General features: G+C 43.1%; 2 protein-coding genes and 2 long non-coding RNA genes across 4 annotated transcripts; 3 read left to right on the top strand and 1 right to left on the bottom strand.

Annotated features, from left to right (window-relative positions):
* Positions 1-10,636: 10,636 nt before the first annotated feature.
* BAK1 (BCL2 antagonist/killer 1) lies at positions 10,637-44,966 on the bottom strand. Its single transcript, XM_081866264.1, has 6 exons — positions 44,800-44,966; positions 27,646-27,760; positions 14,979-15,114; positions 14,738-14,881; positions 11,347-11,527; positions 10,637-10,945 (listed from the first exon to the last, which is right to left on the bottom strand). The coding sequence occupies exons 2-6, from the start codon at positions 27,725-27,727 to the stop codon at positions 10,838-10,840; spliced, it is 651 nt and encodes a 216-aa protein (XP_081722390.1). The 5' UTR covers positions 27,728-27,760; positions 44,800-44,966; the 3' UTR covers positions 10,637-10,837.
* Positions 15,127-16,490, top strand: LOC309344101. The gene is made up of 2 exons (XR_014157618.1): positions 15,127-15,492; positions 15,594-16,490. It is a non-coding gene; the product is annotated as an uncharacterized lncRNA (long non-coding RNA).
* On the top strand, positions 25,384-34,909 carry LOC309344100. Its single transcript, XR_014157617.1, has 3 exons — positions 25,384-25,687; positions 33,132-33,351; positions 34,561-34,909. It is a non-coding gene; the product is annotated as an uncharacterized lncRNA (long non-coding RNA).
* A 2,888-nt stretch (positions 44,967-47,854) lies between the features above and the next one.
* Positions 47,855-58,562, top strand: LOC309344098 (uncharacterized protein). The gene is made up of 6 exons (XM_081866263.1): positions 47,855-48,420; positions 49,847-49,959; positions 51,115-51,215; positions 54,710-54,819; positions 56,976-57,072; positions 58,262-58,562. Exons 1-6 carry the CDS (start codon positions 47,945-47,947, stop codon positions 58,271-58,273), a joined length of 909 nt encoding a protein of 302 aa, XP_081722389.1. The 5' UTR covers positions 47,855-47,944; the 3' UTR covers positions 58,274-58,562.
* The last annotated feature ends 3,247 nt before the right edge of the window (positions 58,563-61,809 follow it).

Below are 61,809 nucleotides of genomic sequence, written 5' to 3'. Positions count from 1 at the left end.
GTGGCAAACTTAGTGGGCCAACAGTCAGTTTCACATGCTCCTATATGTCTCTCTGTTCAGATTCCAGCTCTGTCCTGGGCTGCCATGTTTGGACCTCTTTCATTCAGCCTGTTGTTCCTCCAGAAAAGCGACAACCTGCTTTGTAAGGTCAGTGAGATATCTAGCTATCCTCAGCCATTCAGGATAAGGCAGGTGGTATATAAAAATACAGGATTGCGCTGTGGTCTAAACCACTGAGCCTCTTGGGCTTGCTGATCAGAAGGTCAGCAGTTCAAATCCTGCAACAGGGTGATCTTCCATTGCTCTGTCCCAGCTTCTGCCAACCTAGCAGTTCGAAGGACACTAGTGCAAGTAGATAAATAGGTACCACTGCGGCGGGAAGGTAAACGGCATTTCTGTGAGCTCTGGTTTCTGTTATGGTGTTCTGTTGCACCAGAAGTGGTTCAGTCATGCTGGCCATGAGGCAGAAAGCTGTCTGTGGACAAACGCTGGCTCCCTCAACCTGAAAGTGTGATGAGCGCCACACCCCATAGTCACCTTTGACTGGACTTAACTGCCCAGGGGCCCTTTACCTTATATTAAAATAAGGAGCATTAACAGTAATGACAATTCTATAAATCCATAAATGGAAAACCTATTTGGGAATTTTAAACTCGGGGCCTGGTTGTTAAGTCATGCAGGAACATAGAAATTTGCCTTATACTGAGTCAAACTCAATGTTTGCATCTAGCTCAACGTTGTCTACCCTAACTGGCAATCCAGAGTTTCAGACTAGTTCTCTCCCAGCCGTCCTTGGAGATGCTGTGGACTGAATCTGCATGCAAAGCAGATGCTCAATCCAGAGTGATGGCCCTTCCACAAAGCTCTACTTCCCTTTCATTTTATAGCAGGGGTGGTGAATTTGTGCCCCCCCTCCATATTTCTGGATTACAATACCCCATTCATCATTGATGATTGGTCATGCTGGCTGGGGTTGATGTAAGCCGAATCTCAACATCTGGGGGGCCACACATTCCCCATCCTTACGTTAAAGAGTATGCCTAAATTTTCTCCATTGCCTGATTGAAAATGGTCAAAACTTATGCATTTGGGGAAATGATTTCCTGTGGAAGATTAGCGGTGAAATCAAGTGGAAACTATTGGTGAGGATGGAGCAGGCAGGAAAAAGTGTCAAGGGTGCAGAACAACAGATGCCTACAACTCCAGAGGGAGAGGCAGTGAAGGTCTTTACATCCAGTTGGATGGCTAGTTGATGTCTGGAATGACATGGAGATGCATTTTTGGGGGGTTCCAGAATCCTCCATGAGCTCTTTGAGCAGCTGCAGCTGCTGTTAGAGGCAAAGAGCATTAGTGGGAATGACTGGCACAAGCTGGCATCCAGACCTGGCATCTGTGGCATGAAAATCAGGTGACTTTTAGTTTTAGGACCGATTTCGGTGATGTTATTTGATATTGTTGTGCTTGTTTTTATTATAGCTTGTGTATTTTTATCCGGACTATAAGCCACCTTGGATATTTTACTGGAAGGTGGGATATAGATTGTGTCAATAACTTACCTACCTTGGAATGGCAGTAGATTCCACATGCACACAAAAATAGTTGGGTAAGGCAGAACAATAGTGTCTTGCCAGGACCTGTTGGTCCAGTGTGCAACAAAAACATACAAATATTAGTTTTAAATTTTACCAGCCCTTGTGTTTTTGTCACATTTGGGTTGACTGTTCACAAGGATGGCCATGGCAGCTTCCAGTCAAAACTCCTACAAATGCAATCCTATGCATATCTACTCAGAAGTATGTCTTATTAATTTCAATGAAGCTTACTCCCAGGCAAGTGTGCTTAGAATTAATCGTAACCTAAACCTAACCTTTTTGCCTGGGATTTTGTCAGCAAGTAGGCAATGCTGCTTTTATGGCTATTTAAGACTGTTGCCTTTTCCTGTCTTCATTAATTGCTTTTAGCTTCCACTTTCCTTTTATTGTCTTTGTTTATTAGATTGCCAGCGTGGGAAATGCAGGAGGTGAGATGAATCTCCGTGCTTCCGTCTTTCATCCTACACTGCAGGTAATGTTCTTTTTTTTTTTTGTAATAAATTTTTATTGAGTTTTTTCCATAAAAAAAATAATAAACCAATCCATTTATATATCACATATTTCACCTTGTTTGGACCTCCCTCAACTTCTCTGACAATCTTTCGTAGTTCAAATCCTCTCCTCACATTCCTTCTTTAGATATTGCCATTAAATATTATATTTCTATCCTTGCTTGCCTTTTGGCAATACTCCTTCTATTTTCACAAAGCTTCTTTGAAACACGCTAGCGTTGTGCTATCCTCACATATGTTTTTCAAATACTCTGTAAATTTCCCCCAGTCCTCAATGAATTTCTGGTCTTTTTGATATCTAATTTTCCCTGTTAATTTGTCTAACTCTGCGTAGTCTGTTAGTTTTGACCTCCATTCCTCCAGAGTCGGAACCTCTTCTTGTTTCCACCTCTGGGCCAACAATGTCCTTGCTGCGACGGTAGCATATTGAAACAGTTTACAGTCTCTCCTACTTATATCCGTTCTTGTTATTCCCAGCAGGAAGAGTTCTGGTTTCTTAACAAAGCTATATTTTAGCATTTTCTTTAGTTCATTGTGTATCATCTCCCAGAACCCCCTTACTTTTTTACAATCCCACCACATGTGCATAAATGTACCTTCCTTCTCCTTACACCTCCAACATTTATTACAGGTTTTGTACATCTTTGCTAATTTTGCAGGTGTCATATACCACCTGTAAACCATCTTCATTACGTTTTCTTTTAATGTAACACATGCCGTAAATTTCAAGTTTTCATTCCATATTTTCTGCCAATCACCAAGGTCTATGTTGTATCCTAAATCTTTGGCCCATTGAATCATAACTACTTTCACCTCCTCATCTATTGTGTGCCATTCTAACAAAATTTTATACATTTTAGAAATTGTTTTGGAGTCGTTATTCACTATCTCTATTTGGTATCTCGAATCTTTTTCTTTATACCCCTTTTCTTTCACATCCTTTTTAAACATTTCATTTATTTGATGGTAATGCAGCCAATCAAAGACGTATTCTTTAACTTGTTCGTATGGTTTTAGTCTCCACTTTCCTCCTTCTTTCTCCACCAAATCTCCATAGGTAATCCAATCACTTCTCATATTTTCTTTTTTGACCCCCATGACCTCTAACGGGGATAGCCAATGTGGCACCCCCCCTTCCAATATGTTTTTGTATCTGTCCCAAACTTCCCATAGCGATTTCCGGAAGATGTGGTTTTCAAAGGTTTTATATCCCTTCTTCTTTTCTTTCCAAAGATACGCGTGCCACCCGAATCTGTTGTCGAATCCTTCCAGGTCTAGGAGTTTTGTATTTTTAAGTTTAATCCATTCTTTTAGCCAGCAAAGACACGATGCTTCGTAGTATAGCTTCAGATCTGGCAGGGCAAAGCCTCCCCTTTCTTTTGCATCTGTTAGTAATTTATATTTAATTCTCGGCTTTTTGCCCTGCCATATGTATCTAGAGATCGTCCTTTGCCATTCCTTAAAAATCGCCACTCCTTTTAATATTGGTAACATCTGGAATAAAAACAGCATCTTTGGTAGCACTAGCATCTTAATCATTGAGATTCTACCCCAGAAGGATAGTTTTAATCTATTCCATACTTCCAGATCCTTCTTAATTCCATTCCACACCGGGATATAGTTGTTTTGGAACAGATCAATATTTTTTGGGGTTAGCCATATTCCCAGATATTTGACCTTTTTGACAATTTCAATACCAATTTGTTGCTGCAGTGCCTCCATTGTTGCTTTTTCCATGTTTTTAACTATAATTTTAGTTTTTTTCCTGTTTATTATGAAACCTGCCACCTCTCCAAACGTTTCAATTTCCTTCAGTATCTCAGCTGCCGTCTCCAGCGGATCTTCTATCATCAAGACTAAGTCGTCAGCAAAGGCTTTGACTTTATATTGATTTTGGCCTACTGACACCCCCTTTATACTTTCTTTTTTCCTTATTGAGTCTAATAACACCTCCAGGACCAGAATGAATAGTAGTGGTGACAATGGGCATCCCTGTCTGGTACCCTTAGAAATCTTTATTTCTTCTGTTATTACATTATTCACTATCAGCTTCGCTTTTTGCTCCGTATATATTGCTTTAATTCCATTGAAGAAGTGACTTCCCATTTCTCTTTGTTCAATATTTTTCAACATGAAATCCCATGCGACATTGTCGAATGCTTTTTCAGCGTCCACGAACATCAGCATTGCTTGTTTCTCGTTTCTTGCAGATAGATATTCTAAAATATTTATTACATTTCTCACATTATCTCTCATCTGTCTGCTTGGAAGGAAACCCGCTTGGTCGTCGTGGATAATTCCTTGTAAAACCTTTTTTAATCTTTCTGCTATAATTCCTGTGAAAATTTTGTAGTCCGTATTTAATAATGAGATTGGTCTATAATTCTTTACTTGGGTTAAGTCCGCATCTTCTTTTGGAATAAAGGTTATAAGTGCTTCCTTCCATGTCTCTGGAATTTCTTTCTCCTTTAATATGTTGTTCATTACTTCTTTCAGTGGTCTCAACAGGGATATTCCCAATTCTTTGTAATATCTTGCTGTAAAGCCGTCTGGTCCTGGGGCCTTTCCATTTTTCAGTTTTTTTATCGTCACTCTTATTTCCTCTATGTCTATCGGGGTGTTCAGCCTTTCTTGTGCTTCTGTCGGGATCTTTCGCACCTCTTTCTCTTTTAAATATCTTTCTATTTTCCTCATATTATTCTTTTCTTTCTTTTTATATAATTGTCTGTAATATTCCAAGAATCCTTTCCTGATATCTTTAGGGTTATTTATCTCCGTTCCTCCCACTTCAATTTTATTTATTGTATTTTGCTCCTTCCTTTTCTTTGTCTGCCAGGCAAGCCATTTTCCTGACTTGTTTGCGAATTCGAAATTCTTTTGTCTCAGTTTTTTTATATTCCATTCCACCTCCTTGTTTATCATCATTGCAAATTGAGTTTGTAAAACCTTGATACTTTGCTTAATTCTTTCATTGTTTGGTTTCCTGATTAGTTTTTGTTCGTTTTCCATAATTTGTTTTAAAATTTCTTTCTTTTCTTTCTCTCGATTTTTCTTCTTGATCGAATTCTGCAGGTAATGTTCTTAATACCCAGGCTGTTTCCTGACAGCCTATTTATTTTGCATTCATCCTGATTTGTTTGCAGAGAGGTCATATGATATCACATCAAACAATTGTTACCTTACTTATTCCAGTGCACTTTCCTGTCACTTTATATACTCTAAAGAACCTGATTTGGGGGGGTGGGTGAGGAGCTGTGCAGAGTGCAGGATCCACTTCCATTGCATAAGCCAAGCCATGGCTTGGTGTGAATGGCAGGGTCTCGGAAATGAGATTGCACTCTTTCTGCTGCTGTGCCACACTGAGCAAAGACATACTTGACTTAGAATGTTGTCCAAACCCTCTCCTAGACAAACCATAAGCTGTAAGCTATAGGGAAAGATGGCTTCTATAAACTGTACAACTTAATGCGGTAAGTGGGATAGCACAGCTTTGGAAGCATAAATCCACTTTTTTAAAAACATGAAATATCAAAACAAAGCCACTTCCTAAACTGCTCTCCACAGCAACAAACAAAAACAGAAACACATTAAGGAAACACCTTGTATTTGAGCTCATGTTTATACACTTAAATAACATAAACTTAAACCCACCTGTATTTGCATATAACTTTTATTTTGACATATATATTACAGAAACTACCATTTAACATTTACTTAGCTTTCCAGGAAAACAACCCAGTGCATTCCCCATGAATACCCCACGCAACGGATGCTGGAGTGCTCATTTGGGGAGCGTGATAAGACGCACCTTCGCTGTATCTCCAAAGGCAGTAGCACCACCATGCCCCCATGGAGGGGTCAGATCTTGATGGAGGTAGAAAGGCACAATTGTTTTTTGCTTGGTGCATGATGTGATACACGCAAGAAACCTTATATACCCAAATCCAATAGAAGGTCTTTCTTGGCCTTTTGAGACCAGAACAACAATCCCTGCTAGATGTCTATGTTGTATTAAACACCGCAGAGGGACATCTTTCCAAATCCCAAAGCAGTCTTGTGTCTACAGCAGGAGATATAGCTGTAGACTCATTTCCTCCAATAAACACTCAATTCAGGACCTGCATTTAGAGCTGGAATTCTCCAAACTCCTGGCCATCCACACCACATTGCCATTAAGCAATGTGATTTGAAGAGGACAGCCTCTTTCCCTACTTTTATTTATTTTCCCGGAAGACATTCCTTCTTCCTCCAGCAATTCACACGTCCAGCAGTGATTCACTTTTCGAGCGATTGCCTTGCAGGTAAGGAGGCAAGATAATGAAAAGCAATTCTGCTGGATGCACTGATATCCTGGGTACCTCTGGATTATTAGCTTCATTCCCTTTGAATCCCTGAGGGCAAGGGGGCTGTTAAAGCTGGGTGTGATGCACGGAAAATAATAAGCAGCTTCTTAAATAGAATACAGAACAAAGGGAGAAGATTCATAGCTACATTATGGCTTCAAGTATGTATGTAAAAACTTAACTGTCATCCCCAAAGATTTCCTCAGTGGCTCATGTAGTTTAGACTGCTGAGCAGTCGACTTGGAGAAGCATTGCCTCTACCTATTTCATGGCTATAAACCCAGAGCTGCCGCAAGTGTCACCAGGAGTGTTTCCTATGCTCTAGAGGGGCAACCAATTCTATGGCACAGATGGAGACTTTAAGCTGGAAACCCTTGAAGAAATGAGATGGACAGAATATTAGCTAAAGCCTTTAATATATGTTGGGGGGGGGGGAGGAGGAAATTCATTGCTAGGTAGGAGACAGTCAAATGCTACTGACCAGCCCCCAGAAACGGTGTTCATTTGGAACCTAAGAGGCACCTGCTGCATCAGACCAGTGGCCCATTTAGTCAGTGGTCCAGCCAGATGCCTATGGGAAGCTACAACAGCACACATCCCTCCTGTGATTCCCTGGGTGTGTACTGTCTCCGAAACTGGAGGTAGAACTTATCCATCGATAGCCTTATTCTTCATGAATTTGTCTAATCCTCTTTTGAAGCCACGCGTTCTTCAAACGTTTAAGCAGCATGTCTCAAACCAAGATGCTGGTGAAGCCCGATCTCTGCCTCTACCCAGAACTCTATGCTCTGAAATTTAAAATGCTTTATCCAGCATAAATTAGGCAAACTTGCACAAATGCTGATTTTGCAGAATTTAGACCGCACTCCTAATTCCATTTACTGGGGAGTGAGACCCACTGAATTCAATAGGATTTACTTCAAAGTAGGCATGATTAAGATTGTCGTTGTTAGTCTGGTTTTCCTAATCATGGGGTGAAAAAGCTATGGAGGTCACTGGTGCCCCACTGCTAGTCATTAGATATTTTGGTTAGCCACTTCTGAGGTTTCAGCAGCATTGCCCATCATTTCAGATGTATCTTCACAGTCAAAAGAGCTTAGATTCTTGCTTATTTTGTAGAAGAATCAATGCTGAGATTCTCAAGAAATTAAATTCTGCATCCAGTACCCTAGCCTGTGTTTCTGCAGCTTTGTCGTTTACATATGCCATACCTGCATTCACTGTATCATCATTCTCATATATATATAAAAAATATTTGAGTCACTTATACAGCAGTTGTTAGCCTGGTCCCAAATGACAGAAGATATGACATGACATGTTTAAATTTGAAGCAACTCAGAATGGTGCAACCTTTTGATCTACACATAATTCTCCATCAGTAGAAACAAAAATTCCTAAGGCGATACAAAGATTTATTGGAGCAATACCTGTTCCCAACAGATTCCTTTTCTCCCACAATTTTACTTGGCTCTTCTTTGGCAGAAATGGCTATTTGTTGAAAATACATTGCTGCCACAAATCTCTGTACGCGAGTTCTCATTGCTAGAACTTTTACCATCTCTGTATCTCCATGGACACTCTGGCTGGTGAAATCCACAGTGGTTGACAGCCACTGTGTGGATCAGCTAGTACCAGGGTCTCCCTGCCTCCTGGATTTGCTTTTTTACTCAAATTGTTTGCCACCCGGTCCTTCAGCTGAGTGGCAGGATATGTACCTATGCAGCAGGGATGAGCAACCTTCTTCTTTCTTCCCTGCCAAGGGCCACATTTCCTTGGGAGAAATCTCCCAGGGCCTATATACTGGCAGCGGGCAGAGTCTGAGCCAATGGTGGGTGGTGCCAAAGATCAAAGTGTTTGGCATAAACTAAACAAATAAAAACCACCCTGCTTCAATTTTCACCATGAGTAGTACCTTAGATTCCCAATCTTTTGTAGATCTACCTAGAAGTAAGCTACCATAGGCTTGATAGTACATAAGTGTACGATGGATTTTTTTTGGTACAACTGCTGTTCTGAAAAAGATTATTTTCCTACTTTAGTATGATACACAAACACACACAGCAGAAGCCTACTGATCTGTTCTCAGACAAATCCCAGTTTTAGCATAGCCAGCGGTAAGGAATGATGAGATGTGCAGCTCATCGTCAGACTGTAGGTTCACTGGAAACAAAATGGGACTTCAGAAAAGTAAGATTGCATTGGGCAGGGATGAAGTTCAGCATGCATCAAGACATAACCATTACAAACCTTAAGGCCATGACAAAGTTAAATTATTGTTAGCCAAATCAAACATTTTAAACAAAACAAATATTGCTGGCATGCACATTCAGAAGAAATCTAGGCAGTGTGACTTTTTTTAAAAAGCAAACAAACAATGTACAGAAAATGCATACATTGCTTCTAAGTATTTGTCTTCAGAGCTCTTGGAAACCAAGAAAGAGATGAAAGAAGCTACAAAGTAAGTGTTTGCCTTATAGCTTTGTAAAGGGAGGAACTGCAAAGCAAGGAAAAGCAACCCTTTGTGCTCAAAATCTTGGCTTCACTGCAGTCAATGCAGTTTTATCCTAGTTTAAAAGCTATACAAAACAAGAGTTAAGTAAGCAATGTGGACAGGTTGGTGGGGTGTTGTTATTTTTTTTGGTATTTTTTATAGCTAAGCAGGACTTTGCAGCTAAAGACTTTGAAAACCAGAACTCCTTCAAATGGCAAGTTCCAGCTCTGCACATTTGCTTGGAGTCAAGCAAATTTGATTGGCTTCCAATCATGCACTTCCACACGATTTGATTGGCACATTTGATTGGCTTCCAATCGTGCACTTCCAAATCCCATCAATTTCAGTGGGAGACATAAGCACATGCTCAACTTTCACACTAAAACCTGTAGGAAATGCAGCCTGATCTTCTGCATATTTACTCTGATCGGATTGCATTTATTAGGGCAAAGGTAGAGAACCTGTGGCCCTCCTTACAGCTCCCATCATCCCTGACTACTGCCCATGCTGTATGGGGCTGATGGGAGTTTGTGTCCAATAACATCTGGAGGTCTACAGGTCCCTCATCCCTATCTTACGTTAGGGGTAGCAATTCATGTGCTGACTTTTTGATGCCATTTGCGTCAAAGGGAATTGAAGCTTTGGGCTAGTGATTGTCAAAGGGGTAAATAATTATAATGGAATCAAACAAAAAAAATGCCTTCCCCAATTCCTTCAACAACTTTTTGCCCCCCTCCCAAACTGCATACACAGACTACCTGGTCAAGGTGGACAGCAATAATGCTGACACGCAAGGAACCAAGAGATCTCTGTTGCATGAAAAGAAGCGTATTCATAACTTCTGCAGTGGCTGGCGCTCTCCACTGACAGAGAAGAATCACTGCAACTAAGTTAAAAGTAAGTGAGGACATGAGAGTGATCAACTAATGAGTACTGAGCTCTATGCCTGATCAAGGAAATAATCTGGTGGATGACAAATAGGTCTGCATATACAGTGGAACCTCGGCATCTCGGAAGCCGAACGTTTTGGTTTTCAAATGCCGAAAACTCAGAAGTAATTGCTTCCATTTTCAAATGCGCCTCAGAAGTCGAACAGCTTCCACTGTGTGTTTGTCAATTTTCTCAGTAGATTTTGCTGACTGCCCATTGCTCCTCGGTTTTTGAACGTTTCAGAAGTCAAATGGTCTTCTGAAAGGGATTATGTTCGAAAACAGAGATTCCTCTGTAATGAAATATTTTAGACATTGTCTCACCCGGCCGCCCCTTCTGGGATAGGCTTTGTCTAGGTGTACATCTACAGATCTTAGAAGGTGCTACTCATGCTGATAACCCAGGAGCAGATCTACATGATTTCCCAATCAGCCACATGATTATTTCAGCACTAGAAAAGCATAAGGCAGTGGAAGAATTGACAGCTGTACTGAGCAAACAACAGTGCATGCTGCTTGACCTTCTGCTTTCTGGAATTGCAAAAGCTGAGATTATGCTGGCCCTGAGAACGTTCTGGAAAAGGACTTGTCCTTCTTAAGAGATTTCAGGGAGGAAACAACATCCCTTGCTTTTCCTCCAGCAGCACCATGAATGTAACCAACCTGTTGTTTTCTCACTCCCCCCCCCCTCCACCCCCGGTGGTCTCTTGAAGAGACCCGTAATCTGTGTACATTTGGATTCTTGGAAGGAACAGCTTGAACAAGTTCCACCTTTTTAAATACTATGCTGTGGATTTCTTGTGTTTGAAATCTCCATGTGAATGGTTAATAAGCTGGTGTCATATTGGAAGGTGATAAAGAACCATCTGGCTTCCTTTGGTTGTTTCCTGAATCCTCCTTGAGAAGTGTCACCTCCCAGGAGCGAGTCAGTGGCTGGGATGCAAATGGCCAGTGACACTCTCCTTCCCGGTCACTGGTTGTTGAAGAAGCGCCGCATCACAAAGTGGCCCAGCAAAATCACGGCGGCCACTGTCACCACGTACTTCCAGTAAACGTTGCTTAAGTCCAGTGCTGCCGCCTAGAGGAGGAGGGGGAAAAATACTGTTACCTGCAGAAATGTTGGGAGGACCCATTCCAGGGCAACCACAGCAATTTCTTGGCATGTATTTCCCCACTCCCTGAAAGAAAAGTTAGATGCCACGAAGGTGCGCCAACAGCTTATGGAGGCAAGCCTGAGGTTGCACAGGTGCACCAACAGTGTCGATCTGGCACATACCCCCAAGGCCCTGCACACCCCGATCTCTCCCCCAACACCTTCTCAGTGGACAGCAATGACTCCACGGTTGGGAGGGCAGCAGCCTGGCATTGCCCTACTCCTGCCCACCCCAGATCAGCGCCAGCATACTTTCATAGTAAAAGAAATGTGTGTGTGTCTTTTTAAAAAACCAACCCACTCATCTGGTTCACTGGTTCACTTACCCATCCTCCCTGCTGGGCAATCCACTGGGCAATGCGGTTTCTAAGCACAAAGTCAGCCATGTAGCGGGCGATCCTGCTTAGGAAGCCGGTCAACCCCTGCTGGTACACATGGATTGCCATCCTGTAGCCGAAGCCCAACAGTGCTATCACACGACCCCAGTTGATGCCACTCTCAAACAAACTGCGGAAGAGACCATATTATTATTCTTAGAAAATTCAGGCTACGTTTTATGGCCAGCTCTTTGCTACCCTCTACTGAGGCACAGCTTGTTCGCAGTCTGCTGCTGTAGCATTAAAAGCAACTTTCTGACCTGGCCCCTCACCATTCAACAGCGTGCTAGCGTCTTCCCCTGAGCAGTGCTAAGGCACAAGGGATATTTAACAAGACTTTTAGATTGCGGGGGGGGGGGGGGAGGCTGTGTATATGCCTTCAGTCACTCAGATCTTGTTCAAGCTGTTCCTTCCAAGAATCCAAATGTACACAGATTACTAAAATGTAGATACTTTCTATTCAGGTACTTTTCTACAACTGAGAAGTGTGCGTCCCGGAAGGCCAGCCACGTGGGCTTCTCAAGGGCTGCAACTCCTCTGGAAGTGAGGTTTCATTCATTCTGTTTCTAATCTACCTTTCATCATAAAGGGATCCCCGGGCTGTGTACAGCAAATGATAAATACGACAACACAGCAAATATATAGGGGGGGAGGGACCAGAGACCACGAAAACATCTATTTTACAGTTAAGAATCACGATGAAGAACAATTCTCAGCTCACTCCTCCCCAAACGCCTGACAGAACGAAAAGGTCTTTACTTGACTATGAAAATGTGTGGCCAATCCACAGCTGGGAGGCCACAGTAGAGAAGGCCCTACCCCAAGTCACCATGTTAGGTGGGACCAGGAGTAAGGCCTCCTCCAGATTGTAAGACTTGAAGTGGGAGATATTGGGAGAGGTGCTCCTTCTATAACATGCAATAAAAAGAGGTAGAAGCATCCCAAGTCGGCAGAATGGACTGTCATTTCATTCTGCAGGTGGTGATGACTTTTTAAATATATATAATATTCATACAAATATACTAATATTCATACAAATAAAAATGAAGAAACAACTTTGTAATAAATTTACACTTAAAAGCACACACGCGCAAATATAGTACTCCCCACCTGTGGCTTCAAATGGTACCTCTCTCCCCTAAATTCTGCTTGAAGCCAGTACTGCCTTAGCTGTTTTAATTCTGAATTTTAGATTGTTGTAACCTGCCTTGGGACCTGCTGGCAAAGGGTAAGTAATAAATATTATAAAAATAAAAATAAGAATATAATGAGATCTGCTTCCAAAAGTCATATTGGAACAGGGTTAAGGCTCAGTCATGTAATTTCATCTAAGCAGAAAACGAATTTTCTTCTGTTTGTACAGCTGCAACACCACATTATGTTCATACTGCGAAGTATAAGCACTGATCTGTGGCAATGAAAAGCACAAAAAGTGATGGGCTGTGGCAAATCCTATCCTCAGTTGTAACCCATGGCGCCATTTACACTGGAGGTGCCCATAATCTACAGTTGAATAACCCAGCAAATAAATTTGACCCTGTGTTCAAGTGCCAGCAACATGGTCGAAGGAAAACAGTGTTCACTGTAGTAGCAAAGCAGCACATACTTGGATGCCTTTGGCATCCAAGAAGAAAAGGGGAAAAATAAGACTTGTGAAAGCTGAGAATTGCTATCCACATAAACAGCAAGACACATCCCATATGATGCCTGCTCTGGCACTTAAATCTTCAGGATAGCTCTGCTCTGGGTACCACAGTCTTTAGGGGGAAGAAGTAGGGCCTTTTCTGAGGTGGCACCAGAACTATGCCACCTCTTTTTGCAGGATGCTCAGAGATGCTTGCCAGTCAACTTGGCTAATATTTAACTGAATTTTACATGCATTTCAACTTGATTGTTAGCTGCTCAGAGAACCCCTTTGGCTTACTGGCAGAATAATAAAAAAATCACAACAGGATTATCATTATTTTTGTGATGGTTGTTGTGTTTTTTTTTTAAAAACAACAACAACAGAATTATAAGACAAAATGAGACTTAAACATGGAAGCATGTCTCATTAGGTTGCATAACCTTGAAGATTTGTGTGCCATTGTAAAAAGCTCAGCAGGCATAGGTATGGAATGGAGAGAGTTCACACACACATCATCACTGAAAGAGAGGGAAGAGAAAGCACTGTAGGTTAATTTACCTGGTTGCAGCACACTGACCACCTCAAGGTGGCAAAGGGGTGAGAGCAACGCTGCTTGGCTTCCCAAGGAGGGGAGAGCAGGAAGAGAGGACACAAGAGACAGTTAAACAACATTCACAGGGAACGAGTATGGGTGCACCCGTCTATAGGCATGTATGCGCTGTGGGTCAGGGAGCAGAAAGAGAATTATGAGGGAGACCTCTGACCCAAATCCTTCTTTTGGCAACTGACCACCATGCACAAGCTCAGGGCCGCAACAAAGCTGCTTTGTCGCCAGACCACCTATGGTAATTTTCCTACCTGCCTGCTGGTTTAGAAAGACCTTGGCAAGAGGGAATGGATTGATCCCTTCACTTTGCAACATGGCACGGGGAGGGTCCAGATGTTTGGGCTCACTACTTTGAGCAGAGTTTCTGCAAAATCTCCTACCTTGCTCACACAAGTGGCGTGAACATGCAATTAAAGCTGTGTGGGTCAGAAAATGACAGACAAGATGGAATCCTTGTAGTGGCAGCATTTTTTCCTTAATAAGGACAAAAAATGGGCATGAAGTCTCTTCCTAAAAACTGCAGTTACGTATCTAGTTCACACTTACTCCCCTGTTTTAATCACCCACTTTTCTGTAATGACTTTTGTGAAATATGCTACTATTGGAATTCTTAGTAATTTTTCACCTGCAAGAACATCGTAAGACCTGGAGGACAATAGCCTGATATTTATAAATGAAACAAGTACGTTTTAAAAGTTGCTGTCCTCCAACCCCAATTGTTGTCGTCATTATCATTATTCTTTTCCCAGAGAATATGAATGCAATGACCCAAATCTCTCTCTCTATATGTCTTGTGTATGTTTAATTTTTGTTCAGTCATATTGTTGTCCTTTATTTCTTTATTGTTATAGGTTATTGATGTATATGTTTTTATTTAACTAAATAAACAGATTTTTTAAAAAAGAAATAATCTCAATTAAAACCAAAACAACATCAATAAAATCAAAGCAAACTACATTAAAGCAACAAGCCCAAAATTTGTCTCAATCTTCTCCCTCTTCTTATGAGGGAACCTAACAGAGCAACATCTGAGAACTCTTCATATCAGAAAATTGAGCCAGCCTTTTACTTTTTGGAGAGGGAAAAGTAGAGGCTGGGTGACCTACCTGGAAGCTATTTTGACGAAGTACGCATAGGCATTGTCCCTGGAGGGCTTCAGTGACTTCAGCATCTCAGAGAACTCGCTGTCATACCGTGCATTGATGTCATCCCCTATGGTGGCCAGGCGCCTGCCCACTTGGTTGTTGATGCTGCCCAAGAGACGAATGACCGTGTTAGACATGCCTGTGGAGGCAGACTGGCATCCGGCTTGCATTTTGGGTATAGGTTTCAAATATGTGCTCTTACTTGTCATGCTCCGGCTGCATCACAGCTATTTCTGGATCTATGGGCACTTCCTGCCCAGTCTGCTCCTGCTCCTGTTGGTATCGATAGAAAACGTAGCTCTGGAAGACCTCTTCTGTCTGCTGTGCCACCTGGTCTTCTGCAAAAGGGCAACAAGGAGGATAAGAAAACAGGCACCTCCATCTGGAGCAGAACATGTGGTATTCCAGATGCTCCAGCTCCCAGCCTGATCTTCTGCATATTTACTCTGATCGGATTGCATTTATTAGGGCAAAGTTAGAGAGCCTGTGGCCCTCCTACAGCTCCCATCATACCTGACCACTGGCCACAGTGGCTGGGGCTGATGGAAGATGGAGTCCAACAATGTCTGGAGGGTCACGGAGTCCCCATCCTTGCTATATATGGGAGCTGAACTCAACTGCCTTCTCCCACATGAACCTGGCCACCAACTGAGATCTGCTTTTGAGACCCTTCTCTGGGTTTCCCCCTTTGAAGGCTAAGCAAGTAGCAGTGGGTTGTTGTTTAGTCGTTTAGTCGTGTCCAACTCTTCGTGACCCCATGGACCAGAGCACGCCAGGCACTCCTGTCTTCCACTGACTCCCACAGTAGCAGTGGGAGACAGGGCCTTTTCTGTGGTGGCATCCACCCAAGCTCCTTCCCTAAAATCCATCAGCACTTCATTTTCTATCTTTTAGGTACCAGCCCAAGCCCATCCTGTTCTCTTGTGCTTTTAATGACTTTAATAAACAGTATTTGAGGTCCTTTTAAAACAAATATTTCTGCAATTTAATAATTGCTTCATCTGCGTTGTAATATGCTAGTCTTCATGTTTGTCAATTCTGTGAAGGACTGAACTAGACATGCCATTCAATTGCCCCAATGGGAATTTCCCTTGGAATGTAAATAGCAGGTTTGGAGAAGTGATTTTTGCAGCGCTGGCAGGAAGAGAAAGAGGTTTAGAACAACAGCAACACTCTTTAACCCCAAGGGTCCAAGGTGCTCAGACTTCCTTGTGGCTGCTTATTTATATAACAAAAAACTTGCACACTAAGTTGCATCTAGTTGGCCCCAAGGTGAACTACTTTGAGGCATCAGATTCCTGATCAGCTGCACCTGCTGAATTTTCTTCTTCTGTATAACTACTTAAAGGTGCAGGAGCCTTGTCCTCTGGCACAGGGACACCCTTAACTGTTGCACATATACCAAAGCAAAATTTCACTGGAGAACAGTGGCAGCGGTTGACTCACATCTGTTTTGAGGAATCCCAAATCTCAGGCTTGTATCAGTTTAGCAAATTTGCACTTGGATTTCATTACTCTAATCTCTTTCGGTTTCATGGAACTGGGCTGTTTCCAGCTAAGCACCGCCTGACTCAATGTAGATTCACCCCTGGCAGAGATTCACTTTTGTTTTTGTTACAGGTAACAAGGAAAGACGGGAAACAGACAAGGTGTGGCATTCTGGAATTCTGCCTACAGATACAAAGGAGGCGGGGAAGATACTGTTGTGGTTTTTTTTTTAAAAAAAATAAGGTAGACTAACTGTTCTCTGACACTCCATCTCAGAGCTAGGTGTGGTTGTACAGACTTGGAAAAATCCAACCTTTCTAAGGTCTACTGCTTGAATTGTCACAGTTGTGAAGTAGGTCGAAGCTGAAAACGCAGTGGCTGAGAACTGAACAACTAAGTACAGTGGTACCTCAGGTTACATACACTTCAGGTTACATACGCTTCAGGTTACAGACTCCGCTAACCCAGAAATATCACGGGTTAAGAACTTTGCTTCAGGATGAGAACAGAAATCGTGTTCCGGCGGCACGTCAGCAGTGGGAGGCCCCATTAGCTAAAGTGCTGCTTCAGGTTAAGAACAGTTTCAGGTTAAGAACGAATTAAGTACGTAACCAGAGGTACCACTGTAAAAGAAACACAGAGAACGCCAATTTACTGATGGTGCATCCATGAAGCTCTATAAGGAATGAGGAACCTGTAGCTTTTCAGATGTTGGTGAACTACAACTCCCATCAACCCTGCCCATTGGCCATGCTGGCTGAGTTTGATGTGAGTTGTGAGTCCATCAACATTTATAGGAAGATCCCTGAGACAGCTCCCTCTTTGCTGTGCATCAGAGCCCAAGCTAGACATTCAGCAGAGAGGCGAGTCTGGAAAGCTCTGTCTACTCAATTCTCATCTCAGCACTGGGCTTTCTTTAAAGCTGCAAAAATCCTGTGAAAGGCCCTACGGACATGTCATACCGGAAATCAGGGTTTAATGCAGGCCTCTGATGCCTCAAAGTAGAAGGGAAAGGGAGACCACAATTTGACAGAGAGAAGGCGGGGGTGGGAGGAAGGAGTCAACTCTTTCCCCTGCACTCACCCTCATCCTCCAGCTCCTATTAGCAGGCAGGCAGGAGCCTTGGAATCCCAGCTTGTGGGGCGCAAACAGCTGGCAGGGGAGTGAAACGAAGTGGGAAGGCAGGAAGAGAGATGCTTAACCCTTCCCCACTGCTGGAAATTCAGTCTTCTGCCAGCTATTTTTTTTTTCAGATGTTCAATGGAGATCTGGGTCTACTGCAAAATGATTAGGTTTGGCTATGCACCCAGACTGCAGACACAACCAGCGAGATTAGACAAGGCACATTCCATGGATTTTCGACAAGTACAGTCAAGGGCAGAGTCTGCTCAGCAAGGATTTTACCATCTCCACTCAGTTTGACTTTCCGTATCGGGAAACACGAGTGTGCACACCTCTGTTCATTTAGTCAAATGGACAGCTTTTAGACTAGTCACATTAGCATTCCCAGCTTTAACTAGGAAGTTCCGAAAGGAAGAAGGTTCCATCCCATCTTTCAGCAAGAGAAAGCATTTCCTTTTACACTGGGGCAAGGGCAGGGAGCTACCCTCTTTGTGCATGGGCTGTGGTGAACGGGGGAGGGGACACGGTTGGCTCTGTTTGCTTGCCTGATGTCCTGAGAGAGGGATAGGGAATACAGGGCTGAAAGCTAAGGTTAAAGATGGTGACTGGGTTGAGTGAGATGGTCTTAGGCCAATCAACCACCAAATATATATTTAGCAACTTTTCTCCCTTCTGTAGATGATTGATTTATTGAACCTATAATAATAATAATAATAATTAATAATAATTTGTTGAGTTTCCCCAGCCACTCTGGGCGGCTCCCAATCAAGTGTTAAAAACAATACAGCATTAAATATTAAAAACTTCCCTAAACAGGGCTGCCTTCCAGTATATTCTATACTAGGTAGTATTAATACGCAGAGATCTTTGGGTCCCAAAGCAAAATATAAATAAGCAACAACAAACCACTATTTTGTACTTTGTGAATACATTTTTAAAGATCAGTTCCAACAATAGGATAGGTATCGCACCATGAAGTTAGAACCAGCATGTAGCATAGTACAGGCACGTCCAACTGGTCGATCACGATCCTGGTCGATTGTGTGATACTTATCAATCTCACAATTTTTAAAAAATATTTAAAAAGCTCAACAACTTAGGTCAGGGGTAGGCTGAGCCAGCCACTTGGAGAGTCCCTGCGCACTGCGCTAAACTGGCACAGCGTGGGGACTCGCTTCCACGGTGCTAGAAATCGCGTCTGTGCATGCTCAGATGCCGGAAATCGTGTCTACGGTGATGCAGAAATCGTGTATGTGCAGACACAGGAAATTGCGGCTCAGGTGTGAACTGGCCCAGGCGAGGTAAACCTTGCCGACCCCTGACTTAGGTGAAGCCTCCCCCAGTCAATCCAATGGGTAGATCACTGCCAGATTTTTTTTATAGTGGGAGTAGACCAGTCATAGAATCATAGAATTGGAAGGGACCCTGAGGATCATCTAGTCCAACCCCCTGCAATGCAGGAATACGCAGATGTCCCATACAGGGATCGAACCTGCAACCTTGGCATTATCAGCACCACACTCTAACCAACTGAGCCATCCTGTCAGGGGGATCGTAGTCTCTTGGGAGCTGGACATTCCTGGCACAGTAGATACAGCACTGACCTGAGGAAACCCCAGTTGAAATCTCAGCTCAACCATGAAGTTCACTAAATGACCTTATGCCAGCCACTCTCAGCCTCACCTACCTCACAAGGTTGTGAGGATGTGGGGAGAGGGGACCATGTGCTCCATCTTGAGGACATCACAGGAAGGGCACCATAAAAATGTATCATCCTTACTGAAGTGTGTGAACCTCATAGGCCACTTAGCGCATGCACATCGAAGGCAGCAATCCTAGGCATGTTTCCTTGGGAGTAAGCTTTGGTGAGTATGGGACTTACTTCCTAGTAAGCATATATCGGATCCTGCTAAAAGACTTATTAATACAGAAGAGCTGTGCCTTCCTTTGCCTTCCTCTCATGACTCTCTGATGGGGCAAGAGCCATTTGGGTCCAGAAGCAAGTTTCCTGCACAGACTGCCCTTCTAAATCTGCCATCTATTAAATGGAGGTAAAACTATACAGTGCTCCTGAAATCTTGCACACATTGCTGAATACTTTGGCACTGTTGGCTCCAGCATGGCCAAGTGGAAGTTTATAAAAAGGTAAAGGTAAAGGTACCCCTGTCCGTACGGGCCAGTCGTGACCGACTCTAGGGTTGCCCGCTCATCTCGCTTAAGAGGCCGGGAGCCGGCGCCGTCCGAAGACACTTCCGGGTCACGTGGCCACGTGACGAAGCTGCAACTGGCGAGCCAGCACCAGTGCCGCACACGGAAACGCCGTTTACCTTCCCGCTATAAAGCGGTACCTATTTATCTACTTGCACTTAGGGGTGCTTTCGAACTGCTAGGTGGGCAGGAGCTGGGACCGAACGATGGGAGCTCACCCGGCCACGGGGATTCGAACCGCTGACCTTACGATCAGCAAGTCCTAGGCACTGAGGTCTTACCCACAGCACCACCCGCGTCAAACCCAAGTGGAAGTTTATATTAGGCTTCAAATCAGGTGAAAAGTTAGCTCCTTGCTGTATGCAGTGTTATCAAATCTTTCCCCAGCACAACTTAAAACATGACCACAACAAGCTGCACATGATTATATTTACCATGTAGAAACTTTACAGAGGTGCACATGCTACCACAAAAGGAAACCTGGCCATTTGTAACAAGGAGTGAGAAGTGTATTTTTTACCACCAAATCTCCAAACTTCAGGGAAGCAGCTATGAAGTAGAAACTGAAACGTCATGTGACTGGATGCTACATTTCCCGAACTGTTATCTGCAAACCATGTTCAAGTTTCCAAGAAGTTAAACAGTCATTTGCATCAGTTAATCAATAACTGCATTATAGTATGAAGATGCAAAGTGCCATGGAATTCTTAAGCATAACTTTCATTGAAAGAGCCCTTTCCCCCTCCCCCTGGCCTTTTTAGGGTCTAACTCTTTCATGAGATGGAGGGAGCAGGGAGGGGTGGAAGATGCTTCATCAAAGAATATGTTCAGTAGGTTAGGCAGTTTAAAGTGAACATCTAAGCAACTGTCCGTTCAGTAAGATATTAGCCGTGTTTGCCCATAATAATAAGCCACAAACCATCACTTACTGTGTATGCAATGTATCCAATTTATTCCTTGCCGCTAGCATTGTGAGGAAACAACCCCTGATCCCTGGCTTAGCATTATACTGGAACTAAGAACTGTGGTTAACAATGATCTGTGGCCCAGGTTTGCTCTTGGCTTACCAACAGTGGTTTGCGGGGAATGAAACAAAGAAAGACCCATTTTTGACTTAATGCGAAATGTGGCTTGATTCATTCCAACATTAATGGGGAGGAGGGAAGTTGAGTGAAATTTATTCCTTTATGGTATGCCACAGCTTATGGTTTACAGTAACATGTGAAGGCAGCCATAGTATAAACTGCTCTACACTTTCCATGCTGTTGACCCAAGGCACAGATTTCACCAGAATATCTATGTGAATTACGGCTGGGCGACATCTGGTTTTCAACAACATGATATATCACCAGCAAAACTTTGTGATATACTGATAAATCACAATGTCTGAAATAAGGATGGAGCTATGTAGAGGCAATGGCTGGCTCCACAGTTTTCCCCACATTGTGATTTTTGTGTAGTACACACAAATCATTATTCACAATATATTGCAAGGTAAAAAATATGATATGAACTTGAAACTGGTTTTGGATGATGTATTGATATATTGCCCAGCTCTAATGTGAATAAGGGATGTGGGTGATGCTGTGGGTTAAACCACAAAGCCTAGGACTTGCCAATCAGAAGGTCGGTGGTTCGAATCCCTGCGATGGAGTGAGCTCCCGTTGTTTGGTCCCTGCTCCTGCCAACCTAGCAATTCGAAAGTATGTCAAAGTGCAAGTAGATAAATAGGCAAACAGCATTTCCGTGCACTGCTCTGGTTCGCCAGAAGCGGCTTAGTCATGCTGGCCACATGACCCGGAAGCTGTATGCTGGCTCCCTCGGCCAATAAAACAAGATGAGCACCGCAACCCCAGAGTCGGTCACGACTGGACCTAATGGTCAGGGATCCCTTCACCTTTACCATTACTGTGAATAAGATAAGATTGCCCATGGCTGGCAAACCATGATGGGTGTCACCTCACTCCCCTCAGGATAATGGTCAAGCAGCTCGCCAGGCCAGACTAGATAAGGCAATGCTGATCCTTGCAGAGGGCAATGCCAACACTTAAAACAGCAGGGTCCCTTTTAAGGAATAGTGATACCATGGCGTCCTAAGAGAGACATCTGGTTATACAAACCTTAAAACTGCATTTGAAAGCAGAAACGGGCACTGTCAATTAATCAAACAATAAAAGCCTTGCACCAGACCAGTCCTGGGTGGGGTCTTGTGAAAATGAAACCATACAGCTGACTCATCTCAGGGTACAATTTGGTTGCAAATATTCTAACCACCCACAAGTTGCAAACAATGAGAACAAAAAACACTCATGTCTTCAAATATTGTTCTTTTTTTTAAAAAAAGGATTCCTGTGTCTCCATCCTCTTCTGGAACAAGAAGCATCCAGTACATCATGGCAAACACAGCCAAATGAATGCACACTTTTCAAAAGGAAAGCAGCAGCTGAGTTCAGGGGTATGTGTGGGAGCAAGAAGCACTCGGACCACAGAGTTTAACCCTTTCACCCCTTGCCACAATCCTGATAAAAATTCTGCTCCCTGTGAACTGCTATTTCAATCTCCTGAACTCTGCAGCTGCTCACAGGGGCCAGCCACTGAATATTTGCTATAGAGAAGGGAGATTCTAGCAACACCCAATATCCTATGTGAAGCAAAATTCAGAGGAAGAACTTATATGCAAAGCTAACTTGCAGGTGTTCCTGATAATGCCCCTTTTCAAGCCAAGCTCTCTAGGGATGTCAAACCTTGCCAATACTAGAGTCACTTAAAAAACAAAACAAAACAAAACAAAACACTGATAACCTTTAAGGTTCCCAGAGAGAGATCTGTTTATACAAAGGATGACAAGCTATTACATTGTGAGATGTGACCACACACCAAAATTTAACTGTTGCAAAAGGTATACCTACAAGGGAGTTGATCTCTCACCTTAAGTGAACAGTGGTTTCCAGCCCAGCTCCCCATATTCGGGGCAGCTGCTGGGGCTGGTGCACACACTGCTCTCAAGGTAAGGCTGAACCACACATTAAGCTGCTTACAAATGTTACACAACTCCAACATGGAGCTGGTGGTCAACAAAAGAGGTTTAAAGACTCTCTCAAGGTAAATCTTTAAAAATGTAGTATAAACACCGACAACTGGGAAAAACTGGCCTGCAAGTGCTCCAATTGGAGAACAGCCTTTACCAAAGATGTAATGGGCTTTGAAGACGCGCAAACTCAGGATGAAAGAGAGAAATGTGCTAAGAGGAAGGCATGTTTGGCAAACCCTTGCCGTGATCAGCTCCCGCCCGGAAATCTATGTCCCCACTGTGGAAGGATGTGGGGATCCAGAATTGGCCTCCACAGTCACAGACCCACAGTTAAAACTGTGTTTATGGAAAACAATCTTATTCGGCTATGAGTGATTGCCAAAGAAGAAGAAGAAGGATGCAACTCTTATGCATCAAGGATGGGGAACCTCTGTTCCGCTGGCCAAACGTGGCCCACCACATTTCCTGCAAACCACACCCACCGTGTGATCTCCGGCAGTCATGGCTGCAGAAAGCAGGACTGAACTCCCCTTTCTGCCGCCGCATGTTTCCCTTTGCACAAATCTAGCTGAATTGTAACTGTTGACTCACTAACACTGATGAGTCAACTGAGCACCAAACAACAACAAATTTCATACACGGGGAAAGCAAACATCAGAGGACATAACCTGAAAAACGCTTAGGAACAAAGGATTTCAAGGAAGAGGTGGCAGCCTTCGAGTGACCAGAAGCGACCAAATGTGCTTTGGGCTCGGCTGAGTAGATGAAATCATGCCTGGTTCACACAAGAAAACAGAAATCTTGCTTTGTAAACACTGGCTTTATAAACAGGACGTGGTCAAAATATAAAAGGTTTGGGGCAACCTATTATGCGAAGTTAGCAAAACCTTTGAAACGGAAAATATTTCTATTTTCAAATCATCACGAACTTTTCCTGTTTTGCTGCTCCATTTTCATTTTGTTTAAAATAAGATTTAAATAGAAAGGCACAATGCCTCAGGAAGCCTTCCTGCTCACATGCTATGTTGAAATGAATGAGAGCAGCCCATGAGCACACTTGTTATGCAGTGTCACTGTTTTCCTGTTAGACTGCACTCTTTCAGAGCACAATCCTGTACTGAAGTTCCATATACTGTAACAAACAGCCTTTTCCAACCTGGTACCCACCCAATTTTGCTGCTTCCAGCATCCCAGCTATTGACCATGCTGTCTGAGGCTGATGGGAGGGATAGTCCAGAATATCTAGTGGGCACCAGGATGGGAAAGGTCGAGCTACAGGATTCGGCAGAGCACCACCACCATCATGCCAACAGAACTTCAGACATGCTACTGCCGTGACAGATATACCCATGAAAGGGCTGAAATGGGGCAGAGTCATGGGGAGAACATGGGCGGCACAGGGAAATAGTGTCATGATTAAAATGCATTTTGCACCTCTAAACATTACTCGAGTAAGTTGGCAACCTTAATAAGCAGGAGCATTAAGGCCAACTTGTGTATTTGTCAACCTGGTTTACGCTTTTAATATATTCATATAGAATGCTTTTTAAAACATACATCAAATCTGCATATTCTGTTCTATCCTTTTACTTTTAAAAGGTACAAGTAACTTGTGCTTTTGTAGGGTACTTTTTATTTCCACAAATTGGATTTGTGCACTGCTTCCACTGGAACCCCTAGGCTGCTTACAAATACAAACATAATCTCAAATACAAAATTCAAAATGCATCATTACATCTCCTCTAGTTCAAAATTCTTAGCCATGGCCCGGTTAATGGTGTGACTTCATACCAGCCCTGAACATGGCACATGTATGACATGGAGGCCGTTCTCACTATATAATTATAGCCGTTCCCACACTGAGGACCACTCCTCCTGCATCACCACAACACACCAGAAGATATGATGCAATTTGAGCAGTCAATCATAACAGCATCACTCTATAAACTCTGGATCGTGCCAACTGTCTTGCAAAGAAGTATTGACATCTGAACTGCTAGCGGGAAGCAGGAGCCCCATCCAAGGAAATAATTGCCTGGCTTCCACCTGATTGTTTCTTTCATTCTCTCTAACTTCCACTATACTAAATCTGTCACAAACTCTCTTACAATATTAGAACTCGGGGACATTCAACAATGCTGAATGTTGGAAGATCTAGGGCAGACAAAATAAAGTGTGGATACTGCTGTGACACAAATTATACAATGTAATCCTGTCTAAAAAGATAAAGCCAAAGCAAAGCAACATAGAATTGTACATGGGATACTATTGACAAAGCTACAACGACTCATTTGCAAGTCCACAAGTAGAACAGGTTAAAATGTGCATGAAGGCTCACCACGGAGGCAAGTCTTTGCAATTGAACTTTCCTTCCCCTGCCTGCACCAGAGCTTTGGGAGGTTCCACATACACACCTTCCAAGCTCTGATCCTGTGCAAAGTATTTTGCTCATCAGGAGTGTGCCCAACTCAAATACAGTTGTACCTTGCGAGTCAAATGTTTTGGCTCCCGGAACGCCACAAACCCGGAAGTGAGTTTTCCGGGTTTGCAAACGTTCTTTGGAACACGAACGTCCAACGCGGGTTCTGTGGCTTCCAATTGACTGCAGGATAACTATGGGATGATGAAACAATGTGCTGTTGACCCCTATCTTAGACACATTTACTAGGCAGTAAGCCCCACTGAATGCAGTAGCACTTCTAAGTAAACACAGGAAAGGGCTGTAGCTCAGTGACACGAGGATCCGCTTTGCTCATTCCCAGCATCTCCAGGTAGGGCTGAGATAGTCTCCACCCTGAAATCCTGGGAAGAACCTTCTAGTCAGAGTAGACAAGACTGAGCAAACTCCTGTGCACAAGTCTCCAAAATTCATAGGAAGCAGTAACTTTCCTGGGCCAACCCAAATATTACCAAGTAGTGAGCAAGCTTTCAGGTTCTCCAGCACTCTCAATCAGGACAGAGACCACAAAGAACATTTTAAAGGGTAGGGGAGAGAAGCTGGCTGATGTTGAACAACAGAATCTGTATTTACATTGCAGTCTATGGACAGAATGTGGGAGAAGGTAGGAGATGCTTACTCACTATTTTGTAACAGTTTGGCTTTCTTTTTTAATGAGTCTACCAGGCTACCTTCATATGCTGTGAACAAAATTGTACTATACCACAATTACCGCTCTGGAAATTATTCTAAGGAAAAGACTGATGTTGCAGAGAAGGATCACACTTCTGAATGAGGAGATAAGGATTATCTCCCAGTCTTAATTGTGTGGGTTAATTGTTGTGGTGTAATAGTGAGTATTGGACTAGGAACTGGGAGACCAGGACTTGAATCCCCACTCAGCTGTGAAGCTCACTGGGTAATTTTGGACCAGTCGCTGTCTCTTAGCCTAACCTAAGAGGGTTGTTGTGAGAACAAAATAGGGAAGGGAGAACCATGTATACCACCACTTTGAAACTCCTTGGAGGAAAAGTTAGTATATAAATGTAATAAACAAACAAGCAATGGTAATATTGACATCATGAAATGGGAGGGACACTTTTTCAGTTATGTACTTTCCATTTTTTAATCTCTCTCTCTCTCTCATTTTATTTAATTATGATTATTTCCCAACACAGTGACTATGTAATGATTTTTAGAACGGCCACTAAGAAAGACTGCTCAAAACACATTCAGCATTTTGAATTAAGTTCAGTCTTGGCACTTTTAATTATATTGCACTGATTCCTTTATAACAGGCACATTGGAAATTTTGGAGAGGAAATAGATGACAGTTGCAGCCTGCACCTTCCACTGAATGTACTGAGTCAGGGATGAGGAACCTGTGGCCCTCTAGACATAGTCGGGCTCCAACTCTCATCAGTTACTACCAGCATGGCTACTGGTCAGAGGTGATGGGAGTTGTAGTCCAGAAACATCCAGAGGACCACATGTTCCCATGCCTGTATTACACACCTTCACCCAGTCCATTCAAATAATGTAGGGAATCTAGCCCTCTGTTTTTAAAATCTGCAGTAAGTTCTGTTTTGTTGTACTTAATGCTAGGATTATTTTTATTTTTAATAGCTTTATGTTTTACTTTGCATCTCAGTTGTGTTTACTTAACTATATGTTATGGGACGGCATACAAATGTCATAAATAAACAGTCACATACTGACTTGAGTGTAGCATTAAGTATTTAGATAATTGTTATAAATCAGTGGTTTCCTGTGCACTGTTGTTACATAGTTAAAACGAAACAGGCCTCTCTTGTAAGTATCTAAGGAAAGGTTGCCTGTGAACTCCACACACATACCAAAGGGAAATAAAATCTTTTATCCCCCATAATATTAGAATCTGGAGACATCCAATGAAGCTGAATTATGGGGGATTCAAGACAGACAAAAACCAGAAGTACAGAGCAGAGCTAAAGTACAGTGGTGTCTCTGGTTATGAACTGAATTTGTTCTGGAGGTCTGTTCTTAACCTGAAACCGTTCTTAACCTGAGGTACCACTTTAGCTAATGGGGCCTCCCGCTGCCGCCGCACGATTTCTGTTCTCATCCTGAGGTAAAGTTCTTAACCTGAGGTACTACTTCTGGATTAGTGGAGTCTGTAACCCGAAGTGTTTGCAACCTGAGGTACCACTGTATAGACTTTGCTGCCACAAGACGTGCTGATGGCCAACATCTTAGGTGGTTTTGAAATCGAATTAGACAAATCTAAGGAAAGCTAGTCAGGATGACCATAAAGCTACCTTTCATGATGAGAGGTAACCAGTTGCTGGGGCACAACAGTAGGAGAGGGCTCTCATTTCATGTACTGCTTTTGGGCTTTCCAGAGGCATCTGATTGGCTGTTGTGGGAAGCAGAAAGCTGGACTTCAGATAACCCTTTGGGCTCATCCAGCAAGACTGGTTTTATGTTCTTATAAGGTCAAGACAGATCTTAATATCAGCAAAGGAAAGCAATGGTTGAGGATATACTTCCACTCATCCTTTTACAGTAATCAAAGCAAAAGATCCAGATAGTCACATCTCTTACCTGAGGCAATTTCCAGGGATGATCTGCGTCTCTCCGTCCTCCTCCTGTTTGCTGGGTCACTGCTATTCCTCCTCGAAGCCATGCTGGAGGGGAGCTTTGGGAGAACAGCGTTAACCTGCAAAAATTCAGGGTCAGAGAAACCGATTTGTTAGTGTTGAGAGTCAAAAGTTTGGACCTGGATGCTAGAAAGAATCCTTGGCTAATGTGACTCACTGTGTGATTGCAACAGCTTCCTCTTCCCTGAAGAGCCTTTTAGCTCCACCTCTCAGTAATTTGACTCTCTGCTTTTCTTACTCACCTCCAACTCCCCTCAGTCCTGCGAGTCTCCTCTCCCACTCCTTAGAAAACATTCTCTCTCTGTGTGTGTCACTATCCAAGCTTTGTTCCTTAACCTTAACTGTCTGGCAATACTCCCTTATCGGCGGAAAGTCTGTTGTCAATTAAAACTTGAGGTCCCACTAACTTGTAAAACATTTCATATACACTCAGGATGATTTTACACATGCCAGAAATAGCATCTTTATAAGATTCAACTCTAATTGCTAAACACCTGGCTGCTGATGGGAGAATTTGCTGGGACAATAGTGAATAGATTGAGGACGTTCGGCTTATTTCAATCATAGCTGTTTGCCTTCAAGTAAGCTATTAGAATCCTCCACTTACTATTCATAAATTCTGAGACAGTGTGCAGCAACAAGACTTTTGAAAAGCAGATCAGGATCCCAAGATTCCTATGGACACCTGTAATTTTAAAATGCAGGGAAGCTGGATTTCTTTTTAATGCAGGTGTCCAAAGGAGAACAACAAAATAGTTCTATGTTGAAATAGCATGAAAAAAATATGCTTTAGCAGAAGATCTAAATGGATGTAACGAAGCCAAAAACTACAGTTGCAATATATGAATTTAAAAACAGATGGCTAACTGCCAACATTTTGGAACAAGCATTAATGCAGAGAAAACTACCATAAAGTCCACAAGTATCATGTCTAGATAGCTCAGTTGGTTAGGGCGTGGTGCTGATAACATCAAGGTTGCAGGTTTGATTCCCATATGGAACAGCTGTGTATTCCTTCACTGCAGGGGGTTGGACTAGATGATCCTTGGGATCCCTTCCAACTATACAATTCTATGATTGCGGATTAAAATTTCAAACTGTCAAATGCATTTCAGCCACACTGGTATTCTTCAGTGACTTGAAAACAACCAGGAACCTCAGTATCCTCAACTCTAGGAGCTGAAGTATCAGATACAGGATTCCAGTCAAGTAATAACAGAACTACTGGAGAATGCTGCTGAAATCTATGCCTTGCTCATCATGCCCATAGTCTCATTTAAGTCAATGCCATTTTAACCAAACAAGGATTTGAAGCCATTTGAGCAAACCATGCCCGCTATTCAAAATTGCATTATATTACCTTAAAAAAAATCAGTACAGGACGGTGTAGTAAAGGTAAAGGACCCCAGTCAAAGGCGACTATGGGGTTGAGGCGCTCATCTCGCTTTCAGGCCGAGGGAGCTGGCATTTGTCCACAGACAGCTTTCCAGGTCATGTGGCCAGCATGACTAAACCGCTTCTGGCACAACGGAACACCGTGACAGAAACCAGAGTGCACTGAAACACCGTTTACCTTCTTGCCACAGCAGTACCTATTTATCTACTTGCACTGGCATGCTTTTGAACTGCTAGGTTGGCAGGAGCTGGGAGAGAGCAATGGGAGCTCACTCCATTGTGGGGATTGAAACTACCAACCTTCTGACTGGCAAGCCGAAGAGGCTCAGTGGTTTAGACCACAGTGCCACCCGTATCCCTAGGATGGTGTAGTATCAAGGAAAGAATACATAACAACCAACATAGCTAATTGTCATCATTAGTTTGATAGTACAACATGCTTTACACATATACCATATTTTTCCGTCTCTAAGACGCTCCCTATTTTTGGGGACTCAGATTTAAGAAAATGGGGGGAGATGTATCTGTGTATAAGATGCCTCCTAATTATTTTTAGGGGGGGAAACCTAGTCTTATACACGAAAAAATACGGTACTTTAAATGAAATAAAAACCCAGGACATGTGTCCCCTTATCATGAAGGGGTCACAGACAAACCTGTGCATTTTCACCAACATTTTGAAAACTTTCTACTCTCACATCCCCAGTTCAAAGCAGAAAAGCCACTGTTTCTTTGCTATCCACAAGTATCAATGTGTGTGGAACAGCTTCCATTGTCTGAGTGTCCAGATAGAAAGAACCAACAATGCAGAAACCAATAGTGTGTACACCGAATACTATATGCATATGCTTCAAGGAGAAGTAAAAAATATTTAAGACCAGAAGTATTCATAGTGGGAAAACAAGCAGTACTAAGGAGCTTGACAAGTGCTGCATTTATAAAGGGAGTGTAGCTGCCTCCCACCTCTTTTGCTAACTTACAGCGCAATCTCATACATATCTAGTCAGAAGTAAATCCCACTGATTTCAATGCCTGGGTGTACTCCAAGGCAACTGTATATGAGACTATATATGCATATGCAAAAAGTCCACCCCCAAGATATGTAAGGAAAATGCATCAGCTAATGCAATGTTACATGTTTAGCTCTAAGACTATCCTTTGAATACATCAGAATGCAAAGTGACACTGAAGACAGCCTATTCCTATCTGTGATGCTAGTGTCCTGAATAAATCCTCTAAAACGCTTGAAATTGCACTCAGGGATAATTTCAAAATTCAGTTACCTGCAGCAGAAATAGAAGCAGACCATATCTCGTAACTAATGCTTCTCAGACGGCTGGCTCATTGACGACGGTGCCCAAATCCTCAAAATGAGTTCCTTTTGTCTGACTCAAAGTAAGTTCATTTTTGGAACGCAAACAGCATCTTCAAAATGAGTTCATTTTGTCTGACTCAAAATTAAGTTCATTGTGGGGACCCAAAGAGCATCAGTGAGCCAAATTCAGAAAAGGAGAAATCTAACCCACTTGGGAGCAAAACAGAGAAATATTGCCATATCCGGGAGCTTTCAGGACCTCAAATACAGCAGCTCATGTTGCAGGGGGAAGATATGAGAATTTCTTCCATTAGCTCCTATGCAGCAAGAACCTCAGAACATAGATAGAAGTTGTCAATATCAATGAAAGGCAAAGGACCCACATTTCTGCATCATATTTAGCATTAAAGAGGCCATTCCATTCCTCAGTTACCAAGAGTAAACTTCTCTAATGAATAGTATGGTTAAACTGTAGCCGCCTACTCTTGGCAAGGCATTTTATGGTTGCCAGAAAACAAACAAACTGCAGGCTCCCTGCTAATTTTACATAAATTTAATATATATGACTCAGCAAGGGCAGCCCTTCAAGGCACTGGAGAGAAACATTGTCACCTGCTGACATTTGCGGCTTAGATTGCTTTTAAAGGCACAAAGGCTGGAGCAGGGGTGAGGAAAAATGTAACCCTCCAGATTTTGCTCGAATCCAACTGCCATCTGCCCAGTTAGCATGACCAATGGGCAGGGGTGATGGGAGTTGTAGTTCAACAACATCAGGAGGGCCAAAGGTTCATTGTTGCTGGTTTAGTGTTGAACTAGGACTGGGGAACATGCAACAGTTGGCTGTAAACAGGTCCACTTCCCACAAGATACGCTCCCCTCATGGAAGCCATTTTGGTTGAGGAAACTGCGTCCATCTTGTTTGAATGCTACAGTTGACAACTGAATCTTGCCATGTGCACGGGCAGCAAAATAGACACGTGATGAATATGCAACTTCCACATAGGAAATGTCACTTTGTGTGAAGCAGCTATAAACCAAATGAAAGTGGTGATGTTCATCAATGTCTGGTTGTCTTCAGTTTGGTTTGACAAACTGAGATCAACATTTGACCAGCCTAAGTCTGGGATCAAGTAGCTCCACAGTGAATCATCTTTCCTGTGGAGGCATCAAGCAGCAGTACTAAAACCCACTTTGTGGGTGGGGGTGGGGAAACATACTTAATGGCTAATTGTGCCTATCTACATGATAAAGGGGAAAGAGTGAACTCCACTGTATGTTTTGAAAAGCTCACAATGGCCAGTAGTGGTGGTGGGAGCCATACAATAAGGGAAATGATCTCTTGTATAAGAAGAGTTAATGTTCAGATTGCCAGAAGCATGAGCATTTTTTTCAGGGATAGGCACTGTGGACAAAACTATTGCAAAATGTGTTTGTGCTGAAAGGTCATGCTATATCTGCCTGGTACATGAGGCTGCTACCTTCTCTTTCTGGCAGAGTTTTCATGGAGTTTTCATGGATGGCAGGCAGAAATCAACAGAGGAGAGGAGAAATGATGGGTAATACTTGACCTGTTGAATTTCATGCAATTGGAAAGTACTAATTCCGCTTCTAACAAATACCGTATTTTTCGCACCATAGGGCGCACCGGACCATAGGGCGCACCTAGTTTTTAGACGGGGAAATCCCCCCCCTGCCGTAGAGGTTGCACGTGGCTATGGCACAAGCCAAGGCAGCCAGCGGGATGGATCCCGCTGGTTGTTTTGGCTTCCTCTTTAGCCTCTTTGGCTTCCTCCCTGCCGGGAGAGGCTGCGTGGAGCTAAAGAAGCCATAGCCCCATGCAGCCTCTCCCTGCCGGAGGGGTTGCGCGCGGCTATGGCACAAGCCTGCATTCGCTCCATAGGATGCACACACATTTCCCCTCAATTTTTGGAGGGGAAAAACTGCGTCCAATGGAGCGAAAAATACGGTAATACTGAAGCACAGAATCAGTGTTTGGCTATGATGGAATTAAGACTGCTGTGTCTTTAAGAGCTCTGCAGCAGGGAGAAATTAAAAGAGATGTGCAGATTTCCCTATGATTGCAACTCCATGCAAAAACTTTTTGGCCGCCTACTGAATTTGCTTGTCATTAAGTTTTTAATGAAGGGGTGGAGAAGCGGTAACCCTCCAACTCCTACAACTCTGCTGGCCTACAACTCCCTTCATCCCTGACTATTGGTCACTCTGGTTGGGGCTGATGGGAGCTGAAGTCCAACAACTTCTAGAGAGCTTCAGCTTCCCCTGTTGTAACAATAGAGAGAAATGAACAAGGAATTGCTGAGTGGCTATTTCCTGGAAAATCTCTCTCTTTCTCTTTCACCCATTCCTGCATCTTAAATAAATAAATCAGATGATTAAGAGAGAGACGGGGAAACACTGGAGGTAATGAAAGAAGCTCCAATACTTGGGCCACCTCATGAGAAGAGAAGATTGAGGGCACAAGGAGAAGGGGACGGCAGAGGACAAGATGGTTGGACAGTGTTCTCGAAGCTACCAGAATGAGTTTGACCAAACTGCAGGAGGCAGTGGAGGACAGGAGTGCCTGGCGTGCTCTGGTCCATGGGGACACGAAGAGTCGGACATGACTAAATGACTAAACAACAATGAAAGAAGCAGGTCAAAGAACAGAGTGATGATACCTTATTTTCACTCAACAATCTAACGCCGTTTCATTCTGGCAGGATCTCTGTGCAAATATATTTTAAGCTGGAAAGAGAACAACCTGGTGGATTATGTACCTCTTAGCTTGATTTTAAAACACGAGAAGTTGTAAAACGAATCACCAAGCAAACAGTCTGCAGAGGAAAATGGAGAGTAATCAGCATGGACTTGGGTGTGATTAAATGATGACACACCAAACTCCTGCTGCAACGCGCAAAAGACATAACGAACTTCTGAAAGGTTTGTTGTTTTTGTTATTATTATTCCCACCTGCCCTTCACCAGCAGGTCCCAGGACATGATACAGTATTTTTTAAAAATCAGTGTTTAAAAGTCAAAACTAATAACAGTCACAGGAGAAGGACAGGTCCTGAAAATACATAATTCAGGTGTCAAAGGCTGGAGCAAACAGGTATGTTTTCAGCATACATCAGAAACTACAGTGGTACCTCAGGTTACATACGCTTCAGGTTACAGACTCTGCTAACCCAGAAATAGTACCTCGGGTTAAGAACTTTGCTTCAGGATGAGAACAGAAATCACGCAGCGGCGGCACAGCGGCAGTGGGAGGCCCCATTAGCTAAAGCGGTGCTTCAGGTTAAGAACAGTTTCAGGTTAAGAACAGACCTCCGGAACGAATTAAGAACTTAACCTGAGGTACCACTGTATAATGAAGGTGTAAAATGCATCTCTGTGCTGACGGAATTCCACAAGCTAGGAAATGCCACAGAGAATGTCCTGGCCTAAGCAGAGGAGCTCTCAAGAGGACCAAGAAAGAGGGCAAGCAGTCTTTCAGATATGGGGGGGGGGATAACAAATATGACAGTGGGCTCCAACTGGACTCCCAACATGCTTAATAATGCAAATAATGCACATTATTAATGCTAAAAATGTCAATTCAGTGTAATATACATTATATTACTGTAGCATTATGACTAAATGAAAAGCAGTGATTTTCACACTTGATGCAAAAGGCTGAGAAGCTATGGAAAACCATCAATATTTTCCATTTAAAGACTTAGTTTCAATGAAACACCTGGGGTATATTTGTATTTTCAGATTTCATTCCAGTGAGGGATGTTATCAGAAAGGCTACCTCATAAGGTAGATGATCCTGAGGTTCATCTAGTCCAACCTGCCCCCCCCCGCAATGCAGGAATCTCAACTAAAGTATCCACGACAGATGGCCAGCCAACCTCTGCTTAAATAACTCCAATGAAGGAGAGAGTTCATAACCTCCCTAGGGAGACGGTTCCACTTTCTATCAGTTCTTACAGTCAGAAAGTTCTTCCTGGCGTTTAGTCAGAATCGCCTTCCTTTTAAGTTGAAGCCATTGATTTGAGTCCTACTTTCTGGAGCAGGAGAAAACAAGCTTGCGCCATCCTCCATGTGACACCCCTTCAGATATTTGAAGGTGGCCATTATATCTCCTCTGCCTCCTCTTTTGCAGGCTAAACATACCTAGCTGCCTCAGCCATTCCTCATAAGACTTGGTTTCCAGACCCTTGGTTATCTTTGTCGCCCTCCTAATACTTCTACAACTGTGTCACAACAGTGTTCAAGGAATAGTGTCTGCAATGAATCATTCTACATGTTGCATAACACCTCCTTTGACAGACATAAAATGTACTGTTTGATCTTCCTAAAAAAACAAAAACCCATGCAACACTTGAAAACATGTCCGTGGAATTTTCTTATTAATGTTTTGACCATTTCAGCATTTTTTTAATGCCTTTAATATTTAATATAGTAAAAAATGTTGTAACCCGTCCTGGGACCTTAAGAATGAAATATGGGGGGGGGGGACAAAAGGAATAATACCCTCTACATGAGATTTGTGCTACAGATTTTCTGTAACTTGTGTCTTCCCTTCCCCTGGCACTCCAAAACACTGGTAGTTAAAATACCTCCATCACTATTCTAGTTATAACTTGTGCTGTTAATCAGAATCTTAATCATTGGAAATTAATCCAAGTTTTGACTTGGTGTTGCAATTTTTGTTAGCAAATGGATCTTTCATATGCCAAATACAGTATTCTGTGCTGCTGAATTAGCTCTCACCAGCTGACTAAATCTTTTCCGGTACAGGAACTGGTCATACACAGATTTTCTTTATTAGTAAACTCATAACTGTTGCCAGCTCAATTGTGACTGGTGATTATTTGCCTAACGTCATCACCATGCATTGTACTTTAGACAGTATTCAAGGACAGGGCCCTGCCCCCTCTGTAAATCATTTTGAATAATGCTAATTATAATAAGCACCTGTATATCACATTTCAAGGACTCAGAAACTTATTCACGGACATAAAATAAGGGGCACACAGAAATGAAAATAATAGGAATAGAGAATGTTCCCACCAAGAACTCTTCAGGTTTGTGTAATTAAGATAAGATCCTTATTTGCATAATACTTCAGATCACAAGCTGTCAAACGCAGTGAGGAGGGCTAGGCAATGGGAAGCAGTGGGATTTCCCCACTCTTTCCAGAATTCTAACATGTCTCAGCGACTGTGTGTTGGAAAGCAAGACCTCGTAGTTATCTTAGATTAATTAAAATGGACCACAAGGTTGTAACTATATGTATGGAATCAGAAGGCGGCCAGTCATAAGAGCAAATAGAGGACTGAGGGCGTTCTCATTTTATGTATATTCATTTAAAATATTTTATATTCTGCCCCTCCCTCATAAAGCCACACTCTGGGCAGCTGGTATCAAATTAAAACAATCCAAAGAACACATTACATATGATCAAGAACCCACAATCAGACTGGACTCAAGCACTCAGACAGCACAAGTTCTAATGTTAACCAGCTGGGAATGGGTTAATCTAGGGAACACCAGTGATATTTGTTGTCACAGAGGAAATCAAAAGAGTCAATTGCCAGAAACTAGAAGCTGGCAGAATGGATGTGGATGCAGCAGCAATGCCAGGAGATTGCAAACCTTCTGATCTTATCAGAAAGTGCGTGCGATGTAGGCACTCTGCCTACTCGGTCCCAACTATAAAACAGACCTTTGCCCTATCTATGTTTCCATTTCCCACAGTATGTATTTATTACACACACACAAACATACATACAGGGGCACGGCTTTGCAAACTCTTCCTTCTGCATCCAAACCCCTTAGGCAAAATTTTCTTTTGTCAAAATATGTAAGATCTTACATAAGTGATCCATTAAAAAAAAGCAATATGGAAACAAGAAGCAAATTTGGAGCACATTTGGAATCTAACAAACCTTGTAATGACCAGTATTTTTTAAAAAAGAGAATAGATCTCTAAAATAATATAACACAGATCAATCAGCGTTAGCACCTTAAATTGTACCTGGAAATAAACCAGCAACCTGTACAGCTGTTTTAAAATGAGGCGCAAAGCCTAAGCATACGCAACTGAAAAAAGCTGTATATTGCTTCTCTGTTTACCCTTGCCCACACTTCTCTTCCAGTCCTCTGTTATTTCATCTGTGTTAAAATTTAGCTTGTAAGCTCCTCAGGGCAGGGACCTAACCTTCTGTGCTCTGGGAAGCAACATGCATGACAATAGCATAATAGTGGTAATATATGAAGCTGCTATGTGATGTTGATAATAACCCAGAGCAGATGTGAGTTCCAGCAGCTCAGGGTGATTCATTTTTCCAATATGCAGAAGGCTCACAATTGTCAGGTTACTGACCTGACAAGAGATAGCCACTGAGACATCCCATCAATACCTCAAGTTAGCCACATTCAAATTCATTTCCTGCAAGCATAAGTTCAGTCTGTGGGGTCTGTGTTTGCAGAGAATGACAAATCACCTCTGGTGGGTAATCCTTTTCTAAGAAATGCATATATGCTTCCTTAAAACAAGCAAGCAGGCCATTGGGCCACCCCCAATCAATAAAAATACATAGCGAACTGAGGTTCTGCCCCCCCCCAACAAAAGGCCTGGTACCCCAACAAAAATCCTGGTTACGCCTCTGTATTATCCTGCCCCCTTCCTCTACTTTATCACAGTATATCACAGGTTCTATCAATGGTTTGCTACAAATTGCAAGGAAATTATATGGAGAAGACAAGCAGGTCAAATAGGATTCTCAAAAGAGCTTGGAACTCAAATTGAATGCTGCTTTCAAAAAAAAGAATTCCAGTTTTCTCAGGCCATACAGCTAGCCAGACAATCTCAGAAGTTAAGTGTGTGTTTGGAATGTCCCAAGTCTTGGCTAAAATGATTTATTGCATGGAAGGGACTGAATGTCGATCCCAAACAGTCCTTTATAAAGGAGCAATATTTCTCGTGGATGAAATGTAGTAAGGCAGATAACCAGAAAATTATCTCTTCAAGGGAAAGGTTAAATGTGACTGCGTGGTGGGTCCCAACTTGTGCCATGTTGAACTGCTTGCCATATGCATTATCAGATCACCACAAACCTAACAAAACGTGAGTTTGGGAAAGTGGCACATCAGACAGTCTAGTTTTGCAAAGTGGTGGCTCATGCTGGGAACTGCTGTGCAGTCAAAAGTTACGCCACCATTGGGGCACTGGGTTTACTGAACTTTTTGATCTGTCTCCTTTTCTTGTGTGTTCATCTGCAGGAGGAACACATCTCATGGTCCTTCCCCTCTGCTCTGTTAGGGCTTTTAGTCTGTAGTGTTGACATGCAACAAAACAACACCACCACAAACTGGCTTATAAGTGTAAAACCAAATTTACTAGAATAATAGCTAGACTAGAGATAGACTTGTAACCATCCAAGCAACAAACATACTAAGGTGCCATGTGCAAAACAAAGCCTGGAGATACTGTAAGCATGGAGTGGATAAATGTACAACTGTATCTTATCATGTTACATGTGCAATAAATGTTACACAGACTGGATAAATGAACCGTTCAACAAGTCTTGAGTTGGAAACACAAAGCCGTATGCATGGATCAACCACAGGAAGGCAAATCAAAGCCACCACCCTGGTGAGAATAACACAAGTGGGCAAAAGGAGACCTGTTCTCCAGATATATTACAGGTTTCGCTACACGCTTCATCAGTCCGAAAAACCAATCATACAAAACGGTTTGCTCAGGATAAAGAAAGTATTCACAGGCCAACTCAAGACCTATTGAAGAACATCTCATCCAGTTCAATCTTTGAAAAACAGCTTTGAAAAACTTTCTCATATTCTCCAGTGTGCTACCTTGCCATTGTGGCGGCATGGGGTTGCCGTTTTGTGATTGGACTTACGCTACTTGTTGAACGGTCTACTGTATGAGGGCAAGAATCACACCTCTTGCTCCAGCCCTGCCCATCACTGCTATGTGGCCCCTAGGAGGTTGGCCATGAGAGACTGCAGGACTAGGGAACAGACTCTATTCAATTCAGCAGAGCTTACTTCTGAGTGAGCTTGGTTTACCTAGGGCTACAAGTCTTTGTGGCTGTACACAGAGGACATTTACATTCACAGAGTCTTGAAAGGGGTGCACAGCTTTCACCCCTTTAGCCCTGCCTTCACTTCCATTTCCTTTCTCTGTTATTTCACCCGCCTTGGATGAGCCCTTTGGGACAGAAAATTGTCTTCATACACCATACACACAGATGACACGACGTCAATAAGGTCATGTCACAATATCCCAGAGACCACCTCCTTCCCTGATCTTGGGTGTTAAGATCAGCAGCACTCCTCTTGGCAGTTCCACCACCCTCAGAAGCTGAAAGAGGGCATTCTCTGTGGGAGCTCATAGGTTGTGGAATTCCTGCCCAAAGAGCTGCATTAGCACAGGGGTAGGCAACCTAGGGCCTGATGTGGCCCAATTGCCTTCTCAATCCGGCCCGCGGACGGTCTGGGAATCAGCATGTTTTTACATGAGTAGAATGTGTGTTTTTATTTAAAATGCATCTCTGGGTTATTTGTGGGGCATAGGAATTCATTCGTGTTTTTTTTAAAAAAATATAGTCCGGTCTGAGGGATGGTGGACCAGACCACGGCTGAAAACAGTTGCTGACCCCTTCTAGCACCTTCATTATACAGCTTTGATGCTATGCTAAAGATGTACTTCTTTGCCCTGGCCTTTGATACCAGAGATATGTGTTTTGGGGAATCATCTTATTCCTGTGACTTGCTTCAACTGCTTTCAATACTGAATTTTAGATTGCCGCAATCTGCCCTGAAGCCTGCTGGTGAACGCCCAGTAATACATTTAGTAATGATAATGTATTTCAATTACAGTGATATGTAGAGATACACATAGAAGAGAACATGAACTTTCTCACTGATTTTCATGGCCACTTCTGCTAGGTGCTCTTACCTTTGACTAAATTATGAAAAACCATGCACCACTAAAAAGAGGGCTGGGAAACTGTTAAAACATGTCAACTTCAGAGTTATGAAGAAACATTACACTGGCATCCTAGAAGGTGATGTAACAGTGGGCGCCTTCTATGCCAATTTGTCAACACCTGCTGAAAATCTTTCTATTCCACCAGGCCTATGCAGGCAATTAAGACTACATCAATCACAATGGTGTTCGTTTTTAATTTCTTTTTGTTTTTAACTTTTTAGGGCTTGGTTTTCTGTTTCTATATTGTTGTAAATGGCTGTGATATATTTTTATGATACATTGGCATATAAATATTTTCATAAATCGATAAACTATTTCAGAACCTTGCAATAATCTGCCCACCCTTGACCCAGTCCTGATAGCAAAATGCATTATTTCATTGTAACAATTTCCAGTGAGGTAGACATGTCAGATTGTTGTAGCCAAACATAACAACGAGGCCTTGTTGCTTCATCAGATGCATAAAGTTGTTATCTTCAGTTGGCAGGTACTTGGGTATACAAAGAAGAAAGTAAACAGTGAGATCAAGTGGTAATGAAATGCAAAAAAAGCATGTGACAATATTAAAGCTTAAATGCAAGTTACATGAAAGGCACACATCAAGGATTCATTGACGACACTCATCTTCCAACTTGATATATGCTATAATGTCATCCCCGCCCTTCTGCATTCTACATGGACAAATAGGCCAGTCTCTACACATGAGAGTACCCTGGCACAAATCTTACATTCAGCAAGAAGTAGAATATAGTGGTACCTCGGGTTGAGAACAGTCCTGTTTAAGAACGATTCGGTTTACAAACTCCGCAAAACAGGAAATAGTGTCCTGGTTTGAGAACTTTAAAGGTAAAGGTAAAGGGACCCCTAACCATACTTTGACGTGCTTTTGAACTGCTAGGTTGGCAGGAGCAGGGACCAAGCAATGGGAGCTCACCCCGTTGCGGGGATTCGAACCGCCAACCTTCTGATCGCCAAGTCCTAGGCTCTGTGGTTTAACCTACAGTGCCACCAGTCTAAAAACGGAATCCCAACAGTGGAAGGGCACCAGCGGTGGGAGGCCTCATTAGGTAAAGCATGCTTCAGTCTAAGAATAGTTTCGGTTTAAGAATGGACCTCCGGAACAGATTAAGTTTGTAAACCAAGGTACCACTGTATTTCAACTGCTCAGGGCATTTTGCTGCCGTTTTTAAACAAAGAGAGACTCCGGCATGAAACAGACTACAAGTTATGGAGAAGTTCTGTTCTATTATATTTTGCTTTAATAGGGATTGGGGCTTTCTGTCCCACTATGAATATCCATGATTGCATTATTACTGCTGATATCAATTATCACTACTCTTATTTGGCATACATTTACTCTGAAGTGGAATTGTCATAGATAGTACTGTTTGCACTTCATTGCCATTTGATCTCACTGTTTACATTTTTTTCACAACATCTTCTAGCCCATGAAAGTTTTTGCCATAATACACTGTAGTACTGTGAGATCTCATCTCTGTTTTATGCAAATACACGTGACTGAGATTCTTGCAAAATCAAAACAGAAACTGCAGAGATGAGGTCTATAATGGTTCAGTCCTATATAGGTCTACTCAGAAGTGAACCCCATTGAGTTCCTGGGAAATTCCTCCCAATATTTCACTATAAATAACATTAACAAGGTAAACAAAAAACATCAGACGTGATCACTATCAAATGACAATACAGTGGTACCTCAGGTTAAGTACTTAATTCGTTCCAGAGGTCCATTCTTAACCTGAAGCGTATGTAACCTGAAGCGTATGTAACCCGAGGTACCACTGTATGTGTTATTTTTCCATCAAAAATGACCGGCTTGGCATCTATACACACTGTGAGAGATACATGCTGAAGTTTAGGGAACAAATGTAACTTACCAAAGTTCATTAAGGAGCATTTGAGGAATGTCAATGCTCTCTATCCCACCAGTGCACTAACTCCTAGAGGACACCGCAGTTACCACATGAGAAGATTAAGATTGCATAAATACCATACATTTAAAACACATTACCCCACACAAGAATCCTGGGAACTGCAGTTTACCCCTTCAATAAACTACAGTTCCCAGGATTCCTGGGGAGTGTGTGCATGCTTTAAATGGATGGTGTGTATGCAGCCTAAGGCACTGGTAAAGTCGTGGGTGGGTGGGTGGGTGGGTGGGTGTGTTATTTGCTACTACGCAATTACAATGAAAAAATGCAACTGCTTTAGAAAAATGCAAGCCTCTATATACAATTAAGAGTCGTATAAAAGCATCCTTAATGCACTATGTAAAAAATTGCATTTTAGTTTTGAACTAATATTATATTTTGAATACAGTGGTACCTCGGGTTACATACGCTTCAGGTTACATACGCTTCAGGTTACAGACTCCACTAACCCAGAAATAGTACCTCAGGTTAAGAACTTTGCTTCAGGGTGAGAACAGAAATCGGGCTCCGGTGGCGCAGCAGCAGCAGGAGGCCCCATTAGCTAAAGTGGTGCTTCAGGTTAAGAACAGTTTCAGGTTAAGTACGGACCTCCAGAACGAATTAAGTACTTAACCCGAGGTACCACTGTATATATATCTATCTATCCCATTTCCCTATATCCCAACTTCTCTTGGAATTTCTGCTCATTTGAATGGTCAATTTCTTCTTTGGTTTTTCCAACAACTTCAATGTTTCCCCAATTCAAATAGGATTTTCCCCACTACCTTTTTTTGTACAGAAAGTTAGGACTACTTTATACCATAGTTAACACAGCAGCTTTATCTGACATTATAACTCAAAATGCCTACTAGAGCACAACGCCCTTCTCAAGTGCAAATTGTGTGTTAAACTGGAAGAAGAAGAAGAAGAAGAAGAAGAAGAAGAAGAAGAAGAAGAAGGTGGTTATCATTTGTACCCCGCCTATGTGACTGGGTTGCCCCAGCCGCTCTGGGTGGCTGTGTTTTGTTGTTCCTAAAAAATCCAGTAGCAGCTATGCACATTCCAAAGAAGTCACCTTGTTACCGTCTAGGAAGCAAGTACCACTGAAACCAAAAGGACCAATTATAAACACATTTATCACCTATGAACCACTTCATGAACTGTTCCGTAATCAGTGCTTTTTTTTCCTTTAAAAAATATTTAGGGGTACTCTCATTTTGACACAAGAAAATCACCATTTTATAGTTCAAATCGGGGGAAATAAATACAGTAAATGGAAAAAAGTACAAAGATTCACAGAATGTTTAGGGGTATGCGTACCACTGTGTCCCCCCAGAAAAAGCACTGTCCGTAATCAATATGCATAGGAACCAGTTGCAGAAGGGGCTGAATGTGCAACTTTTTCAAGTTCTTGGTCAAGGGAGTCAGCCATTTAAAACATGAAAAGGACAACCTTGGGGACCTTTTTCTTCACTTTATTACTACATATCCACACAATAAAAGTGCCATTGTTAAGACATGAGTTAGGGTCAGACTGAGCTGTGGGTCCTGTCCCACCAGCTGCAGATCAGTGGGGGGAAAGCTTAATCCACCTCACAATTCAAACTCCCCAGTTGTAGCCGTGGAGCAAGAGAAGCATTTGTTCCTCTTGCACGTTGACAGTGCTGTGCAAAGCAATCACATAGCTGCCACGGAAGCACGTTAATATAATGGCATTAGAAAAATGGGGAGGATGCACCCTCTCCTAGATCCTGCATCCTCAGGATCACACCCTGGCACTTACTGGTTACAAGTGTCAGACCTGGAAGGCCAGGGCTCAAATCCCCACTTGGTCATTACTCTGGAATAACTTGAGGTGCTGTGGTTTGCCAGCAGGGCCAGATTTAGGTTTGATGAGGCCCTATGCTACTGAAGGTAATGGGGCCCTTTATATGTCCAGCTGTCCTTTGTCAACTACAAATTGTCGCTGTTTTTTGTGCTGAATATATGCTATATCGTAATTTATGGATCTAATAGGTATCTAAAGTAAGGTTACCAGACGTCCCCATTTCCCAGGGACAGCCCCTGGATTTACAAATCAGTACCCTGACAAAAAAAGGGATGCGGGTGGCGCTGTGGGTTAAACCCCAGAGCCTAGGACTTGCTGATCAGAAGGTCAGCGGTTTGAATCCCCGCGATGTGGTGAGCTCCCGTTGCTCGGTCCCAGCTCTGGCCAACCTAGCAGTGCGAAAGCACGTCAAAGTGCAAGTAGATAAATAGGCTCTGGCGGGAAGGTAAATGGCATTTCCGTGCGCTGCTCTGGTTTGCCAAAAGTGGCTTAGTCATGCTGGCCACATGACCTGGAAGCTGTACGTTGGCTCCCTCGGCCAATAAAGCAAGATGAGCGCTGCAACCCCAGTCAGTCACGACTGGACCTAATGGTCAGGGGTCCCTTTACCTTTACCTGACAAAATCCTATGATTCCTACTGAAGTTGAAAAGTGTCCCCAGATTCATTGGAAAACAATCTGGTAACCTTAATCTAAAGCCATTTGCACATCTCAAAATATGTATTTTATCAAAGTAATTGTTGAACAGCAATACAATTAAGAAGAAGTATATTAATAGTGAAATAATTATGAAGCTCTTAACTTAAAATGATTGGGGGCCCATTACTGACATCACAGGAGCCTACACAACACGAAACACTGTTGCTGTATGTAGGTTTTATTTTATTTGTTTTTTTATCTTATATTTTGGAAATGTACATCCAGTTGTTTTTTTCCTTTACATTTTTTGGTGGCCCCCAAAGGAGTGGGGCCCTAAGCTACAGCTTGTTTAACTCCAAATAGTACTAGTAATAATGATAGCCCATATGCATGCGGTGGATGAACAACCACACACACCCCCCCGCGCGCGAGAGAGAGAGAGATCGTATTCCGGATGTTTAAACCTTGCCAGATCTCAAGTAGCCGCGTCTCGGAGGGGAAAGGGGGAAAAAAGCCTGGCGGAGAAGCCAGCTCCATTTCCCTGCAGTTGCAGCAGCAGCAGCTCCCCGAGGCGCTGCTGACTCCGCATTTTCCGCTCAGCTCCATGCGCGCACGCGCGCCCCGCTAGCCGGCCGCAGCCGAGCCTGCCGGTCGCTTCCTCGCGTCGGCGTGGCGCGCCCAGCAGCGCGGCTCCCGAGAAGCGACCTGGCTGGCCCGGGAGCGCGGGGTCCCTTTCCCCTCGCGGCCCCTCGCCACTGCCGGGCCCCCTGGCCTGGCGTCAGCGGCGGCCTCGTCCCTCGCTCTCCCGCCGACCTTTGGAGAATGATGTCCTTCCGCTGGGCTGAGGCGCGGCGAATAAACGCCTCCGGCTCGGAGGAGGAGCAGGCGCCCAGCGCCAGCAGCACCCGCCGGACCCTTTGGCCGCCCCGTCCATCCTGCAGCCCCCGATGTGTCCCCCGCCGCCCCGGACTCGCTTCCACTCACCCGTCTTCCCGCCGCGCCCCTTCCCTCGGCTAGCTGTCCCTGGGCTTGCGCGGCGAGCTCGGGATGCGGCGCCGCTGCTAGCGCATCCTTCTCTGGCCGCCTTCCTGCTGCTTCTCGGCCGCTTCCTCCGCTGCGAGGAGGGGCGAGGCGAGAGGAGAGAAGGCGAAAGGAAGGCGGCAGGCAGCCGGCAAAGCGGCCGATACGCAGCTCCCTCTAGGGTCGCAGCCTGGTAGCCGCGAGATATAATATGTACAGTATTATTAAAAGAGAGAGAGAGAGGTAGAAAGGTCCGGAAAGAGTTTATTCCCACCCACCCCCTCCGCCAGATTTCCTGCAAAACCACCTCTGTGAAGGTTGATGTGAAATATTTGTTATAGGTGCGTCAGATGTTACGCAACGGGAGTTGCAATGTGATCTGACACAGGATTCCAACATTTGGTATTTGACATCCTCATCCTCATCATGCCGTTTAGCATTCATTCATTCATTTCATTTATAGTCCACTTTTCCTTCAAAAAGGGATGCGGGTGGCGCTGTGGGTTAAACCACAGAACCTATGACTTTCTGATCAGAAGGTCGGCGGTTCAAATCCCCGCGATGGGGTGAGCTCCCGTTGCTCGGTCCCTGCTCCTGCCAACCTAGCAGTTCAAAAGCATGTCAAAGTGCAAGTAGATAAATAGGTACCGCTCTGGTGGGAAGGTAAACAGTGTTTCCATGCGCTGCTCTGGTTCGCCAGAAGTGGCTTAGTCATGCTGGTCACATGACCCGGAAGCTGTACACCGGCTCCCTTGGCCAATAAAGCAAGATGAGCGCCGCAACCCCAGAGTCGGCCATGACTGGACTTAATGGTCAGGGGTCCCTTTACCTTTCCTTCAAAGAGCTGAAGCTTGCACACGTGAGTCTCCCCCTCCTCACAACCAGCTTGTGAGGTAGGTTAGGCTGAGAGGGAGTGACTGGTCGAAGGTCACCCAGTGAGCTTCATGGATGCCCTGTGATTTGGACCCTATGCACACTCACCACCTGAAACCCCTAAAACAGCAATTTAACATGAATTTTACTATCTAACAAGGTGATGGGATCATGGCCACTGGTCCCATCACCTCCTGGCAAATAGAAGGGGAAGAAATGGAGGCAGTGAGAGATTTTATTTTCTTGGGCTCCATGATCACTGCAGATGGTGACAGCAGCCACAAAATTAAAAGACGCCTGCTGCTTGGGAGAAAAGCAATGACAAACCTAGGCAGCATCTCAAAAAGTAGAGACATCACCTTGCCAACAAAGGTCCATATAGTAAAAGCTATGGTTTTCCCAGTAGTGAAGTATGGAAGTGAAAGCTGGACCATAAAGAAGGCTGATCGCCGAAGAATTGATGCTTTTGAATTATGGAGGAGACTCTTGAGAGTCCCATGGACTGCAAGAAGATCAAACCTATCCATTCTTAAGGAAATCAGCCCTGAATGCTCACTGGAAGGACAGATTGTGAAGCGGAGGCTCCAATACTTTGGCCACCTCATGAGAAGAGAAGACTCCCTGGAGAAGACCCTGATGTTGGGAAAGATGGAGGGCACAAGGAGAAGGAGACGACAGAGGACGAGATGGTTGGATAGTGTTCTCGAAGCTACCAGCATGAGTTTGACCAAACTGCGGGAGGCAGTGAAGACAGAAGTGCCTGGCATGCTCTGGTCCACGGGGTCACGAAGAGTCGGACACAACTAAACGACAACAACAAACGAGACTACTGAGCCATAAAACGAAAGCAATAATCAATGTACAGTGGTACCTCAGGTTACATACGCTTCAGGTTACAGACTCCGCTAACCCAGAAATATTACCTTGTGTTAAGAACTTTGCTTCAGGATAAGAACAGAAATCGTGCTCTGGTGGCGTGGCGGCAGCAGGAGGCCCCATTAGCGAAAGTGGTGCTTCAGGTTAAGAACAGTTTCAGGTTAAGAACGGACCTCCAGAATGCACTATGTACAAAAAGGTGTTTGCACTATGTACAAATAGGGTTTGCAGCGTTTAAATTCCATGATGTTTGTGAACTAAGCTGTTCAAAAACTGAGATACCATTGTATAGGTGAATATAAAAAGCCCGGGACACAAATTTTCACAGACCTCTAGCAGCTATGATGGCTAATTTAACAGTAGTAATGTATTTAGCATAGCATTAACTCTGGAAGTGTATACTCGTTTCTAACCAAACTAAGCATTTTAGAGCAAAATATGCAGGTTAAAAAGAACTATTTTTCATCTGTGGGATGAAAGCAGAAGGTCCTGGGTTCAATCCCTGACATTTCCTAGTAGGGTTGGGAGACACTCCTCTCTGAAATTCTGGAGAACTGCTGCCAGTCCGTGTAGACAATACTGAGCCAGGTGGACCAATAGTCTGACTTGTTATAGGGCAGTTTTCTATGTTCTAATGCACCTTTTCCAGAAAATACCATTATAAATTATTCCTGTCCTAGTTGAAAGTGTGAGTCGTGTTATTGTTTTGCATAGGAGACAAAATATTTTGTACCCAGCACTGTTTGGTCTTGGCTACAAAATGAAATTCTGTTTTAACCATGTTTGAACACTGGAAATGGATCGAAGCACATTGATCTTTGCAGAACACGCACACGCTCAGCATAATTTAACATGCATAGCATGTGTACTCGCAGTCAGTGCGAGCCACTGCCAGTAAGAACGGACACTATTAGGCTAGATGGACAAACAGCCTCATCTGGTATAAGGCAGGTTTCTCTGTTTCAATTGAACCACCTTTCCCTGATTGTAGCGTTGTTCAAATGTTACTGGTTTGCTTGTTATAACTTGGGCCCAGTGCCCTGAGACTTTTTACAGATAATAAAGATATTTGGAGCTGTAGACCTGCACAGATATCCCCAAAGAGCTCTTATTCCATTCCTGGCCATCTTTTAATCTGTTAATTTGTTGTTAGCTGAGCCAGAAGAGCAAACGGTGAACTCCGGATTGCAAAACCACTGGGTGATCTCTCTTGTGGCTCCACCCCCTGCAAGAATTCTAGAATCCTCAGAAGATTCTGAGCAGTTGGTTTTTCAATTTGAAGCTCTGATTCCAATCTGTTGAGACGAGCAGCCACCTTTGGGTGCCAGAGCAGAGTTAGTCTGCAGAAGACCAAAAACCGATGGATACTCTCACAGCTTCCTCTGTTTCCAGCAGGCCCTGGGTGCTCCAGTTCTTCAGAAACCTCTTTGGGAGCGGCAGGCATGTCACACAAGAGGGGCAGAGACCCAAGGCGAAAGACGAAGATAATGCCAAGAGTGAACTCCTGGACTCTCCTCTGCCCGAAAATGGGCTTGAAACAACCTTGCCAGACCAAGAGCCTGATGCCACCAAAACTTCTCCCAGTGAGATCTGTGGGGGGTTGATGGGCAGCTGCCCTGAAGAGCTATCGTTGCTGAAGGAATTAAGTCTGGGAGACACTACCCCTACGAATGAGAACAAACTGCCTGCTTCATTTCACTCGGCTAGGATGGAGATGGGAGACTCAGATGGCTTTGCTAACCCCATGATAAGTGGCTTGGCCAAGGACCCATGTGAGAAAGTTCCTGTCACAGGAGAGAAGGAAGAAGAATCTGATGACAGGGAGACAGTGGGAAAGTGAGTGTCACCAATGTTGAGGCCAAGTCTCAGCACACAGAACAGTGTTTAAAACTAATTCAGCTAAGTTTTTCTCAGAGTAGACCCACTGAAATTAATGAACATGACTAAAATCCACTTCGAGTAAAACTCAGTTATTTCTAATAGGATTTAATATCCGTTCAGATTGCTTCCCATACAGGAATGTGTGAAAATAGATGGGCAAATATTGCAAAGCCCTTCACAAAAACCACTTGTGTTAATTGGCTTCTGGCTGTATTACATGGGTACTAATTAGGAATGGAATTGCTCATTGACTGTTCCGGCTGTTCTTGGCTTCAAAAGGCCGAACACTTAATTTTGTGCTAAACTTTCCATGAGGTTGATTATCACACACTGAGTTGAGATACGTGGGGTTTTGCCTTGCTAACTGAAGTTCACTGTATGAGATGTTAACCATAAAAATGCATGTGGAAGGAAGGGTTACTACAATTGGCAGCCAACCAGAATTTCACAAGCCTGACTTGTTATCATTTAGACTGGCTGCCAACAGCAGAGGATGCAAAGTCAGAAAAAATGCAGCAGAACTTGATTTAGCACATCTGTGTGTCTGCAGGCACAATAATATGAATGCATGTGCACTCTGTTGTTAGATGGAGATCTGCTTTTGCTGCCTTGCAGATGAACTCAATACTCTTCCTCTCAGCTGAGCGATTGTCGGCTACCTTCTTCAAGGTTGTTCAAATCCTATGGAGACAGACTGAAAGTGAGGCCTTTGGACCGAAAAAGGAATATCCCTGTTACAAAAAAACCCACTTTGCACATGCTCTGCCTCGAACACATTTTACCCTGAAGTTATTTTTCAAGAGGAAAGCCCTTCATCATCTTAAGAGGGAAATGGAGATCTGGACATGCTCAGAAGCGCTTGGCTGGAGCTGTCTGGATTTTTGAGAACAAAATTTGCAATCCGAGAGTTGCACTTAAAACCTCCCATCCGTGTATAATGAATAATCATTAACGGTTAATAATTCAATTTTAAGTAGAGGAATTTGCATAAGCAGTGCTGCCACGAATAATTCTTAATATAAGATTTCCATGTGAAGAGGTTTCCATAATCTGTTATTACAAACCACAGATTATCATGGAGACTAACTACCTGGGTCTTTTAGATACAGACTGAAGGCTTTGTTCATGCAGTCAACTAAAGGGCTTGACTTAGAGACAGGCCTCATCCCAGGAAATTCTCTCTTAAAATTTTAATCCCCATCAACATCATTGCTTTTATTCACTACAGTAAATCCACCTGCCTGTGGCAATGTAGCAGTTATTGCTGATAAAGATGTGGCGTTTGGGTGTAGATATTAGGGTGGGAAGAAAAAAAGTGATGAATGAAGCACTGATGTGGATGTCCCCTTCTTCTATGCAATAATTGTGTGTTTGACTTTAGGGATGAATTTCCCCAGGTCCTGTGTGCAGATGATGGAGTTGCCATGTCTGCTGGATCCATGACTGATGTTAAAGGCTGTAGCGCTGAAGAGGAAAGAGAGCATCTACTGAAAGGTGAGGGCTGGAAGAAGATTCCCACTCACCCATATGGCAACTGCTGTCCAACAGTACCTTTACCCCTCCCCCCAAGCTGCTATGACTTAATTGTTTTCATCCTATTCAATACCAGATGTCTGAGGTTTGAGGCATGTATTTCAAGCAAGCAGGAGGCAAACCTTACAATCAAGAACACCCAGTATTATGTCAGATGGCCCATTAAAGATGGGTAAGAACTACAGCTGCAGTTCTTATTAGGTGATTCCATTGAATTATATTGTGCAGAGGCTGTATTCACACCAGTAGATGCTGGTCCAGTGCCAGATCCCACAGTGAAAGCAGCAAGGTGACTAAGTGGGTCAAACATTGCAGGTGTCCAGATAGCTCTGGGTGAGAAGATTTCACTGACAAAGGTTGAGAGCAGGCTGAAGCCTTTTATGCAGGTATAGGCCAACTCGGCCCTCCAGATGTTTTGGGACTACAACTCCCATGATCCCTAGCTAACAGGACCAGTGGTCATGGATGATGGGAATTGTAGTCCCAAAACATCTGGAGGGCCGAGTTGGCCTATGCCTGGTTTTATGTCTCCAAACTACCTCCTCCAGGCTCTCCTCACTTGTGGGGAAATTCAGTCAATCAATCATTCTATATGTATGCCACATTTCCTAAGTTAAAACAGTGCCCAGGGTGGCTTACAACACATCAAAAGTTAAATAACTACAAGTATAACAAAAGTAATGATAAAGATCCGAAATAAAGATACAAAAAATTAACTTCAACAACAGTAAGAATCCCCCCAACAACCCCCACCCCACCCCACCCCAGCGTACTGTATCTTATCTTACACCACTGATCTGGAGAGGTACTATGGGAGGCATTTGTTTTCTCACACTCACGGGAAGTTGGCTGTGAGGATTTGGGCCCTGACCCTACAGGCTTTAGTAGACTAAAAGATTCTTCTGGAGACTCCTGTCTCACAGCCTCAAGCATAGTGGTCTCCTGATCTGCAGCAGGCAGTTCAGAGCTCTGCTCCTTGACCCGATTCCTTAGCTGGTGCCTGTGCAGCCTCAAGCTCTGTGGCTGAATTGCTGCTGGATTTAGAGGGCATTACAACCCATCCTGGTTATATGGAGAGACTTCATGAGTTGGTGACGTGGCTTTTCTTTTAAACAGAAGATGTACAAGAAGGGGAACCTTCAAAAGCAGACCTCTCTCCATGGAACAGACTCCTCAATATGTACAAGCAGCGCCGGTGGCTTCCTGCTTCTAAAGGGGTAAATATGCGACAGGGAGTTGTTTTGGGGGTTTTTCCTTCCCTCTCTGCAAGTGGCATTTTTATATCATAAGCAAGGATAAATATGTGATTTCCATCAGAAGAGTGAAGGTAACAAAATTACATTGTGAGCTGGCCTCTAGAATCCCCTCTAGAACACAATGTAAATTGGCTTTGCTTAAAAATCAAAATATAGGTGGGATTTGAGAGTATCTATGCTAGCTGCCAGTGCCACATATTTATTTTTATTATTTGTTTAAATATAACAACTCACCTTTTCATCTATCAGCTCACAAGCTAGCTCACAATAGCTATTATCATCCAGTGAAAATGTTAAGAATGAAAAAGGAACAACACAGCAGTAGGAATCAGTAGATCTAGTAGCAATCAAGACAATAATCAGCAAAATGGCAAGCAACAATACTTGACTTGCAAATGGAAAATATCAAGGAGTCTTGATAGTACAAGTGGTAGTTCCATCAAGAAACTGTGTCCGGATAGGGACAGTTGTCATGCCAGTGATCTTGTGGTGCTCAATAAATGTTAAATTATAACAGCAGACGTCTTAGAGATACTTAAGAAACCCTTGAAATAGGGTATGGCAAAATAATTCAGGGCCAGCAGTCATAGCCCTTCAGCTATAGCCCACTTCATCAGCTGCATTAAGTGCTATTATTTGTTGGCAGATATATACTCGGGTGTGGGGGGATGACAACCAATCAACAGTGGAATAAAAGACCATGAAATGCAAGAGATGTACAGCATGTGACATTTCTATGCAGAGCTCAAATGTATGGATGTAATCCCAGTGACTTCATTTTAGCAGTGCTAATTTAACATCCATATTGGAAGGGAGACCTTGATTCAGACTGAGTCCTAAACAAATACAATCAAATAAGCTGATTAGCTCCACATTAATTTAAATTCTAGTTTCACACTGGAGACTCGTTTTAAAGTTGTTGTTGTTGACATATCAGCAGCCGAGGGTCCTAAAAACTAAGATAGAGACCTAACACCAGCGTCTGACTTCCTTGGGTAGCTGCATGCTAAAGTCTGTCTTCCTTGGGCCCCCTCAAAAGCAGTGCTCTGGTAACTGCAATTTGGTTGCCATCAGTGGCGGGTTTAGGAGCGCAACCGGTTTGCCCACACTGGGCACTGAACTGAGAGGGCACTGGAGGGGGCACCACAACAATGACTCAGAACAGAAGGTGAGAGGCAATGAGGTGCATGTGCCAAATTTTGGTGTTGCACTGGGCGGCACTGAAATTTGAAAGCCCAAAGTCCACCACTGGTGACATCCCTTATATTACTTTTCCCACAATGCCCTGGACATGTTTCAGTCCAAGCAAGCAAAAATCAAGAGTGGAAACTATTTCTCATTGCTCCCATCACCATGCTTGGAAAATCTATTTTGTCAGTTTCTGCCTGTGAGTCAGCTGTTACATGCCAGCATCACATGACAATAAACCTAAATAGCACTTTTAAGCATTAAGCTTTGTGACATTATCTCAGTAAGCTTACAATAACGCTGAAAAGTAGGGCAACCTTTATGCCCTTGTATTGTGGGTGTGGAGGGCAAGATCTGAAAGACAGTAGCATGCCTAAGGCCACCTCAGAGCTGAGGTGAAGACGGGGGATTTCCCAACTGCCTGTTTTCTTAACCACTGTACCAGCACAACGCCTCTGCCCATCAAAACAACAAGTAGCTCCAGCTATAGCAATGGCTTTTGCACATGTTTATCTTTCAATCCTTACCACACAGATAAGCAAGCGCTTGTGCAGAGGGCTTAATCATGCCTATTTTTAGTAACATGTTTCGCAGCCACATGGAAATGGCTTCATAAGCATCTTTTTGCACCATATACATTGTCCTCAACACCGTTAGTGCCTAATGATTGGGAGTGCTTACATAGCTGGGTATTGCAGCAGAATTACAGTAAGTAGTAGTCAGTTACCATAATTAGTCATAATTTTAACTATTCTGTTGCTTGGCGCATTGGCTTTCTAATCAGAGGGAAAGGGGAAGTTTCATATAACAGCCCACAAGACTTAGCACAAGCCTAACCAGGTCTACTCAGAGGAACTGGGCATGGAGGAAAGGGTTAATTTCCTTCATGGGCACAAATCAACTTGTGTATGAGATAAGCAAGCAGGTGCAAGGTCAGCAAAGCCGGTTGTTATGGCTATGACCCAGTGCTGTCTATATAAGTGAGCAAGGCACGTCAGCTCATTAGTCAGTCAGTGAGCATTTCTGTGAGTTGGATTCTGTGTTATGTCTTAAAGCTGGAGCAACAGAGATACTTTGTCCTTATCTGTATCTGTATCTGTATCTGTTTTTGTATCTGTACAGTGGTACCTCAGGTTAAGAATTTAATTCGTTCTGGAGGTCTGTTCTTAACCTGAAACTGTTCTTAACCTGAAGCACCACTTTAGCTAATGGGAACAACTTCCAGTACATGGGTCTCTCACCTCAGATTCCCACCACAAACCTGGCCTTCTGGTAGTGAAGTTGTTGAAACTTACTGGAAGTGGGAGGGGCAAGGTGAAAGGGGGGGGGGCTGTGTTATGCCAGCACAGTGGTGGAGCCAATCTGGTACTCCCACCAGTGCACCCACACTGTCTGTCTGCTCTTTTTATCCTGTTTTATATTTTCCAGCTGTTTACTTCCCCCTCCCCTTCTGGGTTGAACACATGTAGGATATATTGGTGGCCATTCTTCTGGCAGAGCAGTGGCACATCTTCTTCCTCAGCATACAGTGGTACCTCGGGTTACAGACACTTCAGGTTACAGACGCTTCAGATTACAGACTCCGCTAATCCAGAAATAGTACCTCGGGTTAAGAACTTTGCTTCAGGATAAGAACAGAAATTGCACGGCAGCGGGAGTGGGAGGCCTCATTAGCTAAAGTGGTACCTCAAGTTAAGAACAGTTTCAGGTTAAGAACAGACCTCCAGAACGAATTAAGTTCTTAACCTGAGGTACCATTGTAATAGGTGCATAGGGTTGCTGTGTTAGGCTGCAATCCTAAACATACTTACTAAACATACATACTAAACACTGTGGTCTTCCACAGAAATGTGCAGAACAGTCCTAAGCATGTTTATTCAGAAATAATTCCCACCAATTTCGATGGAGCTTCTTTCCACAAGAAGGATTTCCTTCTTATGCAGGCATGTCTTTCTGTCAGATGCTTGTTTCTTTCTGTTTTAATCTTGTAAATTTTTGGTCATTTCCTTTTTGCAACAGTCCATGACTAATATCAATAAAATTGAACTGCACTCATGCAGTCCCAATAGAATCAGATTTCAAACATCCATTATTGTTCAAAATCAAAATTACATTCTTGGTCCACTTGTGAAATAATATAATACAGGTATTTATGCAATTTCAGAAACCTTGCTATAATTGGATAATTAAAACTAAATTCCATTTTATCTGGCCACATCTCCTGAATATGTTTTTTTAATATATATATATATATGCACCATCTTCAGGATATTCCAGTACAACCAGTTGTTGAAGATGATCTAATGGTATATGGAATTGCAACACCCAGACCTCATGTCACCCTATCAAATTCCTCTGCAGTTTGCAGTGCTTGTGGGTAAGTTTTTTGTGGTGCTCTTCATCCTCCAAATTCTGAAACATTGAGTAGATGGTCCCCAAATACCAAAATTTGTGCAATGTGATGTTGAAATGTAGAATGTAACCAATGAGAATGAGCAACAAAAGATTGTGGGGTGCCTCTGGCCCCTAAGCAGAGGTTCCAGCTAGGACAATGATGAACCACCAGATTTGTATTCCAAAGAAGGTTCTTCAGCTCTTCACTAAGCCAACTGGAGTTGATAAATGAAAATGAATTGTCAGGTGGAGTGCTGGGAACAACTTTGGATAGTACCACATGTGACCACTAGATGTCACTGTCCAATTTAGAACAAATTTACCGGGCTAAAGTGTGTACTGTATCCAATAGTGGCTGTAAAGGCATTAAAATGCATTACAGTACTTGGATTAAAAGAAAACACCCTGGTTTAAGGGTCAATAATTTGGAATGGGGAATTTATAGTGAGTCACCCTGATACAGAGTCTTTAATTCACGGATGTATTTAAAAATACTCTTTCTTAATCTGCTGTAAGGATTATAATTAGATATATACGATTGTACATTTTAAATCTGCAATTTGTTGGTGTTGAATATATAAGTGTAAATGTGTATGAACGTGAAAGAAATCTTAGTAAAAACCAACCCTGGTGGTGGCAAATCTTTTTGACAAATATGCCATAGGTGAAGTCCAAAGTCTTAGAGAGTGCCACCCTAGTATGTACACATTCCATATTCATCATCCTGTGCCTTTGTGTGAGTCTGCTGAGCTGGGGAACAGGGAGCAGTTGGCTGTGTAGCAGGGGGGGCTCATAATTAATATGCTATAGTCCTAAGCCTCTCTTATTTGTTCTGCCTATAACACCGGTGCCAAAGGCTGGCTATCCATGATATATTATAGACCCACAGAAAAAGTAAAGCACTTAATAGGACATCCTCAGGCTTTCCTAAAATTATTTTCTTACACAGAATATGCTGAGGATCCAGTTGACCTATTCTAAAGCACTGCTGTGGGAATTCAGCTCCCCCCCCCCAATAATATAAATTAAAACTATCCCACGTGTATTGAAATTAAAGGCATCACCACCTTCCTCTTACCCATAGCAATGACTTACCATTTAGTAAATCTTAAAAAACTATTTCCTTTTAAGTATAACATTGATCTACACCAACAGTAGAATTCATAAATGCTCTGTTTCTGTTAAAAAGCAAACAGATGGTCCACCTTTTGTGCAATTAAAAAAATACTGTTGGATCACTGTGATCATTGGATAAATAGTGGTACAGAAATTTAAGAACAGGAACAACAACTGATCACTGATCACCCGGATAAACTTTAATCTGCCTTTAATTGGCCTCTAGAAGTGCTACAGATGTGATGAACAGATGATTACCTTGAACTCTCATTACATCTCTGTTTTAATGAGCATTGAAGTACCTACTGATAAGGTACTGTGTTGGATCCTTTTGAGGGCAATGCATAATAGTATAACAGTTGTCCTTTAGAGAGCAGTGCAGTAAATTAATTTGAAAGCTGCACATGAAGTTTAATCTGTTATAAACTTCTTGTTGTTTTTAAAATAAAGCCAGTGCTAGTTGGAGCCCTGAGACTGACTTTTGCTTGTTGTACTTTGTAGAAGCTATTTTATTTATAGCATTCAGATTTTAGAGAAAGGAATGAGAATGGCTATTCAGATTCTGACATTGAACCAAGCTATGACCTTAGGGCAGTCACATTTGTTTATTTAAATAAGAGCATTTATAAACAACTTAATATTTTTTAAAAATCCCTGAGTGGTGTACAACATAAAAACAATAAACAATATCATGAAAACAAAAATAGAACACAAACCCAATAAAAAATGTATAAAAGCAGGAATTTTGGAGATTGAAGCAAATAGAAACAGGATCCAGTCTTAAGGGTCCAGGAAAACCTAGGCAGGAAGATGTCTTTATGAGACATTTAAAGCAACTGATAGTTGCAATATCAATTTTGGGGTCACTGCCATTGGCTATTCTGTAGCTTGTAGAATTTCCCCAGCTCTCTCTACTTAAGGCCTAACTGGTAAAATGAGAACAGTCAAGATTTTACTAGGTTCCATCAGTGCTAGCAACGCTTCTAATCTAACTCTGTCTCTCCCTGCCCCAATGCAATCTAGGCTTCCTGAGAATAAAGATGGAGAAGGGGCTGGTGACTGTGAGACGGCACTCAGAGGTCCAGGAAGAAATGATGCTGGAAGTCTGGAGCACCCTAAGGTGTTGTAGATGCTAATATAGTCTGGGAGGGAATGGAGGCTCATAGCACTTTCCAACATTCCTAACTTTTTGTCTTTAAAGTGGTATAGGATTGTCTTTTTTGCTGAAACAGCGAAAGAGAGGGCTCCGCTCTTCTAGTTCTCTAGTGAGAATGACAGGATCATGGAACTCATAGGCAAACCAGGAATCACCTCCATTTCCCTCCTGGCAGAGGCTCTGAGCTTTTAACTGCTACATGATGGGCAGAAATTCAACAGTTGCAGCTTCTGAACACTACTTCATTGCCATGCCACCAAGGATGGCACCTGCTGAATTTCTGCATGCAACACAGCTGTTGCAGACAAATAACCTTTGTTGGGGAGGGGGAAAGTCCACAACCCCAACCTCATCAACTGTAACTGTGAATGTAGACAACAACTTTACTTGCAGATGGTAAATTGAATCCCTGAAAGGGCCATGCCTTGATCTTCATGGATGCTGAATTCACTGGGGTTTTCTTTCAATCAGCAATCAGGACAATGGACTGAGCTCCTTGAGATTTTTCTTGGCTATTAATTAATGGAGCATCATCTTACATGTCTGCATTAGCAGGGAGAAGAGGTAGGGTAAGATAAAGGACCACTGTGGAGCAGTGGCTAGTGTGTAAAAAACCCAAGTTTAAATTACTGCTAGGCTATAAAACTGTCTGGGTGAACATGGACTGGCATTAGCACATGGCATCCTCAGGCATCTGGCCAGCTACTGATGCCCACCCTCTTTTTGTCTGGTGCTCTGATCAACACCAGGTGGCTAGGATTGAGAGCCATCATTTAAATTTCCCACAATGCCCCACAACAATTGGGTATATTTTGGAAATCAAAATGGCAGCTTCCAGCCGCACATCACTGATTGAAGCTGCTACTGCTATCCACCATGGCTCTTGTTTCCAGAGCTCACCAACATTGAAGGAGACCTGCCACTGACAGAGGAAGGGACCACCAAGGAGCCCTTTACCAAGGGGCCTTTCAAACTTAGAGCTGGCTCTGCTTTTGACAAGTATTCTCAAATATTCTTCAGGATGACTGTGAGGCCACAACACCACTTTGAAGGAGAAAGTAGGATTCAAATGTAGGATATCAGTGACAATGGAACTTCAGAGTGATCATTGGTATGCCTTTGTAACATTATTCTTTCTTTCCACCCTTGTTAGAATGTGCACTGAGGAAACACACTGTCGGAGTCACTTTGAGTTTGCCAACTGCACCCTTCTCCACTTTGCTTGCTGGGAGGAAGATGGTCTACTAAGGATTGTTATTTGTAACCCACTAGGGCTGTTTCACATTTCTTTCTTCTTTCTTTCTTTCTTTCTTTCTTTCTTTCTTTCTTTCGTATAGCTGTTGCCCACTTTCCCCTGTGCTCCCCTTACAAATCCACCAGATGTGTTCGTAGTATATATTTCAGATTGATGAGCTGCTCTTCCACCTCCTCATTAAAGTTTTCCTGTGAATTCATATCTTTTTTGTGTGCTTTTAATGTCACACATGACAAAGTGAGACATCTCTTGAGGCTTCATGAAACACAGAAGGCTCATTCAGACATCTGCTTGTCTCGCCACTTTCACCTTGGAAAACCCAATACTAACTGCTGAATCAGAACAAATGTCAAGCGGGTTGTCCGTGGACTGATGTTTACTCTGATACAGTGCTAAAGAGCTGGTTTTCCCAGGGAAATCAGTGGGGCAAACAGAAAACCACTTGGATCTGTGCTTTCTAGGCACAGGACAAGCTGAAGGGTGAACTATGTATGGGAACTCAACATAGATATTGACCTCAACATCCAGTAAAATCTGAGTTTTTAGACCTATGCACTCACTGTTTTAGACCTCTTGCTCACTGTTTCTTCGAGGTGTAAAACATCAAATGCCATAAGCCGTTGTTGACTATCAGTGATAGATACTGAGAAACATAAAGCATTCAAATAAATGATTGGAAATAAATATTAAGATCAAATATTGGAATATATAAAATACTTATGCTAAGTTGAATATCTACCAAATATTTGGCACTCACATGTGCAGAGAAAAACTTTTGAGGATCGTTAGGGAAAGGGCAAATTCTCTTCAGCTCCACTTATTCCATCATTTCTAGTATTTTAACTTTTTGGGTCAGGCAGTTGAGGTCTTATACTTCAATGTCCGCTGGGTCCCTCCAGACCTTTTCATTATGCATTCATGATGATTCCTACTCATGAGGATATCAAGGTGGTCATACACAATCCCAAATTCAATACTGTTTGTGTGTGCAAAAAGGTTGGATGGTCACACGCATATCCCATAACTTCCTAGTGAAATCCCGTAATTATATATACCACAAATGTTCTGGTTTATCTTTTTCCCATTTTTGTTTCATGAAAGCCCCTCCAGACAGCAATAATGTGGCAGCATTAGAGATGCAACATGGAACAAACTAAGAACAAATTCACCATAAATGCACTATTATTGAGTCAAGAACAGATTGCAGAAAAAACAATAAAACATTAGTCTGGAGGGGCTTTCTATTATTCGACTCTTGATTGGCAGCTACCCTTCAGAGTCACAGAAAGAGATCTTTCCTAGTTCTAAAACCTGAGAACCTTTGTTCCTGCCTCTGTTTCAGAGTGTGGATTTGGACTAGGAAATGGATCTTGCTGCTCTCTTTATATCTTCAGCCTCTTGCAAGAGGTGAACAGTAGGCTAGCCCTTGGCATTTTTAACCACAGGCTGTGAGAATTGAGCCGGAATAGTTCTGGCAGCCCAAGGCCCCTGCTAATCTGGGAATTCTATGAGAGGAAACCCACACCCTGCAAACCTGCCAGACGACAAAGCCTTCTTCATACATGTTGACTCCCAGGGGATTGCAAAATAGAGCAGTTACTATTTTTGTACAGGTTTTATTGATTACTTTTCAGGATCTGCAGTTGCTTTGCCCTTAGCTTTGCAGCATAAGTATGGTTGGCATCCAGAATACGGCTAATGTGTCTATTTCACAAAAGCACATAGTTTGTGGGCTAATCATCTTAGGTGCCATCACTTGTCTCCAAGATATATGCAAAAGCCTCTGACTACTACTGCTACCTATTTTGATTATTGTGCCTCAGAAGACTCTCCTCAATATTGTACATGGTTTCTTTAGTTAGACACCAGGCTCAATAATAAAAAATTAAGGAATTATGGAATATTATTTTCTATATTTGTTATATATGGGGTGTATGGGGTGTTAGGGGAGGTAAGGTAAAGATAAAGGACCCTAGTCCTGTCAAATTTGACCGGGGCGCGGTGCTCATCTCTGCTTTCAGGCTGAGGGAGCTGGTGTTTGTCCACAGATAGGTTTATGGATCATGACTAAACTGAGAGCTGTTTCCTAGTTCTGCTGGATCTCTCAGCGGCGTTTGATACCATCGACCATACCATCCTTCTGGACCGTCTTGAGGGGCTGGGAGCTGGGGGCACTGTCATACAGTGGTTCCGCTCCTTCCTCCTGGGCTGTATTCAGAAAGTGGTGGTGGGGGATGAGTGTTCAGACCCCTGGGCTCTCACTTGTGGGGTGCCTCAGGGTTCTGTCCTCTCCCCCATGCTTTTCAACATTTACATGCAGCCACTGGGAGAGATCATCAGGAGGTTTGGGCTGCGTGTTCATCAGTATGCGGATGATACCCAGCTCTACCTCTCTTTTAAATCAGAACCAGTGAAGGCGGTGAAGGTCCTGTGTGAGTGTCTGGAGGCGGTTGGAGGATGGATGGCGGCTAACAGATTGAGGTACTGTTTTGGGGGGACAGGAGGCGGGCAGGTGTGGAGGATTCCCTGGTCCTGAATGGGGTAACTCTGCCCCTGAAGGACCAGGTGCGCAGCCTGGGAGTCATTTTGGACTCACAGCTGTCCATGGAGGCACAGGTCAAATCTGTGTCCAGGGCAGCTGTTTACCAGCTCCATCTGGTACGTAGGCTGAGACCCTATCTGCCTGCGGACTGTCTCGCCAGAGTGGTGCATGCTCTGGTTATCTCCCGCTTGGACTACTGCAATGCACTCTACGTGGGGCTACCTTTGAAGGTGACTCGGAAACTACAACTAATCCAGAATGCAGCAGCTAGACTGGTGACTGGGGGCGGCTGCCGAGACCATATAACACCGGTCTTGAAAGACCTACATTGGCTCCCAGTATGTTTCCGAGCACAATTCAAAGTGTTGGTGCTGACCTTTAAAGCCCTAAATGGCCTCGGTCCAGTATACCTGAAGGAGCGTCTCCACCCCCATCATTCTGCCCGGACGCTGAGGTCCAGCGCTGAGGGCCTTCTGGCAGCGAGCAGGTGACTTGGTTGCGGGGGGGGCGGGGGGACACGGGGTTGGGGACGGGGGGTCGGGGGGGGAGACGGAGGACTCAGGGTCGGAGGAAGAAGAAGAAGGAGAAAGCAGAGAATTTAAAAGAAAGAATAATACCAGATTATAAAGCAGAATTAAGGATAAAGTGAATTCAGTAATAACCCGAAATGTCTCTTAAATTTTTTTCATGGAATGTGAACGGCTTTAACGACAAGTCCAAGAGAAATAAATTTGAAAAGATTATAAAGAAAAAAAACATTGATGTCATTTGTTGCCAAGAAACCCATGTTGCTAAAAAACACAAACATATTTTAATAAATAAAAGGTTGGGAATAGAATTTATCAACTCAGACCCCAAGAAAAAGAGAGGAGTAGTAATCTATGCGAAAGAGAAATTGGAACCC

The sequence above is a fragment of the Podarcis erhardii genome (genome assembly GCF_964252035.2).
Source record: "Podarcis erhardii genome assembly, chromosome: 6".
Taxonomy (NCBI): domain Eukaryota; kingdom Metazoa; phylum Chordata; class Lepidosauria; order Squamata; family Lacertidae; genus Podarcis; species Podarcis erhardii.
Note: the sequence above shows the minus strand (reverse complement) of the source record. Positions and strands in the feature narration are given on the sequence as shown.

What these genes read in the sequence shown, in the direction of transcription:
- BAK1 (XM_081866264.1), bottom strand. Translation starts at nt 27,727, where the DNA reads ATGGCTTCGAGGAGGAATAGCAGTGACCCAGCAAACAGGAGGAGGACG. An exon ending in ATCCCTGGAAATTGCCTCAG is followed by an intron (nt 15,115 to 27,645) that starts GTAAGAGATGTG and finishes GCCCTTTTGCAG; the next exon opens with AAGACCAGGTGGCACAGCAG. An exon ending in ATGCAGCCGGAGCATGACAA is followed by an intron (nt 14,882 to 14,978) that starts GTAAGAGCACAT and finishes TCTCTTGGGCAG; the next exon opens with CATCAACAACCAAGTGGGCA.
- LOC309344098 (XM_081866263.1), top strand. Translation starts at nt 47,945, where the DNA reads ATGGATACTCTCACAGCTTCCTCTGTTTCCAGCAGGCCCTGGGTGCTC. An exon ending in GACAGGGAGACAGTGGGAAA is followed by an intron (nt 48,421 to 49,846) that starts GTGAGTGTCACC and finishes GTTTGACTTTAG; the next exon opens with GGATGAATTTCCCCAGGTCC. An exon ending in AAGAGAGCATCTACTGAAAG is followed by an intron (nt 49,960 to 51,114) that starts GTGAGGGCTGGA and finishes TCTTTTAAACAG; the next exon opens with AAGATGTACAAGAAGGGGAA.